Below are 72,089 nucleotides of genomic sequence, written 5' to 3'. Positions count from 1 at the left end.
TTTTAATTAGATACTAAGGCAAAGAGAATGATGAGATGCAAGGATTACTAATTTCATGATTCTTTTCATTTTAATTACTTTTCTTAAGTATATTTTAAGTTTCATTCTTTAATATATATCTAGAGCACCCAATGTCTAAATTAACATCTTTTGTTGGAGCCTTAAGTGCTAGACACACCTGTAGAAAATATTCAGATTTTCAACTTAGGAACCCAAGCTCTTTTGGGTCCTTGTAGGTTAGCTATTATTGTTCCTTTTGGAACCCATATTTTCTTAATAGCTATTTTGTCCATAGGCTTGCAGATTTTAGAATTACAAGGAGTGTATTTCTGCTGTTGGGATTTGTATCCTAAATGTCAATCGTCAGCAAATTGATGATTGAATTTTGTAAATGAATTGACAAAGTAATAAAGTGTTATTTAGCATTATTCATCATTTCATCTTCAAATGAACTCTTATATGATGAAGTCCTTAGGACTTATGTTATGATAAAGGAGGATTTATCTTTGAGTCCTAAAACTTGTTCGCGACCAAATGATATGTTGTTACTAGGACGACAGCATTATCGAGATTAAGTCGTTTTGTGACATAAACGTTGGTTATCCTCTTAACCAAGGAGTGTGGAGACACTGGTATGCCACACAGGTAAAGTGTAGGAGTACATTTCACTGAACGTGACCAATTCCGGAATGCTCTACTGTCGAGAGATGTTCCGAGTGGATATGGGTATAAGTTTGGCCCTCTGACCTAAGACCGCGACCTGTGACTAGCAAGCAACTCACTGTACTTTGGTACTGGACTACCTGAATTTCTAATTCAGTGACGGAAGATCACTGGGTGCAGTCAAGTACTTGCGTAGTCAGTTGTGAGTCAAGATGGAATTGACCCCTCCTGAAAACAGAACATAATGTCTTGTGATTAATTTAGCAAAACCTTGGCCAGAATAATTCCAGTGAGGAGTCACGAGATATCTAAAGTTAATCACATAATGGATGTACTAATTATAGGGTTGACAGTGAGCTCTAAGTCATCTTTGTATTAGGAGTCAAAGGGATTGAATTATACAGTAACCATAGTTCAGGGTTCCAAAATATTTGCTTCGCATATATTCGGCCTATCTGGACGTCGGGTACCATTGCTAGATGGTCACATCGATTAGTGTAGGAAATTGTTCCTATACTACCGGCTTAGGTTCGAACCTATGAGGTCACATGCATAGAAGATTCCTGATTGATCAAGAAAGCTGATAAATGATTAAGAATCATTCAGGGGTAATTTGGTCAATTTGATTAGCAAATTATCTTATAAAATAATTAAAGTAATTATGGAAGGATTAATTAGTAATTAAATTACTAATAAACTCAATTTGATTGAGTAATTGTGCTAAGGATGAGCCAAATTGAATTGGATTCAAGTTTGGGCTCAATCAGGGTTTTGACCTGATTGGATTAGGTCAGAACCAAAAAGGATTTAAGCTGATCAAATTAATTTTAAATTAATTTGTTCTTAATTGGGGATTGACCTAATTGGATTAGGTCCAACACAAAGTAATTAATTCAATTTGATTGAGTTTGGATGAGCCAAAAATTAAATTGGATTCAATTTGAGCTCAATCAAGATCTGACCTGATTAGATTGGGTTCAACCAAATTGCTTTGTTTTAATCCGGGTTTGACCAAATTTGATTAGGTGCAACCCAAGAGGATTAGGCTCAGATGATGTGGCAATTAGTGGTGACATGGAATTGGATTTCATGAATTTTAAATAAACCAAAATTATTGCATGGCGCATGGACCCATTGCTTGACACATGGCGACATTGTTTGTTGTTTGAATTTGAATTCAAACATTAAGCAATATATTAAATGATTTCATACATCAAATAACTTCTCTAGCTGGCGTGTGAACCTCTGAATTATTTAAATTCGAATTTCAAATGAAATATATGCGACAAGAGGTAGGAAAATTCTGCTGCATGGATTTCAATTTCCACCCCTCTTGCACATGTGTTTAATATTTGAATTTAAATCAGATTTGGTTGATATTTGATTTGGGTTGTTCCTATTTCTTTGCATGTGCCAACTAAAGGAGGTTTTCTGAAAATAAATTTCGAATTTTGAATAAAAATTCGGAGGCCATTAAAAAGGGTCAAACATGGGCACCGAAAACACATCCATTGCAGCCTTCTTCCTCACCCGCCTCCTCCTCCTCTTCTTCTCCATTTTAGATAGGATTTTCAGGGTGAATATCTAGAAGATTGAAGATCAGATCTGAGTCCTCTACTTTTCTTACAAACCTCATCTCTATCTGCTTCAAGACGATTGATCAAGAGTTGATTGAATTCCGGTGGACAGATTTCAGCTTTCAAGTGTTCTGCAGCTGCTAGCACTATTGCGGAAGAAGATACTTCAGGACTTCGCTCTTCTCGTAGAGTCCATTCATATGCGTGGCTGCGAAGTCAAGAATCAGATTCACAACTTTCATCCATCATAAAAGGTATTAATCTAGCATTAATCATTTATTATGGTGTCAAGGTCTAGGTCCGATTTTTCGAGGTTTTACCCTCTTTGGGGGCTCCTCACGGAGATATCTCCAGAATCCATTCGATGGATATTCGGAGACTAATTGAAATAGAGTTCTTAAGTTTCAGATCTGATAGTTAATCATGCATAAAAGTTTTAGCATAATTGTTTAAACGATTGCAGCATAATCCTATGTGTTCTTAATGTGCTGATTTCTAGATTTGATCTTGTAAGCATGCATGAATTAAATTGTTTGATTCATTTTTTCGCTGTATTTTTGAAACTTTAAAAGAACTACATGTGGCTTGATTCCCCTTGCGAAGGGGTACGTAGGCAACCCGATCAGGTTCAGCCATGGTTTTCAAAAAAAAAAAAATTCAGCATGCTAAACACCGAAGAACCTAGGAATAACTTTCAGTGGTATCAGAGCCAGGTTTATGTTTAAACTTTTATGTTTTAATTCTTGCAATTAAATTTGAAATCATTAACATGTTTAGATTAGATCTAAAGTGCTTTTTATGATTGATTTAATTGCTGATTATGCATGATTAAGTAGATCTGAAATTTTGGATGCATATGATGGATGTTTGTGTTAGGATTAGTAATATGAATAAATCTGAAATCATAATATTGTTTAGATTAGATCTAAATAAAGTTTATGATTCATATGATCTCTGATTTTAATGAACAAATCAGATCTAAAAATAAAAGTGAAAAAACAAATACATAAGATGTATGTTGTTTGTATTAATTTATGTTGTTATGTATATGTGATGCATGAACATAAAACATAATGACTTAAACATGAATTAAATCTGATTACATGTGATTAATTATAAAAACTCAGATCTGAAAATGTATTTTAAGAACTGAAAGATTGTAATTAATATGTAATTAAAAAGAAATATGCAATGATCAAAATTTTCATAAGTCTAAAATTAATTGAGAATTAAGTGTTATGAAATAGAATTGTAACTCAATTAATTGACATTGCATAATTCTTTGGGCATATGGGTTAGCTTGAATCAAGTTCTTAGGATTGGGTTAGACCTAAGGTTAGAATCAAACATGGTCTAATTAGAGTTAATTGAACAAATCTAATTAAGTAGTAACTAGATTAGGTCAAGGAAACTCTAGGTTAAATACAATAGTTGTAGATTGATCAATTCCATGTCTTTGATTCGACCAAGATGAAACTTGATTTAGGCTCAGAGGTGTAGCCCGAGTCATTTAAGTAATCAAATCGAAATTGATTAACCAGTCGGTGTCTAAGATAAGTTTGGCAGTTTTGACTGGTGGTTTTTAATTGGGAGCTACTCGCACTGATTCGTCTTTGTCGAGTTAATGGCATATCCCTTCCACCGATCTCACTTACCTGGCCGACATGGTCAATCACATTTTAATTGGATCACTTAATGATTCGAGTTAGCCCATGCCTTAAGAAAAATCAGTATGACTGATTTAGGTGTCTTCTTAACCGGTTTGAGTCTAATCTGATTTGGTGAAGTCAGTGGAAGAAATTAGACTAACCGGATCTTCTTATCTATCCTAATTATGAAATCCTCTAAAATTATTAGGTCCTTAAAATGAAATGGTTATGGGGATAACTAGGTCATAGCCTCCCATTAAGTTGGGTAATAATGGGTCCAATGTTTTGATAATTATTGGAGGCGCCACACGCCTGGTACTTATCAAGCATTGGAATTGTCATTCAATATATGATGAGTTAAGTGTACCTTCAATAGGCGGTCAGGTGAGCCGAACCATACTCGTGCTTGGCCGTCTATTAGTTGATTAGACTTAACCCTATCATTTAATGGTTGGACCTGACTAGGGTATTCGGTGGAGGCGCCACACGCCTGCCGGAAAACCTAGAGCAAAATCATCACTAGAAGTTGCTTGGTGAAGCAATTGGTTAAGAACCTACCAATAGGTGCATATGGGTTGGCCGAGCCACACTCGGGCCTATATGTGATCTATTGGGTTCTAGTGCCCACTAAAGAATTAGAAGTAATTTTTCGAATTAGAGGTAGAGGCTACCAATTTGTATAAAATAGTGAAAATACCTTTAGATTAAAGTCCAAGTATATTGAGTTTAGTCAATTCATATACTAATAGCCAAATCTTTTTTTATGCAGAAATGGCCACTAATTTGTCACTTCGCTCATTGTTGGACAATGACAAGTTGACTAGTCCAAATTTCAATAATTGGCATAGAAAACTAAAAATAGTGCTAGAGCATGAGAGGATCCTTTATGTGATAACGGATCAAGCACCTAAGCAGCCCGCTGCTAATGCATCAAGATCAGCCAGAGACACTTATCAGAAGTGGCTCAGTGACCGGATCACTGTTCGATGCATCATGTTGGCAGCAATGAGTGATGAGTTTAGTAGGCATTTTGAGAATACGCAGCCGGAAGATATCATTCAAGTGTTGAATGAATCATTCGGCGTTCCTGACGACGTTGAGAGGCACAAAACTAGTTGTGCCATCTTCAGCGACCCGAATGAAAGATGGGACCTCGGTAACTGATCATGTACTGTACATGATTGAGTTGATCGAGCGTCTAAGCTCTCTTGGCTTTCCCCTTCATGATCAATTGGGGAAGGATGCCATACTAAACTCATTGCCTGGATCATACCGTCCTTTTCTCACTCATTTTCGTATGACAAAATCTGTAGTGAATTATCACCAATTGTTGGGGTTACTACAGACGTTTGAGAATGATCACCAACTTCTTAAGAAGACGGTGAACTTAGTGGGAGGTTCATCTAAGGGTCGCTCCTTTAAGAAAGGAAAAAAAAAATAAAATCCAAAAGAAACAGGTGCACCATGCTCAACCTAGTCAGAAAAAAAATAAAAAGGCTGATCAGAGCAAGGCGGAGTGCTTCTTCTGCAAGAAGCAAGGACATTGGAAGAGGAACTGTCCTCTTTACATTGCATCCCTCGATCTGAACCGGCCTAAGAAAAGTGGGCAATCAGTTGCCAATCAAGGTACTTATATGATAATACCTTGCAATTTTTCTATTTGTGATAATTCGACCTGGGTATTGGATACCGGTAGTCCTTTTAATATTTGCAATTCGTTGCAGGGGCTACAAGTCAGTAAGAGGTTTGAAGAGGAAGAAAGGTTTCTGAATGTTGGAGATGGAAGACCAGTTCTAGTTCTAGCTTTAGGAATTCTTAAACTTGAATTCAGCTCTCATGTAAATATCCTTAGTGATTGTCACTATTGTCCAAGTTTTCTATTGAATATCATTTCTGTAGGCCTTTTGGCCAAAAATGATTATGAAATATCAATAAAAAAGGATAATTGCAATGTCATTTGGAATGATGTTGTTGTAATGAATGGAATTCTGAGTAATGACATTTACATTTTATCACAGCCTGTTCATATAATGTATAAATCCAATAAGCGCCCTAAAATAGATAATGTCATGGATGTCTATCTTTGGCATCATAGGCTAGGTCATATTAACAAGAACAGGATGAGCAGGTTAAGTAAAGAGGAAATCCTTGATGTTAATGATTGTGAATCATTGGCACCCTGTGAATCATGTCTTCTTGCTAAAATGACCAAATCACCTTTTACCGAAAAAGGTGAACGAGCCAGTGATTTATTGACCCTTGTACATTCTGATGTATGTGGGCCAATGAGCACAGATGCTAGAGGTGGATATTCATATTTCATTACGTTTACAGACGACCTTTCTAGGTATGGTTATGTCTATTTAATGAGATATAAATCTGAATCATTTGAAATGTTCAAATTATATCGTAATGAAGTAGAAAAACAAACTGAAAAGAGTATTAAAACTCTTCGATCAGATCGAGAAGGTGAATACCTCTCCAGTGAATTTTTGACATATCTTAGAGAAAATGGGATTCTCTTCCAATGGACTCTTCCTGGTACACCATAATATAATGGTGTGTCAGAAAGGAGAAATCGAACTCTGTTAGACATAGTTCGATCCATGATGGGGTTTGCTAATCTGCCCATATCCTTTTGGGGATATGGTCTTGAGTCAGCCTGCTATATTCTAAATAAGGTTCAAAGTAAGTCTGTAAATAAAACACCACATGAGATGTGGACTGGACGCAAGCCGATGCTCTCTCACCTTAGGATTTAGGGGTGTCCGGCGTACGTCAACCATTTGAAGACAGACAAACTTGAACCCGAGTCTGACAAATGTTTCTTTGTTGGTTATCCTAAAGAAACTAAAGGATATTACTTCTACTTTGCTGAAGAACAAAAGTTATTCATAAGCAATAGAGCAATTTTCTTAGAAAAGGAATTCCTTGGTGAAGAAACAAATAGCTCTAATGTTGAGCTTCGAGAAGTTCAATATGTAGAACATCCGACACCATCTACTGAACCAGTTGAGTCGGATTTGATTAGATCAGATCCAGAACCCATATTAGATGCACCATTAAGGCGATCGGGTAGAGTACCACGTCAGCCGGACAGATACTACGGTTTCTTGGTCCGGGATGGGGATCCTATCGAACTTGATGAAAACGATGAGGATCCGATCACATATATGGATGCAATGCAGAGGTATGACTCTGATAAATGTCTTGGACATTATCAGAGTCAATGAAGGTCAATGATGTTTAGATATTAGTTGACCCACCCGAAGGAATTAAATCCGTAGGGTGTAAGTGGATATTCAAAAGAAAACGGAGCGCAGACGCAAAGGTAGAGACCTATAAAGCCCGTCTGGTTGCCAAGGGTTATCGTCAACGTTATGATATTGACTATGACGAGACGTTTTCTTCTATGGCAATGCTCAAGTCCATTCGGATTGTGCTTGCGATAGCAGCACATTTAAACTATGAAATCTGGCAAATGGATGTAAAGACCGCATTTCTAAATGGAGATTTAGAAGAGGAAGTGTATATGATACAACCTGAAGGTTTTACATCTACAGATGAGTCTAAAGTGTGCAAGCTTCAAAAATCCATTTATGGATTAAAGCAAGCTTCACGGAGTTGGAATATACATTTTGATAAGGTAATCAAAATATATGGCTTCATTAAGAATGAAGAGGAACCTTGCATTTATAAATGGGCAAATGGTTCAGTTATTATATTCCTTATTTTGTATGTGGATGACATTCTTTTAATCGGAAATGACATTCCTGTATTACAAGGAATAAAGGTTTGGCTATCATCTCAATTTGCCATGAAGGATTTGGGAGAAGCATCTTACATCCTAGGAATGAAGATCTATAGAGATAAATCTAGAAGATTGCTTGGATTATCCCAATCCACATACATTGATACTATACTGAAGAGGTTCAGTATGATTAATTCCAAGAAAGGCTATCTTCCGATGGGCCATGGAATTAACCTCTCTAAAAGGGATTGTCCGATAACCCCTCAAGAAAGAGAGAGTATGGATAGAATTCTATTTGCTTCGGCAGTGGGATCTATAATGTATGCCATGACATGTACTAGACCAGACGTGGCATACTCACTAGGAGTAGTAAGCAGATACCAGTCTGATCCAGGTAGCAACCACTGGAAGGTTGTAAAAACCATCCTTAAGTATTTGAGAAATACTAAAGATCAGTGGCCTGTCTATGGTGATTCTGACTTAAAACTTGAGGAATGTACTGATTCAAGTTTTCAGTCAGATCAAGATGATAGCAAGAGCGTGTCAGGATATATCTTCACTCTTAAGGGTGGGGCCATCTGCTGGAAGAGTTCCAAGCAGCATACAGTGGCAGATTCTACATGTGAAGCAGAATATATTGCAGCATCTGATGCCGTCAAGAAAGCTGTATGGTTGCGGAAGTTCATCACCGAGCTTGGAGTGACACCCTCCATTGATGGTCCAGTGCCTGTATTTTGTGACAATACTGGGGCCATAGCTCAAGCAAGAGAACCCAAAGCACATCAGCGGACCAAGCATATTCTACGCCGCTACCACCTGGTTCGAGAGATCATCGATCGAGGTGATATTGATCTTCAGAAGATTGACACAAAAGAAAATCTGGCTGACCCATTTACCAAAGTCCTCGGTATCAAAGAGTTCGACGAACACAAGTCGAAGATGGGTATTAGATACTGTGCCGATTGGCATTAGGCTAAGTGGAAGTTGTCGGGATTGGTATCCTAAATGTCAATCGTCAGCATATTGATGATTGAATTTTGTAAATGAATTGATAAATTAATAAAGTGTTATTTGGCATTATTCATCATTTCATCTTCAAATGAACTCTTATATGATGAAGTCCTTAAAGGATTCTAGCATGCTATAATGGGCAGCGGAAGCTAGGAATCTTAAAAATTTCTTTTCCTTAATATAAAACCCTTATAAGCCAAGATCACCTTAATGGAAGCAATCAAATAATGTAATATAAATGCAGCAATAGAAGAATACCTCTAACGCTAATCCAATGTACAAAATTTCTACTAGGTGCCCAAGTGTTCACCCTCCAACGTTGATCCACACGAAAACTTGATTTAAGTCTTAAGCTCCAAAGACTTTGATCCTTAATGCAGAATTCTTCTAAAGAACTCTAATGGCTTGCTTTCCTTTCTTTCTATTTTTCTTTAACCTTCTAAAATCACTTCTAATCCTTTTGTCCTAAAGAAGACCACCTTGTCTTGGCTTAGGACACACTAGAAGCAATGCTAGAAAGAAAGAAACTAATGTAAGAAAGAAAGAAGAGAGGAGTGGGGTGGAGTTGGAATGATGAAACCCATGGAGTGCTAGCCTATTTATAATAGGTGTAGGGATGCATCTCCAAGGGATGCATCCCATCCACACATCCTCTCATGAAAGGGCATCATCTAAAGGGCTATATCAAATAAGAGGAGGTGCAGATCAAGTGAGGAGGTGTATCAAATGATATGTCCTTTCATGTGGTGCCATATTTTGACCAAGTCAACATCACATGCTAATCACATGTCCATCATGCCTCACCTCTTGATCTTTCATGATGATGATCCAAGGGCTCCAATGCAAGGCGCCATTTACTTGACCCATTATGTCTTCATCCAATGGTGGGATTAAGATCCAATGGTCAATTATGATAGCCATCCTCTAACCCAATCCAATTGGGTTAAACCAACTCTCCATTATGTCTTCATCCAATGGTAGATCAAGACCTAACGGTCTAGATTGAATGATTTATTAAATCTAATCCAATTAGACTCAAACCAAGCCAATTAGGTGCCAACTCTTGGCTAACCCATATTAGAACATGATCTAATCAAATTAGATCAATTAAGAATCGGATTCGAATCCAATTCGAATCAAGAGCTAAGGGTTTGCAACACCTGCTAGGATGTCTATCTTGCAAACATGATCTAATCCAATTGAACCCTTAATAAGTTTTCTTGTGTGTGACCCATTGGGTTCCATACTTAGCCAGCAATAGGTGTGAGTGCGAGTTGACCCAACTTGATTAGAACTCTTCTAATCGATTTAAGTCCAAACTGCACGAACCCGAACTTAACAATTAGAATCCTTTCTAATTGGTGATTTAAGTCCAAACTGCACGAACCCGAACTTAACAATTAGAATCCTTTCTAATTGGTGATCGAATTAAACTCTTTAATTCGATCAAACCTATAAGACAAGATTAACGTCTAGCAATGTATCATGTCTACCCGAAAAATATGAAATTTGGTAGAAATACCAAAAATACCCTTCAGTAGCAAGTTACCGTGCAATTCAATCCTTTAAACAAACTGCATCCTGAATATGTATATGAGTATGAATATATGTCAAACTCAATTTTATATTTATATATTTCTCAATCTTCTAATGATAATTCGAATAATGAAATATTAGAAACTCTTTCTAATTTTCATTGTGCTTTGATCAAAGGCTTCCTGAATTATAATATGATTAGAATAAATAGGATGCGATCTTCTCTTACTAGAAGTGATTAATTTCTTGTTAACCTACTCATAACCTTTGTACACATTCCACCATATCCAGAAGACCTCGTACATAACTTATTGTCATGAATGAGTGGAAACCAAAATATGGATTTATGTGCACAAGATACTATAGTGATCTCAGGTCAAAGGATCAGTTGCACAACTCCCACTAAGAGAATCATCTTTTGACATGTAAGTAAGACTTCATAAGATTTCTCTTTGTAGGTCAATTCAGTGAACTCATTTCTCTAATGAGCACCCACATCTTTGTATTAGTGTCTCCACACAAGTGATTGTGAGATCAATCACCCTTTGCATCGAGCATACATAAGATGTGCCAGTCTTTCCGGTAAATATTGATCTCCGACTCAATGTACCAATGACTGGAAATATTTAAGATTAGGATTTTAGGATTTTAGGTCTCACTAGTATGATCTCATCATAGCCTCAAAATCATTGCCTTAATCTAAGGGGTTCATCACAAATATAATCAACAGCATATGATGAAACACAATGCCTTTATTTATATTAAATGTCATGTACATGATTTGGAAAATCAAAAGAAAATCCTTCACAATACATATTGCGATTGGCTTGTAGGGCATCTACTCTTTCAATCTCCCACTTGCACTAAAGCCAATCGCCCTTATATTTCATCCCCATACAATTGAGGTGGCGATCAAACTGCTGTTGTGGTAGAGCTTTAGTGAACGAGTCTGCTAAGTTGTTCTTTGTGTCTACTTGTTCAATGACCATGTCTTGTCTCTCGACGATCTCTCGAATGAGGTGGAAGCGTCTTAGAATGTTCTTGGATTTGTGATGAGATCTTGGTTCCTTTGCTTGAGCAACAGCTCCAGTATTGTCACAATAATCTGGAACTGGTCCAGCAATCTCAGGAACTACTCCCAACTCAGAGATGAACGTCTTCATCCAGACAGTTTTCTTAGCGGCTTCACTTACAGCGATGTATTCTGCCTCAGTAGTTGAGTCAGCTACAGTTTGCTTCTTGGAACTCTTCCAGCTCACTGCACCACCATTTAGGGTAAAGACATACCCTGAAGTGGACTTGCTATCATCTGGGTCTGATTGAAAACTAGAATCAGAAAATCCTTCTAGTTTCAAATCAGATCCTCTATAAACTAGAAAAATATCTTTAGTCCTTCTTAAGTACTTAAGAATATTTTTCACAGCTATCCAATGATTCTCTCCTGGATCAGCCTGGAATCTGCTTGTTATGCCTAAGGCATAAGCAACATCAGGCCTAGTACATAGCATAGCATACATAATTGATCCTACTGCCGAAGCATAGGGAATAGAATTCATTCTATTCCTCTCTTCAGATGTCTTAGGAGACATCTTCTTAGAGAGACGTATGCCATGACTCATAGGTAAGTAACCTCTTTTACTTCCTTCCATGCTGAATCTTTTCAGCACACGATCTATGTACTTAGACTGGGACAAGCCTAGCATCCTTTTAGATCTATCCCTATAGATCTTTATACCAAGTATATAGGAAGCTTCTCCCAAGTCTTTCGTGGAAAAGCTTTTTGATAGCCAAGTCTTGACCGATTGTAACATTGGAATATCATTTCCAATGATTAGTATGTCATCTACATCCAATATTAAGAAGACAACGGCACTCCCACTAGTCTTCTTGTACACACATGGTTCATCCACATTTTTGATAAAACCAAACTCTTTGACTGTTGTATCAAAACGGATGTTCCAACACCTCGATGATTGCTTTAATCCATAAATGGATCTCTTAAGCTTGCATACTTGATTTACTCTCCCACTTGAGACAAATCCTTCTGGCTGTGTCATGTAAACCTCTTCCTTAAGATAACCATTAAGAAAGGCGGTTTTGACATCCATCTGCCAAATTTCATAATCATAGTATGCAACTATTGCAAACAAAATCTGAATAGATTTAAGCATGGCAACTGGTGAAAAAGTTTCATCATAGTCAATTCCTTGCTTTTGCCTGAAACCTTTTGCCACCAATCTAGCTTTGTAGGTTTCTACTTGGCCATCTGCTCCAATCTTCTTCTTATAGACCCATTTGCAACCTATAGGGTTTACACCTTCTGGTGCATCAACCAAAGTCTATCATACTTGGTTGGTATACATAGAGTCTATTTCGGATTTCATAGCTTCTAACCATTTGTTAGAGTCATTACTCATGATAGCTTCCGAATAGGTCAGAGGATCATCATTTTCAACGATGTGGGCTTCATCATTCTCAATGATAAACCCATACCTCTTAGGTGCATTTCGCACTCTATCTGACCTTTGGAGAGGAGATGTGTGTTGTGGTTGTACTTAATCAATGGGTACATCTGGTTGAGGAATATCTTGTGTTTCCATTTGTAGGTCTTGAACTTCTTCAAGTTCAATTCTCCTATCCTTGTCTTTTTCTAAGATAAACTCTTGCTCTAAGAAAGTGGTATGTCTACCTACAAAGATCTTTTGTTCGGTAGGATGATAGAAGATGTATCCTATACTATCTTTAGGATAACCTACAAAAATACATTTATCTGATCTAGCACTTAGCTTATGTCCAAAATTTCTTTTGACATAAGCTTTACAGCCCCATAACTTAAGATACTTAAGATTAGGCTTCTTTCCTCTCCATATCTCATATGGAGTACTAGATACAGATTTTGATGGTACCCTATTTAATATAAGTGCAGCAGTTTCTAGGGCAAATCCCCAGAAGAAAATAGGAAGATCTGTAAAGCACATCATGGACCGTACCATATCTAATAGAGTACGATTCCTCCGTTCAGCTACACCATTTAATTGTGGCGTATACGGAGGTGTCCATTCAGAGAGAATGCCCTTTTCTTTAAGATGATTTAAAAACTCACTATAAAGGTATTCACCTCCTCGATCAGATCGAAGGATTTTAATACATTTTCCAGTTTGTTTTTCAACCATACTTTGATACTCTTTAAATTTATCAAAGGTTTCGGATTTATGTTTCATAAGATACACATATCCAAACCTTGATAAATCATCAGTAAATATGATGAAATAAAAGTATCCACCTCTAGCAGGAGTTGTCATAGGACCACATACATCTGTATGCACAAGTCCTAATAACTCTCTTGCCCTTTCTCCATGTCTAATGAATGGAGACTTAGTCATTTTACCTATAAGACAAGATTCACAAGTTCCTAATGATTCATAATCGTAAGGATCAAAGAACTCTTCTTTGTACAGCTTGTTGATTCTTGATTCGCTTATGTGACCAAGTCGGCAATGCCAAAGAAGGGTGTTATTTACTTTTTCTCTCTTTCTTTTATTGCTTTTATCAATATGAAAGACATTGTCATTAAGTAATAGAACAAGAAGACCATTTTCCATAATGCCATTGCAATAGACTTTATTAAAAAAGAAATTGAGCAACCATTGCTCTTTATATTAATTTCATATCCTTTCTTTAACAATAAAGGAACGGAAATTACATTTCTAATAATTTTGGGCATATAATAACAATCTTCTAATTCCAGGAGCTCTCTCGAAGGCAACTCCAAATGATAGGTTCCAACAGCTTCAGCCTGGATGGACTCTCCTCTAGCGCCATACAGCTCGAAGTCACTTTTCTTCAAAATTCTAATTTTCTGTAGTCCATTCAAAGATTTCCAAATATGAGAACCACAGCCGGTATCCAATACCCATGAATTTGAATTTGAAGAACTTAATGATAAGTTGGCATGTAACATAAACATACCTTTCGATGCAACTCTTGCATCGGTCTTCATACTTGAAAGAAAACTCTTGCAATTTCTCTTCCAGTGGCCTTCCTTGCCGCAGTGGAAACAGGTACTGGGTTTGGAGTTTTTCTTTCCTTTCTTCTTCTTGATCTTGCTACTATTAGGGTTCAACTTTTTCTTAAAATCCTTATTGCCTGATTTCTTCCTTGAGCCCCTATCAACAAGAAGGATCGGACCCTTTTCCTTTTTGATATGGGTTTCAGCTGTCTTTAACATATTTAACAGCTCAGGCGGTGAGACATTCAGCTTGTTCATGTGAAAATTCACAACAAACTGAGAGAATGATTCAGGTAGTGATTGCAGGATCAAATCCTGACTGAGCTCACTATCCATAGCAAAACCTAATTGACTTAATCTGGTGATCAAGTCTATAACCATAAGACAATGGTTTTGCACAGACATTCCTTCATTCATTCTAGCACGGAACAATTGCTTAGATATCTCATATCTAGCAGTTCTACTCTGCTCTCCATACAACTCCTTTAAATTAAGAAGTATGCATTGAGTGTCCATGTTCTCATGTTGTCTCTGTAGCTCATTGCTCATGGAGGCAAGAATGATACATTTAATAGTTAAACTGTCATTCTTCCACATCTTATGTGTGGCTACCTCCTCTTCTATAGCATCATCCCCTAGATCTCCAAGATCAGGGGTTTCAAGAATATAGAAAATTTTCTCCTGAGTGAGTACAATATTAAGATTCCTCAACCAATCTACATAGTTTGGATCGGTCAACTTGTTGGCATCCAAGATGCCTCTTAGTGATAGTGAAGATGCTATTTAATTCAGAATTAATTCTACATAAGCAAAGAACAAAACTATCATAAACAAACCAATCATGATGACATATATACAATTAGACAAGGACTTTATCTAATTGTTACTCCCACTATTTTATCGAATATCATAGCCCTCTCCTATGATAAACGAAAAAATCTAATTTTTCTTAGTAGGATTGAGATCCTAATTCATCATAAAAGCCTTGTAGTTGCACAACAAATCTTTATGAGTTCAAAGGTAGGAAACTCTTTTCAATTGCATCTTATGCAATTCTCAACTTTATCCTATCCTCTTAAAACACTTTTAGCCTTGTGGTTGCACAACAAACTATAATGTTTTAGTTAAGTCAAATCCTTCATTTTCATATAGTCATATTCAAATAATATTGCCCTTGTGGTTGCACAACAAAGCAACATATTAAAATATGCCATAAGCATCTCTATGCACCAAGACAGTATAACATCAGTCCTCATTGCAAGTCTTGTGGTTGCACAACAAACTAGCATGGATCTTGACATAATAATGTCGAGGCATGAAGGAAGGATATCAGTAGTGTTTTATCAACATTAAGCTTATCCATAATAGGCAATCAAACAATTGGCCAGGTAAGCAGGTGGGAGGCTCCACTTACTCAGAGAGTAAGGTCCTAATTAAGTAACCACCTTTAGTGCTTTCCTTAGACACCAATTAGATTAATTATTCTAGAATGGGTCAGCTCAAAGTTTTTCAACACTATGACTTAATATAATATTATTGAGGGCTTACTAGTCTCATGCACATTCTATAATTATAACATATTGAACATATGTCTTTGTATATGCTATAACAAATTATATATCTATCTTATAGCATATATAAATCATAACCAACTATCATGCATCATAGCTATCTCATAGCATGTATAAATTATTACCAATTAACTAAATCAATTAACATATCTTCATATGAAAATTCATATCATGAAATTTATAACATAATACTATCTCATAGCATAAATACATCATGGCTAATCACCTGATTGAACCAATTAAGGGTGGCTCTGATACCACTGAAGGGTTTTAGCATGCTATAATGGGCAACGGAAGTTAGGAATTTTAAAAATTTTTTGATAAAGTTCCTTAACATAAAACCCTTATAAGCCAAGATTACCTTAATGAAAGCAATCAAATAATATAATATAAATGCAGCAATAGAAGAATACCTCTAACGCTAATCCAACGTGCAGAATTTCCACTAGGTGCCCAAGTGTTCACCCTTCAACGTTGATCCACATGAAAACTTGATTTAAGTCTTAAGCTCCAAAGACTTTGATCCTTAATGCAGAATTCTTCTAAAGAACTCTAATGGCTTGCTTTCCTTTCTTTCTATTTTACTTTAACCTTCTAAAATCACTTCCAATCCTTTTGTCCTAAAGAAGACCACCTTGTCTTGGCTTAGGACACACTAGAAGCAATGCTAGAAAGAAAGAAACTAATGTAAGAAAGAAAGAAGAGAGGAGTGGGGTGGAGTTGGAATGATGAAACCCATGGAGTGCTAGCCTATTTATAATAGGTGTAGGGATGCATCCCTTGGAGATGCATCCTCTCATGAAAGGGCATCATCTAATCCAATTAGACTCAAACCAAGCCAATTAGGTGCCAACTCTTGGCTAACCCATATTAGAACATGATCTAATCAAATTAGATCAATTAAGAATCGGATTCGAATCCAATTCGAATCAAGAGCTAAGGGTTTGCAACACCTGCTAGGATGTCTATCTTGCAAACATGATCTAATCCAATTGAACCCTCAATAAGTTTTCTTGTGTGTGACCCATTGGGTTCCATACTTAGCCAGCAATAGGTGTGAGTGCGAGTTGACCCAACTTGATTAGAACTCTTCTAATCGATTTAAGTCCAAACTGCGTGAACCCGAATTTAACAATTAGAATCCTTTCTAATTAGTGTTCGAATTAAACTATTTAATTCGATCAAACCTATAAGACAAGATTGACATCTAGCAACGTGTCATGTCTACTCAGAAAATATAAAATTTGGTGGAAATACCAAAAATACCCTTCAGTGGCAAGTTACCGTGCAATTCAATCCTTTAAACAAACTGCATCCTGAATATGTATATGAGTATGAATATATGTCAAACTCAATTTCATATTCATATATTTCTCAATCTTCTAATGATAATTCGAATAATGAAATATTAGAAACTTTTTCTAATTTTCAATGTGCTTTGATCAAAAGCTTCCTGAATTATCATATGATTAGAATAAATAGGATGCGATCTTCTCTTACTAGAAGTGATTAATTCCTTGTTGACCTACTCATAATCTTCGTACACATTCCACCATATTTAGAAGACCTCGTACATAACTTATTGTCATAAATGAGTGAAAACCAAAATATGGATTTATGTGCACAAGATACTATGGTGATCTCAGGTCAAAGGATCAGTTGCACAACTCCCACTAAGAGAATCATCTTTTGACATGTAAGTAAGACTTCATAAGATTTCTCTTTGTAGATCAATTCAGTGAACTCATTTCTCTAATGAGCACCCACATCTTTGTATTAGTGTCTCCACACAAGTGATTGTGAGATCAATTACCCTCTGCATCGAGCATACATAAGATGTGCCAGTCTTTCCGGTAAATATTGATTCCCGACTCAATGTACCAATGACTGGAAATATTTAAGATTAGGGTTTTAGGATTTTAGGTCTCACTAGTATGATCTCATTATAGCCTCAAAATCATTGCCTTAATCTAAGGGGTTCATTACAAATATAATCAACAGCATATGATGAAACACAATGCCTTTATTTATATTAAATGTCATGTACATGATTTGGAAAATCAAAAGAAAATCCTTCACAATACATATTGCGATTGGCTTGTAGGGCATCTACTCTTTCAGTCCTTAGGACTTTTGTTATGATAAAGGAGGATTTATCTTTGAGTCCTTAAACTTGTTCGCGACCAAATGATATGTTGTTACTAGGACGACAACATTATCGAGATTAGGTCATTGTGTGACATATACGTTGGTTGTCCTCTTAACCAAGGAGTGTGGAGACACTGGTATGCCATACAGGTGAAGTGTAGGAGTACATTTCACTGAACGTGACCAATTCCGGAACGCTCTACTGTCAAAAGATGTTCCGAGTGGATATGGGTATAAGTTTGGCCCTCTGACCTAAGACCGCAACCTGTGACTAGCAAGCAACTCACTGTACTTTGGTACCGGACTACCTGAATTTCTAATTCAGTGACGGAAGGTCACTGGGTGCAGTCAAGTACTTGCGTAGTCAGTTGTGAGTCAAGATAGAATTGACCCCTTCTGAAAACAGAAGATAATGTCTTGTGATTAATTTAGCAAAACCTTGGCCAGGATAATCCCAGTGAGGAGTCATGGGATATCTAAAGTTAATCACATAATGGATGTACTAATTATAGGGTTGACAGTGAGCTCTATGTCATCCTGGCATTAGGAGTCAAAAGAATTGAATTATACAGTAATTATAGTTCAGGATTCCAGAATATTTGCTTCGCATATATTCGACCTATCCGGACGTCGGGTACCATTGCTAGATGGTCACATCGATTAGTGTAGGAAATTGTTCCTATACTACCGGCTTAGGTTCGAACCTATGAGGTCACACGCATAGAAGATTCCTGATTGATCAAGAAAGCTGATGAATGATTAAGAATCACTCAGGGGTAATTTGGTCAATTTGATTAGCAAATTATCTTATAAAATAATTAAAGTAATTATGGAAGGATTAATTAGTAATTAAATTACTAATAAACTCAATTTGATTGAGTAATTGTGCTAAGGATGAGCCAAATTGAATTGGATTCAAGTTTGGGCTCAATCAGGGTTTTGACCTGATTGGATTAGGTCAGAACCAAAAAGGACTTAAGCTGATCAAATTAATTTTAAATTAATTTGTTCTTAATTAGGAATTGACCTAATTGGATTAGTTCCAATACAAAGTAATTAATTCAATTTGATTGAGTTTGGATGAGCCAAAAATTGAATTGGATTCAATTTGAGCTCAATCAGGGTCTGACCTGATTAGATTGGGTTCAACCAAATTGCTTTATTTTAATCCGGGTTTGACCAAATTTGATTAGGTGCAACCCAAGAGAATTAGGCTCAGATGATGTGGCAATTAGTGGTGACATGGAATTGGATTTCATGAATTTTAAATAAACCAAAATTATTGCATGGCGCATGGACCCATTGCTTGACACATGGCGACATTGTTTGTTTTTTGAATTTGAATTCAAACATTAAGCAATATATTAAATGATTTCATACATCAAATAACTTCCCTAGCTTGCGTGTGAACCTCTGAATTATTTAAATTCAAATATCAAATGAAATATATGCGACAAGAGGTAGGAAAATTCTGCTGCATGGATTTCAATTTCCTCCCCTCTTGCACATGTGTTTAAAATTTGAATTTAAATCAGATTTGGTTGAGATCTGATTTGGGTTGTTCCTATTTCTTTGCATGTGCCAACTAAAGGAGATTTTCTGAAAATAAATTTTAAATTTTGAATGAAAATTCGGAGGCCATTAAAAGGGATCAAACATGGGCACCGAAAACACATCCATTGCAGCCTTCTTCCTCACCCACATCCTCCTCCTCTTCTTCTCCATTTTAGATAGGGTTTTCAGGGTGAATATCTAGAAGATTCAAGATTAGATATGAGTCCTCTCTCTATCTGCTTCAAGACGATTGATCAAGAGTTGATTGAATCCCGGCGGGCAGATTTCAACTTTCAAGTGTTCTGCAGCTGCTAGCACTGTTGCGGAAGAAGATCCTTCAGGACTTCGCGTGTACTTCTCGTTGAGGCCATTCGTGTACGTGGCTGCGAAGTCAAGAATCAGATTCACAACTTTCATCCATCATAAAAGGTATTAATCTAGCATTAATCATTTATTATGGTGTCAAGGTCTAGGTCCGATTCTCCGAGGTTTTACCCTCTTTTGGGGCTCCTCACGGAGATATCTCTAGAATCCATTTGATGGATATTCGGAGATTAATTGGAATAGAGTTTTTATGTTTCAGATCTGATAGTTAATTATGCATAAAAGCTTTAGCATAATTGTTTAAACGATTCCGGCATAATCCTATGTGTTCTTAATGTGCTGATTTCTAGATTTGATCTTGTAAGCATGCATGAATTAAATTGTTTGATTCATTTTTCTGCTGTATTTTTGAAACTTTAAAAGAACTACGTGTGGCTTGATTTTCCTTGTGAAGGGGTACGTAGGCAACCCGATCAGGTTCAGCCATGGTTTTCAAAAAAAAAAAAATCAGCATGCTAAACACCGAAGAACCTAGGAATAACTTTCATCTGCATCCTCTTGTTAAATTTAACAAACATAGATTTAACATGAGTAGTAGATAAACTTACAATTATCTGTTTTTGCCTATTAGGTTCATCAGAAAAATTAGAATCTATTTTAGGATAGATAGTAGAGGATTTAACACATATGTCATTAAGGAATTTTTGTGTGTACCAAGATTGATATCCTAATCCAGCCTTTTCAAATTCAGCTCTTTGATTATTTATCATTAAGTTCAGCTTTTCAGAGCTGATAGTAAATTTTTCAACTATAGGCTTAAATTTGTTAACTTCTTTAGTTAACCTTTCATTGTCTTCTGAAAGCAATTTATTATTTTTCTGAATTATATCATAGCTTTCAGCAAGAGATAGATTTTTCTGATTTAGCTTTTTATTCTTTAACTAAGCTTCTTATATTCTAAGTATAGATCAGAAAAAGCATCATGAAGTTCATCAAATGTAAAATCAGATTGAGCTTCAGTATGTACTTGATTTTTGAATGAGAAATTACTTTGTATTCGAGTACATACCTCATCTTCATGTGCCACAAAGCATAGATTTTCAATTTCGGTTTGCTGCTCTTCTTCTTCGGAGCTAGTTTCAAATTCACTAGAAATGTTAGTGCATTCATATTTAAATTCAAGCGTACTCCATATTTCCTTAGCAGTTATGCAAAAAGATATGTTATTAAGTTCACTATCATCCAATGCACAATATAGAATATTCATGGCTTTTGCATTTTGCTGAGCCATTTTCTTATCATGATTAGTATTTGTGTATAGCCCATTGACTATGATACTCCATAAATCGTAGTCATGTGCTTGAATGAAAATGCGCATGCGTGCTTTCCAATGTGTGTAGTTTATACCATTAAATAGTGGAGGTCTATCAATTAATTGTCCCTCTCCTAGAAAACTATCTATTTGAGTTGTCATGATTTTTGGCTCTTTAACGGTTAGGTCAAAGTCACAAGATAAGAAATTATAGAGCACCTGCTCTGATACCACTTGTTTTCCAAGGTGACAACCCAAGAGGGGGGGTGAATTGGGTTTTTCTAAATTTTTGGTGCTTTAAAAGTTTTCTTGTTAAGAGCGGTGGAAGCTTTCTTAAGTTACTTGTGTGAACTTATCCTAGAACAAAAATCAAATATAAAGCAAGAATAAATACAAGAACAAGCACAACACAAACAAGACAATGTAGAGTGGTTCGGTACACCCAAACACCTACGTCCACTCCCCAAGCCTTTCCTTGGGAATTCACTATAATCCCTCGGATTATAGTTGGATTGTTTTTCGGGCTCACAATCCAAAACCTTTACTTAGTTTTTCGGGATCACCAATAACCTATGTTGGTTTTACGGGCTCACCAACGAACCTTCACAATTGGTTTTACGGGTTCACCAACAACCTACGTTGGTTTTACGGGCTTACCAACAACCTACGTTGGTTTTACGGGCTTACCAACAACCTATACCATTGGTTTTACGGGCTCACCAACAATCTACACCGTTGGTTTTACGGGCGCACCAACAAACCTATACCGTTGGTTTTACGGGCTCACCAACAACCTACACCGTTGGTTTTACGGGCTCACCAACAAACCTTACAACAAGAATAAAGAATAAGGAACTAAAGCTCCTAAATGAGCAAATAAAACAATTATGAGCTACAAAGAAGAGTTTAGAATATAGTTATCCCTCTAATAAGGCTCTTCTCTTCTTTATCAAGATTGCTTCACTCTTCAAGGATTGGTGGAGCTCTTAATGTCTCTTGGAATCTGCTTAACCACTTTCTTTTGGCTCTTTGAATGAAGCTTGCCTTGCTAGGGTTTTCTCTTGAATGCACTTGATGTGTTTTCAAAAGCTTTCTTCCTCTGATGAATACTCCCTCTTAAATACTTCTCCAACCTCCAAATAGTCCTTCCTGACCGTTGGATTGAAGAAACTAGCCGTTTATAGCCGTTGGGAGTCCAAAAAGCACTTCTGCACAACTAGCCGTTATACTTCTGCCTGTGCTTGGGTCGACCCAAATTTTTCTGGGGTCGACTCAAACCACTGTTCATCAAACTTGGGTCGGCTCAAGCTTTTCTGGGGTTGGCCCTTTTAGAAAATTCAGAGACTTGCTTTCTTGACATTTCAATCTGGGGTCGACTCAACTTTTTCTGGGGTCGGCTTAAGAAAACTTGGGGTCGGCCCTCTCAGTAAATTCCAAAAGGCTGTATTTTTAGATGGCTGAAGCTGGGGTTGGCCCGAGCTTTTTCTGGGGTCGACCCGAGCTGGGGTCGACCCGAGCTTTTCTGGGGTCGACCCAAGATCTGTGTCATTTGTGCCATTTGTGCTTGAATGTGCCAAAGTGTGCCAAATTGTGCCAGGGTCGACTCCATCTCTTATGGGGTCGACTCTAACTCTGTTTTTCTGCATCTTTAGGTTAGATTTGCACATTAAACATATAAAAGAAGTAACAACATTGCAAATCATTTCTTTCTCCTTAGGATGCTTGGCACATTAAAGTTTAAGCTCATTAAGCATGTAAATGACAGAGTTAAGCTTCAATTAAAAGAACTTGACTCTAAGGTATATTAAACTCTAAATTAGTTCTTTCCTCAAGTTCTTCCAATATAATTTGTTTTAGATGTATTCTTGAAGGTTCTTTTAAATGTATCAAGCAAAGCGTATCAAGGATGTATCAAATCTTTCTTCCTTACTCACTTATGTACTGGATTAATTGAGTTAATAACATTAGCACTTCCATATGGCCTCAACGGCTTTGTAAGCATCAAAATAACACTAGGATCCTCAGGGGATCATGGTCTTCTGTTATGATTTAATTTTTTTTTCAAATTTTAAATCAAAGCTAGCTTGGTCTGCAGACTATGGTCTAGGTCAAGCCCAGTTACCATTGTTAAGCGGAAGGAGGGTTGGGGAGGAACGGTTTGGAGATTGGAGAGTTTAGAAGCTATGTTGGGAGCCTGACTTGGGCCGGCCCACATTACACAGAGTAAATGGCCTGGCCCGGCTCGTCCAACCTTGTCTGCTTGCGACCGTACCCTAGCCAGAGGAGGTACTAGCTCAAGAAGGCTTAGAACGATCAGGGTGCAGGAAGATTGCTAGAATAGGTGTGGTGCGCGAGGCAGCGTTTCTCCTCCGTTCCCATGACGACCATCCGCAGGTTCTGCTGCAACGACCTCCTCCGTTTCGCCTCTGTCAATTTCGACCACCTTACTGAAACCGTAAGCCTTCCTCTCTCCCTTCCTCCCTCTCTCTTTTCCGCTCTTGCTAGTTCTTCTCTTCTGCTCCTCTCTCTCTCCCTTTCTCTACTTCTTATACTTATCCATCTCCCTCTTTGTCGCGTCCGATCAGTTCAACATGTCGTTCTACATGACTTATCTGGCTCGATGGCCCGATTATTTTCATGTTGCCGAGGGCCCCGGCAACCGTATTATGGGATACAGTAAGCCCCTTTCTATTTCTCCCTCGGAATAGCCGTTCTTTCAGTTCTTTTTTCCATTATTTTGATGTGCATAAACTCAAGAAATTTTAGTTATTCAATGGTACTCCCATGTTTATATAAAATTAAAAAAAATGAAAAATTGAGAGAAAGAAGAGAAAATCAATCACATTTAGGAGATTGGGACCTTCTAAACCTGACTTCGGAACAAATGCTTTTCTCTCTTCATCGTTTTGACAGTAAATTTCGAATTATTTGAAGTCTCTTGACCCAATGTAAGCATGGAAACTGGAGATATGAAATCCTCCATTATTGCAGCCAACCATATTGATCGGATATGGAATCCTGCCTATGCATTATATCTGATTAAAGGAAAATATATACACCGGACGTTTGATCTTAGAAATCTTTGTTGTCCTGGTGAAAACAAGAACAAGTCACAAAATGAGACTTATGTATAATGTATTTGATACCAAACATTTATGTAATTGGAGATTTAAGGTAGTCTCTACATATTATATGCTGGGTCTTAGTAGGGAGATGGTGATGGTGAAAATATGCAGGGAGAAATGTGCCTTAGAATTATGTGTTGAGAATATTATACTGGTTCAAATCATTTCGGATCAAGGTTCCCTGTTTCGGCATCGGACCCCGTATAGGTATCATCTATTATAGTGTCGGTACTTGGTATTGTACAAGACAATAAGGTGTACTGAGTGTCGGTTTGGTACGAGATTGCGTATTGGTTCGGTACCTGTATGATAGAGTACGTCAGGTATGATATAGTACCGACTGGTATGGCAAAACCTTATTCCGGATAGTGAAAAATTTTAGATTCTTGAAAAAATATGGGTAGTCAGGTGCATGGGGGATGTTCCCTGGTTAGACGAATTGGATTAGCTAGTAGGGATCTCTTTTAGGATGACCAAGGTGAGCTAGGTTTTGCTCTTCTTATCTTAGAAATGGGCATTGGATTGCCACCTGACGGGGATAGTGCTATAAGCAATAGCACTTAAGCCACAGCGGACAGAAACTATATCATTACGAGAGATGGAGGAAATTACTTTATAGTAATAGATATAGAAGCAAAGATAGCAGGTTGTGCTGTCTGTTATTCTCTGAAGCCACTCATTGCTATCCAACATCCTAAAGAGTACTGAAATATCCAAATGTATTTCTTTCTTGGTAGAAGAGTATAATATATCATGTGAGATGGGGTTGTCCTTTTTCTGATTTTCCGTTATCACCTAAACCAACTAGGTCCTGTAGGTTTAAATCTAAATTGTGTCACTTATTAAGACTATTAGATGGAAGAATCATGGTTCGCCGAACCAGTATCGAGATCTGTACCGGTCGGCATGGTACTGGTTCGGTACCGTACCAACACACGGTATGCTTGGGTGTGCCGGTTCCATATTAGCACGCCTAATTTTTTTTGGAGTTTTTCAAGTTGATTTAATTGGTAATCAATTTTTTTTTTTAATTTTTTTAATAATTTTAAACCTAATTTGATATTTTTTTGATATTTTTTGATGTTTCTATGATTCCAGTTTAATCTAAATTATGCATCTTATTGTTTTAAAATGATACAAAATATAAAATGATTAGTGAGATGTTACATGCTACAAGAAGCAATATAAAATATCCTCAAATCTAGTGAGGTAAAAAAATATAAAATACTATAATCAATTACATATATTTAAAATACAACATATATATCGATATCTAAAATCTCATCGAGTGGCGATGCCTCTCGTAGATATCTATATCATTAGCATAGTCAGAAGGCACATCAGTGCACCTTTCTAACCAAATGACGCTGTAATCTTGTATTTTCATTCCATAAGAAATGCACTCTGGGTTATAAGCACTCTTGGATCTTCTGCTGAAGTTCTGGCTCTAAGAGGTATCCTTTGGCTGATAAATTAGCCGATAAAACGGCTGTGATGGGGCCCATCTGAATAAACCAGCAGCAAAATTCGATTCGTAAGATGCTACGGACTGCATAGGATAGTAGCTACCGAAAGATGCCTTAGACGCACTATATAGGATCCAGTATATGATTCAGAATTTGATACGTCTATGAATTATACTCTATGTGCGAGGTCATTTGCAGTTGCATCGTATTCTCCTGAATGACTTCGAGGAGTCTGTCTCTTATATGCAATTGGATTCTTACAGACTCCATCAGATCGTGCACCGTGGTTCCTATCCTGTGTAGCTTGGGTAAAGTGGGACTCACCGGTGAATCATAGACTGCCCTACGACTGTGTCTCATAAATAGTGGTCTCATGTTCTCCACTCCTTTTCTAGCCAGCAGATCCATGACGACCAAAATTGTTGTTTTTGGTTTTTGAACCTGAGTGAACTGCTTTTGAGGATGATAGTGTTATTTTGATGATTAACAAGCAATTATCTAGAGCATGCTATAAGTTAAATTGATACTTCATTTATAAGTTCATTACTCTCAGTATATTTGTTTAAATTGATATAGATATATTTCATTGTTTATATGAATGAATCTAACCTTGAGATGCAGCAAAGTGTGGATTGAGTCGACCCAAAGGATGATTAGGTCGACCCCGGCACATCAAGAAATCATTTGGCACACTTCTGCAAAAATGGCACAGATGAACAGTGAGTTGGGTCGACCCAAGGAAAGCATGAGTCGACCCAAACATCAAGATCCTCAAACAACTCAGAAAATGGTTCTCTGGATTTACTGAGAGGGTCGACCCAAGAAGAAGTTGAGTCGACCCAAGTAAACCTTGAGTCGACCCAAAGAAAGGTTGAGTCGACCCAAGTGAAGAAAGGCTGAAATTCAAGATTCTGAATTTTCTGAAAGTTGGGTCGACCCAAGAAAAGTTTGAGCTGACCCAAGGTTGAGTCGACCCAAGAAAAGTTTGAGCTGACCCAAGGTTGAGTCGACCCAAAGAAAGGTTGGGTCGACCCAAGGAAAGGAAGGCTGAATTTCAAGTTTCTGTGTTTTCTGAGAGGGTCGACCCAAGAAATGTTTGAGTCGACCCAAGTGAAGGTTGGGTCGACCCAAGGACAGGTTGAGCCGACCCAAACACGGGCTGAACATAACGGCTAGTTGTGCAGAAATGCTTTTTGGACTCCCAACGGCTATAAACGGCTAGTTTCTTCAATCCAACGGTCAGAAAGGACTATTTGGAGGTTGGAGAAGTATTTAAGAGGGAGTATTCATCAGAGGAAGCAAGCTTTTGGAAAAATACATTAAGTGCATTCAAGAGAAAACCCTAGCAAGGCAAGCTTCATCCAAGGGCTTCATTCAAGAATCAAAGAAAGGGATTGAGCAGATTCAAAGAGTCATCAAGAGCTCCATCCTCCCTTGAAGAGTGAAGCATCCTTGATAAAGAAGAGCAAAGCGACTTCAAAGCGATAAATACCTTCTAACTCTTCTTTGTAGTTTATATTGTTTCATATGCTCATTTAGGAGTTTGAATCTTTTCTTTTCATTTGTTAAACACTTTGTAAAGGTTCGTTGGTAAGCCCGCAAAACCAACAAAGGTTTTTGGTGAACCCGGAAAACCAAAGTACAAAGGTTCGTTGGTGAGCCCGCAAAACCAACAAAGGTTTTTGGTGAACCCGGAAAACCAAAGTGTAAAGGTTCGTTGGTGAGCCCGCAAAACCAACAAAGATTTTTGGTGAACCCGGAAAACCAAAGTGTATAGGTTCGTTGGTGAGCCCGTAAAACCAACAAAGGTTTTTGGATTGTGAGCCCGGAAAACAATCCAACTGTAATCCGAGAGATTATAGTGAATTCCCAAGGGGACGCTTGGGGAGTGGACGTAGGTGCTAAGGAGAGCACCGAACCACTATATATTGTTGTGTTTGTGTTGTGCTTGTGTTTCCGTTTATTCTTGCATCATCTTCTATCTTTGCACTAGTTTAAATCATTCTAATAGCTTAAGAAAGCATCCACCGCACTTATATTGAGAAAACGTTTAAAGCACCGAAAATTAGAAGAAACCAATTCACCCCCTCCTCTTGGCTTGTCACCTTGGGCAACAAGTGGTATCAGAGCGAGGTGCTCTAATAGTACTCATTGATCTCACAATCAAGAGTTAAAGATCATGACAACCCAAGTGGAATGTTCTATGAGTGAGGGACAACTAATTGATAGACCTCCACTATTTGATGGTATAAACTACACATATTGGAAAGCACGCATGCGCATCTTCATTCAAGCACATGACTATGATTTATGGAGTATCATAGTCAATGGACCACACACAAGCACTAATCATGATAAGAAAATGGCTCAGCAAAATGCAAAAGCCATGAATGTGCTAGTTTGTGCATTAAATGATAGTGAATTTAATTACATATCTTCTTGCATAACTGCTAAAGACATTTGGAATATGCTAGAGATTAAATATGAAAGCACTAACATTTTTAGCAAATCAAAAATTAGCTTTGAAGAAGATGAGAGGCAAGCAGATATTGAAAATCTATGCCTTGTGGGATACAAGAACGAGGTATGTGTTGAAACACAAAGTGTCTCCTCTTCTGAATATGAAGTATATGATAAAACTGAAGATGATTTTACATTCGATGAACTTCATGATGCTTTTTCTGATTTGTATATAGAACATAAGAAACTTATTTGTAGGAACAAGAACTTGAAGAATGAAAATCAAATTCTAATAGATGAAAAACTAAAACTAAATAATAAAATTGAAATCTTAATTAAAGAAAATAAAGAACTAAATCAGAGAAATCAACTTCTCACTGAAAGCCATGATAAACTTAAGAAAAACAATGGATTGCTTTCAGAAGATAATGAAAAATTAACTAAAGAAGTTGATAATTTGAAACCTACTGTTGAAAGATTCACTCCCAGCTCTGAAAAACTGAATTTAATGATAGAAAACTCAAGAGCTGTATATGACAAAGCTGGATTGGGATATCAACCTTGGTACACTCAAAAATCTTTCGAGAATATATTTCTTAAATCCTCCACTATTCATCCTAAAACGATTTTTCACAAATCTGGTGAAACTAATAAACAAAAACAGAAAACTGAAAATTCATTATCTATTTTTGCTAAATCTATGTTGTTTAAATTTAGCAAGAGTATGCAGAAGTATATTACTTGTACTCCTAAAACCTGCAAACTAATAGACAAAATGGTAATTAAGAGAATATGGGTTCCAAAAGGAACAATTATAGCTAACCTGCAAGGACCCAAAAGAGCTTGGGTTTCTAAGTTGAAAACATGATCATTGTTAGCAAATGTGTCTAGCTACCCAAGATTCCAATGAAAGATGTTATCTGGACAATGGGTTCTCTAGACACGTGTTAAAGAATAGAACTTAAAATATAATTAAGAAGAGTGACCAAAATGGAAGAAATAATGAAATTAGTAATCCTTGCATCCTCTCATATTGAAATTGTAGCTAGTATTAATCATTTCTGTGATATAGGCGATACTCTTGGTATGAAATGAAAATATATCCAAATCACTCCATCTTCCTATATTATGCTTCAGTTATTGATGGATAATTTGCTTAATCAGTACTCTTAGAATAACTCTTTGAATTATCTATATGCTTGATTGAGAGTTGTTATCCATGGCATTATCCTTTATTGATCATAAACATAAGAATGTCTACTTGGTATTTTTTTTTAAATATATGTATTAAGAATACCAAGATTAAAGAGTCTAGTTTTGGCATATAAAATCAACTCATACTAGTATGGACTTAATCTCAAAAGACCTTGTCATTGGTTCACTTAGATTAATTTTTGCAAGGTCAAAGTTTGCTATGTATGTCATCTAGAAAAACAAACTAGAATCATTTCTAAATCTGAAAATATTGTTTTCACCTTTTAGCCTTTGAAAACTCTTCATAAGAACTTATTTGGATCTCTAGGATTGTGAACCCAGGAGATAAGCTTTCTGATTTTGTAATTGTGGAAAATTTCTCAAAGCTAATATTGGTTTTGTTCTTGGCACTTAAATTAAAATATTTTCTGCATTGGCACAAACTCACAAAAAGGGTTCAAATGAAAAAGGTTTGCAAACTATGAAAATAAAATTGTATCATGGCATAGTTTTGAAAACCAATTTCTTATTGAGTTGTGCACAGAAAATAATATTGAATACAATTGTTTCTACACCAAGAACACCATAAATAAAATAGAGTTGATAGAATCCTTGAAGAAATGAAAAAGACAATGTTGTATGATAGTCATCTACTTAAATGATTTCTGTTAAAAGCTATCATCATTGCTTGTCATACATATGGTTTCTATTAGAAAACTCCTTTTGATCGTCTGAAAAATAGAAAATGATATATTGTATATCTTTTATATTTTTCAGTCATACATGTCATGCTTGATATATTCTTATGAAAATAATGTCAAATCTGGTAAAACAAATATTCCTTTGGATATTACTCTTCAAGCAATGCATATAGAATATTCAATGAAAAGATACTAGTTGTAGAGATATCAATTCATACTATTCTTATTAAAACTAGATCCTTTATTGAGAATATAGTTTATCATTTTGATTCTATGTAACAATCAGAATTTTGATAGACACAACTATTTAAGATAATTTGATTAAAACTTAACTGGTATATCTTATTAATAATTATCTTAAGCAAATAGAATCTAAGCTAAATTGCTTCTGACAATAAGAAATTGATTTGATCTTGATGAATCTTTCTATTGCCTCACATGCTTGTCCTTGAACCATTTTACTTAATGAAGTTATCTCTTTAGTTCAAGTGACTTGTGCTTGCTTATATTTAGGCAATCTCTTGAGTAAAGTGACTCAAATTCAACTATTGTCATGTCTCATGTTGAGTCATCTAGTTAAGAAATATGTTGTATGAATGTTTTTGTATCCTAGAGAACCTAATGAATTGCCTTCAAGAAAAGAAAAAGATTTTGCTAATGATACAGGATTTGTGAGCAAGAAATTTCAACTTGAAGGACACCTCGATGAAAGATACAATAAACATTCCCTTGGAAACAAAAAAAAAGAAGATTTTCTTCAGCCAAGGGAATAAAGAATCTAAAAGGTATTTGGCTTGAAGAATGCTAAATGCACTGGTAATCTAAACTCTTCTCTTGTGAGTTAGTTGAGCAAAATCAATAGTCTGAAATTATATGGTAGCATGATTAAACATTTAATTGCTAATCTTCTTGATATCATGCTTCATTCTCATGCTAATGATAATTGTTTCATGGTATGATTAAATTGAAGTTCACTTTTGCCTGTATAATGCATAACCATGAAATACACAAGTTTATGCCTCAAGTTTCTAATTCAAAATAACTTGTGATAAGCTATGAATCATTGGGCATAATGAAAATGCTGTTTGCATGATATATATTTATATGCAGCATATTAGATTAATTCTTTATTCTGCTCTTTTATGTAACTACTTGAAAATAACAAAAAGAGAGAGAGATAAAGAAAAAGAAAATGAACATTGCTCAGAAGAAGTAAAAGCTAAGTAAATACTCCAATCTTAAGTAAAAGCAGCGCAAGCATAATATATTCAGCATATTTGTGAGACTTGTGTGAACATTCTTTTGGAAGGGATAAAATCCGTAATTAATTATATTTAAATAGGGAGAGTTTGGAGTGAATATCTTGTTGCTAAAGAGAACAGTTTAACATTTATACATTGCTCATTATAGGGATGGTGCCAATGGGGAGGCTAGTGGTAGTACCCGGCACTATTTGACCCAACTATTCGGTGTAGGGCATATTAGGGACGGCACAAGAGGGAGGCTAGTGGTAGTACCTCGTGCCCCTTCCAACTCCACCGGATAGGGAGCAAATAGAATATAGAGCATAGAAAAGTAAAACCGAAGAATAAATGAAGATAATCAAAATGTTCATTGAATAGTTAAAGAAAGAAATTAAAAATTTGGGGAATGAATGATAAAATAAATGAAAATATATAAGAAGGTTGTGAAAAATCAAATGAAGTTTCAATCACTTGAAAACACACCTTAAGGATAAAATCAGTGCTAAATTGTATTTAAATAAAGGAAATTTTATTTGAAAAGAATTGATTTTGATCCATGACATGCTTGTTATGTTTTGCATACTTTGAATTATATGTTTTCAATATTCAGTTTGAAACGCTCCATGCTTGAATAATTTGATTGAAACATATTTCTACCAATAGCAAATTTATTTTTTTTATGACGCTCATAATTTGGAATAGGCTTTAACTTTGTATACAAGTTTTTGCTTCACTTTTGACTTCGAAATAACTTGTGTTCCAAAGCCTAATGAAAATTATTTTCACTTGCATTCCATGCCCATCAATGATATCTTGAATTTCTCTTACACTCGTCTAATCGTATTTTTGAAAGAAATTTCAGATTTGTCGTTCATGATCACCTTTGAAATCTGAAAGTTGAATATATTTGCAAAAGGAGAAGAGAAGGATACTTCTATTTTAATGAATATCATCTGAAAAATAAAAAAAAAATAATCCGAATTTCTAAATTAGGCAGAATATATTAATTCTAATTTGTCTAACACTAGTACATAATATCCTCCAATTTGTACCAAAATTCAATATGAATTACAAAGATTCTGGATGTGCTCTAATGTTCTTGAAATATATGTTTTCAATCTTAATAATTTAAGATGAGCTACAATGTAGAAGATGCATATCTCAAATTATAATCCTGAAAGGCTCCTTGAAAATTTTTATGAAATTCAGAATCTGATTTTGTATAAAAGCTTAAACTTAATTTAAAAATGCTTCTATCATTGCATTTTTGTAACTTTCATTATATGCTTCAAAGATTGCATCATGCTGGAGAATAATTTACTATGTTTCTTAGATAAAAACTATAGCTTAAGAAAAATAGAATTAATTTTGATACCTTGGTTGTTTGCTCCGATACGCATCTGAAACATATCATTTTTTATCTTATAAGTGTACTGAAATTGGTCTAAATGATGTGTTTTTCAATGATCTTGATTGCAAACAAATGGTTCTAAACATATGATGTTATTTTGATATTAAAAAGATTTATGGTGCTTCATATATACATAGCTGAAAAACTTTGATTAAGAAATTGAGTTCTACAAATATATATACTTCAATGATCATCTATATGTTTTTCCTCTCCTACATTATTAAAGACTTCCATCAAAAATATATGTATATATATATTATTAAAAGAGTGAATGATCTTAAGTCTAGAAATATTTCAGCTCACTCAAATGATTCTTAAAAGAAAGAAAATGTAAATGCTTTTGAAAGAATTTGAGCTTCAAATGAATCATTTTCTGATTAATATTTCAGTACATTTTCTCAAAGATTAAGAGAAAGCATAACTTGTTCTTAAAAGATTAAAAAGAGTGATTGCTATAAATTTTGAATAATTCTAGATCACTCTACATTCTTGATATCATAAAGGTTCAGTTTTATTCACGTTTATCATTAAAATCTGAAATTCAACTAAAGATAAGAGAAAGAAGACTAAATGTAAAGTGGTATTAAACTTTGTGCTTCATTGAATATCTTTTGAAAGTTAGATTTTTATCTGTACTTAATTGGTAAATCACTTGTTTTGAAAACTAAGTGAAAAGGATTCCATTTGTCTTAGTATTGGAAATTTACTTTGGAATCTACTAATGAGCTCTTATTGGCTTGCACTTTAGTGTTTCAATCATAAGCCAATTCATTTTAATTGATTTTGATGCTATGATCTTTAAAGGAGTAAAAGGAAGTCTTTAAGAGAGGTTTAAAAGAACTTTCAAAGCCCTGAATTTTATATATCCTACATTGCATAAATTCATGTCTTGGTATCTATGCTCCAATACTTTTATATCATGAAAGAACTTTGAAGTCATTAAGAATTAAGGATTCAACATAATCTTATATTTTTTGAGTATATAAGTTGTGATCTTTATCTGCTCTTATACTATACTCTAAAAATTAATTAGATTGCTCTCATGTTGCTATATACTTAATATATTAAAAAAAAAAAAAGATATTGGATTTTCATTCGTGCTTTCTTTGAATATTATTCTTGATACTCCTTGAAATAACTTGAAAAAGATTCCATCTACACTTGATTTCAAAACTATCTTTGGAATCTACATTTAGAGATCACTTCTGGCTTACATTCTAAATATCTCATTCCTAAAGCCAAACACATAGAAATAAGATATCATTTTATTAGGGATCATGTGCAAAATGGAAACATATGAGCATATATGCACTGAAAAACAATTAGTCGACATATTCACAAAACCCTTGAGTGAAGATAGATTCTGCACGCTAAGGAGGAAATTAGGCATATGTGATCCGTTTTATTGAAGAGATATAAAAGGAAGCAAGCAGTCTCATGATACATTCCTCCCATTTCTAAAAACCTATGAAACATGAGTCAAACTTGTAATCTATAGATTCCTTACTCATGTATCATTGTCCCAGAAAGAATTTATAAGGATTGGAAGCAAGAAAATTTTTAGAAGCAAAAAGGAAGAGAAAAGAAAAATTCTGCACTTGGGTCGACCCAACGTTGAGTCGACCCAAGAAATTTCTTGAGTCGACCCAACGTCGGGACCCCACTGTTAAAAGGGGGACCCGAGAGCTCTATTAGGGCACTGTTTGCCCTTGTCCTCTTCTGAAAACCCTATTCCCCACTCTCAAATCTTCTCCAATCATCTCCAAACAGTAGATTACTTCAAAATCTTGGAGAAATAGGACCCAAGAGAGCCGTAGCCAAGCGATCCGGAAGAGTCTCATGATCTTGTTTAGAGCCTAGGATATGTATCTTGCTTTTTCTCATATGTATCTTGCTTTTCCCTTATATCTTTAAATCTTGATTGAGGAACATTGTACTTATCTTTATTTTGGGCATTAATGTATGAAAATGTTCCTATTGTGATCAATGAAGTCTGAAGTTTGTTCTTAATTGCATCTTTTTCCATATATATGTTTTTGATGATAACAAAAAGGGGGAGAAGAGAAGGAAAGAGTATATAAAGGAGAAGAGAAGAAAAGAGTATATAAAGGGGGAGAAGAAAAGAAAGAGTATTTCATTTGAGAAGTTAAGAAAGAGTATTAATTTTGAGAGAAGTAAAGATAGTGTTTAAAGAAAGAGTATTTTATTTGAGAAGTAAAGATATGTATAACAAAAAGGGAGAGAAGTAAAGATAGTGTTTAGAGCATGTAAAGAAAAGAGAAATAAATGGGCAAACAAATTGGAAATCATATAAGAAAGCTTATACATTTAAGGGGGAGCAATTTGTAACAATGAAAATCATCAAATCAAAAATTTCTATCACAATTCAGAATTTGGCAAATAAAAATTCAGAATTTGGCACGCACCTCTCGCACCCCGATACATAAGCTGAAACTCATATTTTATCTCAAATTTTTGAAGTTTCATTGCTAATGAATTATAAATGAAAGGGGGAGCAATTCAAAAAGTTAAATTGGCAATATTTGAATGATATAGGGGGAGATTTCACAAGTATATATGAAAGCTGAAATTCAGCAATTTAATCCCTTTTATAAACTGATTATAAAGACAAGTATCAATAGGTTTATACTCTTTATTTTGTAATCATCAAAAAGGGGGAGATTGAGGATGATAGTGTTATTTTGATGATTAACAAGCAATTATCTAGAGCATGCTATAAGTTAAATTGATACTTCATTTATAAGTTCATTACTCTCAGTATATTTGTTTAAATTGATATAGATATATTTCATTGTTTATATGAATGAATCTAACCTTGAGATGCAGCAAAGTGTGGATTGAGTCGACCCAAAGGATGATTAGGTCGACCCCGGCACATCAAGAAATCATTTGGCACACTTCTGCAAAAATGGCACAGATGAACAGTGAGTTGGGTCGACCCAAGGAAAGCATGAGTCGACCCAAACATCAAGATCCTCAAACAACTCAGAAAATGGTTCTCTGGATTTACTGAGAGGGTCGACCCAAGAAGAAGTTGAGTCGACCCAAGTAAACCTTGAGTCGACCCAAAGAAAGGTTGAGTCGACCCAAGTGAAGAAAGGCTGAAATTCAAGATTCTGAATTTTCTGAAAGTTGGGTCGACCCAAGAAAAGTTTGAGCTGACCCAAGGTTGAGTCGACCCAAAGAAAGGTTGGGTCGACCCAAGGAAAGGAAGGCTGAATTTCAAGTTTCTGTGTTTTCTGAGAGGGTCGACCCAAGAAATGTTTGAGTCGACCCAAGTGAAGGTTGGGTCGACCCAAGGACAGGTTGAGCCGACCCAAACACGGGCTGAACATAACGGCTAGTTGTGCAGAAATGCTTTTTGGACTCCCAACGGCTATAAACGGCTAGTTTCTTCAATCCAACGGTCAGAAAGGACTATTTGGAGGTTGGAGAAGTATTTAAGAGGGAGTATTCATCAGAGGAAGCAAGCTTTTGGGAAAATACATTAAGTGCATTCAAGAGAGAACCCTAGCAAGGCAAGCTTCATCCAAGGGCTTCATTCAAGAATCAAAGAAAGGGATTGAGCAGATTCAAAGAGTCATCAAGAGCTCCATCCTCCCTTGAAGAGTGAAGCATCCTTGACAAAGAAGAGCAAAGCGACTTCAAAGCGATAAATACCTTCTAACTCTTCTTTGTAGTTTATATTGTTTCATATGCTCATTTAGGAGTTTGAATCTTTTCTTTTCATTTGTTAAACACTTTGTAAAGGTTCGTTGGTAAGCCCGCAAAACCAACAAAGGTTTTTGGTGAACCCGGAAAACCAAAGTACAAAGGTTCGTTGGTGAGCCCGCAAAACCAACAAAGGTTTTTGGTGAACCCGGAAAACCAAAGTGTAAAGGTTCGTTGGTGAGCCCGCAAAACCAACAAAGGTTTTTGGTGAACCCGGAAAACCAAAGTGTATAGGTTCGTTGGTGAGCCCGTAAAACCAACAAAGGTTTTTGGATTGTGAGCCCGGAAAACAATTCAACTGTAATCCGAGAGATTATAGTGAATTCCCAAGGGGACGCTTGGGGAGTGGACGTAGGTGCTAAGGAGAGCACCGAACCACTATATATTGTTGTGTTTGTGTTGTGCTTGTGTTTCCGTTTATTCTTGCATCATCTTCTATTTTTGCACTAGTTTAAATCATTCTAATAGCTTAAGAAAGCATCCACCGCACTTATATTGAGAAAACGTTTAAAGCACCGAAAATTAGAAGAAACCAATTCACCCCCCCCTCTTGGCTTGTCACCTTGGGCAACAGCTTTCTTCTTCACACTTTTCATTAGAGTTGCAGGTGTCTTTTGTTTTTCTTTTTTGGCGTGTTGGACAGTTATCTGTAGTGTGCTTCCAAATAATGGAGTGCCAAACTAATCGATGAAATATGACTATATTAAAATGTCTTTTGCTTTTCCTCTTCTAATGCAACCGAATGAGTGTATTCAAAGCAAGGTTTGCCGTACCACTTGGTACCGTACCGTATCGGGCGATCTATTGGTACGGAATAGGTACACAATCTCGTACTGTACTGACACCTAGTACATCTTGTTGTCTTATACCGTACTGTGTACGATGCTATAATAGGGTGGTATCAGTAGGGGTCCGATATCGAGATGGCGAATCTTGATTCAAATTGCTTTGCTTTGTTTCTAAAAGTTAACTTTGGCACATGTAGAAAGGAGGCTTTCTCTAAGACTTCTAAAGCCCAAAATAGTAGAAGTAGTGTTTTCTATCACGAGCGCCGACCTAAATAGGAAAACCTTCAAAGAGTAGGCATCACCTTGATGACGAACTGGGAAGGAAGGAAAGTAGGGTTTCCTTACAAGACTGCAAGATTTATCAATTCTTTGGTTGATGACAGTAGACTAGAAATTGAATTTGGGTTCGGCTATTGTGGAAGGCTCTTGTTCCTATTAGGGAGAGCATGTTGAAGCAAACACTCATAATGTCCAAATCTTTGGGCATATTGTTCAAGCACCCTAGAATTGGACTCTCATTTTGGGATTGAAGATGAAGGAAAAATTTCACTTTATAAGCCATGCAGGTCAAATTTGCATTCTAGGACGTCAAACTCGACGTGGAAAGAGATCTCTATTATTGCTACTTTCTCAGTCGTAGTATGAGATGAGGTGCTCATAGCAGCTACCACTAATTGTTTAGCCAGATATATAGAGATGCCTAATCACCAATCGATCATTCGGTTGGGGTGGTGGACTCTGCAAGGTGATTAGTTTATCTGGGGCCGATGCCGCCTGAAGTGTAACAGATGTGTGTGAAGGTAGGCTCAAGCATTGATTTTGCTCATGAGCATAATGGTATAAGCTTGTATGATTGTGAGACCTACTAGAAGAATGGAGATGAAAGTCGGCCATAGTGATCTAGAAGTCCCATGTTGAAGGGCTTTTGAATCAATAGTGCGAGAGAGAAGGTAGCTGAAAGTGGGGAGTCAATTGTCCAACAAGGAGTTCTATCAATGGCAATGGGGATTTTGTCCTCACACAAGTCATGGGAACCAAAAAGAAGATGAACCTCAATAGAAACTAATCTTTTCCACTAAACTCTCTCTTTGCCTATAGTCTCCAATCATGAATCCGAAAAATTTCCATCAATACTTTTACCAATGAATATTCAAGAAGATTTCACAAAACCTTTATCTTTTAGTTTTTGACTTTTCAGGAATATATTGCCTGATGAACCAAGGATATGGATGCTGTAGATAATGGTTTGGTTTGACCAGTGTGAGCTAGATAGTGGTGGGGGGTCTCGAAAATGATAGCCCCAAGGAAGTCAACTAGGAAGTATGACCTTGGTGGATTGGACCAAGAGATGGAAGGGTCGATCAAAGGTTCATTTGGGCCTCAATTGCTTGGAATTGTTTTGCCAATTCTAGAGATGAAAGACATTTTTTCTTTATTCGTTGACCCTTTTTTCAAGAAGTCTACGAAAGTAAATCTTCATGTTCCTTTGCAAAGACCATATCTGAAGTTTTCACTTTCTCCTCAAAGCTTGGATGCCGATAGGCGAGAAAATCGCCCATTTGATCGAGTATGCTACCAATCGATCTTTGCCTGTCATTATTGTGTACTAAATCCTCTGATTCTTTTGAGCCCTATTATTGCAAACAAATTAGACATTCTGATTCCAATGTATTTGAGTTCTACTCTAATCTCATCTAGGTTTCAAGAAAAAGAAAACCTACTTGCTAATAATTAATGTAATAAAGGCTGGCTGCTCTCCTTTTCTTACTTCAAGATTCCCTATCTATTTTCATATCTATTTAGTCAAAAGGCTAGTTTAATCACTCTAAGGAAGCAGTACTATAATTTGAATTAGTATCCCAAAAAGGGCAATATCAAGTCTTTTGTGTGATATCAATTTTGTTATATGATAAGTGGTCTAGGGACGGGTGCTAGGACATAAAGCTGTTAAGGATTATTAGGGGACTTGTGAAGGTGATCTTAGAAATGATAATTTTTGTGAATGTGAAAGGAACTAGATCCTTCTTGGGACACATTGAAAAAAAGGTATGACTCTGTGTTAGACTCTATTGGTCATAGTTTCTTGCCATTGCGGCTTGTGCTCATTTGCATGCACGTGAATCACCCAATTAAGGAAAGATGCCTTTCAAGGCATTTAAGAATGATTTGAGCCATATGAAGGGAAACTCTGACATGCAATTTGTTTTGGTGGGAAAGGAGCTTGACAGGGTCTCCTCACTAACTAGCGGGGATGTGGGTTTGTGCACTTGTTGGATCAAGTTGTTAGCAAACAAGTATTCTGCTAATGAAGTGGCCACTAGTGCTTGGAAAGGGAGCTCCAAAAAGCAGCCAATGCAACGCGCTTCAAGCAGTGAGGAAAAACCTTGCTCCTGCCTATCATCATTATTCGTTAAGTGCCACTTCCTTATTACCATTTAGACAATCTCCGATCTACGAATACCCTGGGTCAGGATTTCTTGCTTGATCGTGTCCTAGAGAGATCTTTTTTCATTTTTCTGCAAGGTAAAGAATCTCGAAGTCTATTGACATCAAATAACTCGCTCACAATGAGTCTACTATAGCTAGTTCCAATCACCAATTTATGCATTACTTTCTCTGCTGCCATTGTAGTTATCCAGAACTACTTACATCCAATCCATCATTTACATTGATGATCCTTAGCCTCTAAGCCTTTAGACCTCTTGCTTCGCCATCTCAAGTAGAGTTCAGATAACATCATTGAAAACCAGTACACCATGCAATGTTTGTGGTAATGTGAGCCTCCTAGGCCTTTGATAGCATCATATGAGGGGCTGGTGCAAATGGTCCTCAGGTTCACCTTCTCATAGATCTTGGAGGCAATGGATTTTACCGCTTTAGTGGTCGACCAACCTAGTTCCATGGTACCTTGGACAACAATACGAGAGGAAGTTTCATAAGAGACATTTCTATCATGGAAATGGACAAGAAAGTGAGCAGCTTTCTATCCCAAAGCAGATTTTTGTAATAGATGTAAGATTGACTAATGAGATGCTTTGTGGAAAACTTGTTTCATATCGGTGTATTCGTGCTAATGAGACGTTGGCCATGAAATCCATCACTATACTGAGAAGATCATAGGCATTCACATGTCGTTCAAATGGAACTGTGTGCGATTCTCTCGTGGATCGCCTTCCACGAGGTATGACGTTTGGGGCTTGATTCACCATCCATACTGCTACTTTTGTATCATACCTGCTTGTCAAAAAAACTGCATTGCTGAAGATGATGTGGAATAGGCAAGCATTGAAATAGAAATTCGTATCTCAAAAAAAAAAGAAGAGAAAACCATTAAATGGGTACGGAAAAAATGCAAAAGCAAGGCCGCTAGTACGAGAATATCTCATATGTTGGAAGAAATCAAGAAGCAATAGGTCTCAATGACCACGTAAAACAACTTGTTAGGGGGGCTAACCGATCTTAGGCTAGAGTCTGCACAAATCTGTATACCCGATCTTGATTTGTCTCAAAAGTGATTTCAAATGTTTCTATTGAGTAGAAATCCTGTTTTAATCATATACATGCTACATGATTATTAAGTGAATAAAGTATACCGACTTGCGAGTATGCCCATTGACTGTTCACAAACACAATTCAAGGGAGTGAAGTTGTGAGATAAATAGAAGACTCGTAAAAGGAAGCTGCTAGGCATCCATCCCTGTTACCTTACACCAAAGGAGGGTGGCTGTTGTTGGGTGGGAGTTGCAACGAAAGGGAGCCCGAGACTTCTCTAGTTTTATGAGTGCCTCAATCAAAGTGCACTACAAGTAAGGGGAGGGGAGAGGACAAATGCATCATACACGCTCAGTCAAGATCGGCGGAACCATTCCGAATCGGATAGTTTCGGTCGTCCCGAGCCGTACCGGTGGCTCACTCGTACGGTTTCGGCAATGAAAACGAAATCCGTTGCTGAAGCCGGAGAAGGAGAGGGAAAGAGAGAGTGAGAGGGAGAGGGAGAGGATGGGATGCCGGTGGAGGGCCGGTGGTAGCCGACTCGACCGCGGAAAGCGAGTTCGTCCCATTCTATTTTTGTGAGAAAATGAGATCAAGATGGGGGGCAGGACCTTGAAACCCATCCATGTAGAGAAAGAAGAAGAAAGAGGAAAGAAAGATGAAGAAAAGGATAAATGGAAGAAAGATGAAGAAAAGGATAAATGGAAGAAAGAAGAAGAAAAGGAAAGAAAGGAAGGAAGAAGGAGAAGACAGGAAGGAAAGAAGAAAGAAAGAGAAGAAAAAGGAAGAAACAAAGAGAAAAAATAAAAGAATGAGGAGAGAGATAGAGGGTACCTAGTAGGATGCTTGACTTGAACGACTGCCGAGACAGGGCAAGTTAGTAGGGCCTCCTGTTCTGTGGCCGGAACACCCTTATCCTGCAGGATTCAAAATCTTGGTCCTAGAAACTTGTTGGGGAATTCCTTGAGGTGGTTTTACTGGAAAGAGTAAGTACTACATCTCTAGTATGATAATGCAAACTCCTCTGGGTGGGGCCATGCATCTGCACCCTTTTTTCATCTCCACCACACATATTTGGTGGGCTAGGAACTTCTTCAGGGCCTCCTTGGGCATCGATCTCTTCCTTTTCTATTTTTTTTATAGCACCTCTTATATAATAAATATTAATTCTATATCCACTAGAAAATGAATAAGGAAGGGAGAGTTTATGGGATAATGGGCACTGGACTTAATACTTATCAAAGCTGCAATCAATCTTGATTAGTGGGACCATTGTCATCCATCAAATGTTCTCTCTCTAGAATAACCTTGCATGCCACATGCCAGGTACAACTTTTTATAATCCAAATATTACATAACTATCCCATTTATGAGTACATGCTTGTCTCTTTTATGTGGGGTATAAATATTATGTACTCATTCATATGCTATGTTAACCACTGTGAAGCATCTTACTGCATACATTATTATGTTCATCCCCGTTTTAAATTAATTATCAGGTTAACATATGTTCTATCCTATGTTAATGCTGAGCTGGAATTTATACTTATTATAGTCCTACGATTATGAAATCTTGAGTTGAAGGCATTTCAAATATTCATTTCTACTGGAGGTGCTTCCATATTTGCTTGATGATTTCTCTTTTTATCTATCAAATTTGTTAGATTTCATATCCATGGTTCCTGGCCTCCTCTTGGTAGATCTGACAAGGTACAGGACATGTTTGTTGCAGTTATGGGTAAAGTCGAAGGGCAAGGTGAATCTTGGCATGGTCATGTGACTGCAGTAACTGTTGCTTCAGAGTACCGGAGGCAGCAATTAGCAAAGAAACTAATGCACTTACTGGAGGACGTCAGTGAAAAGTTTGTATATTACCTGACTTTTTTATTTTACTTGTTGAAAATTTAACTTAAATGAGCTTTTATGATTATGATAACTGTTGGAAGTCAAGCTTAAATACTGCATATGATTGCTTTTTACTCTCCACTATCATGGATTTCAATGTTCTTGTGCATTGCGTTATCCGAAATCAACTTGTTATTATGCTTCTCTGCAGTACCTTGGTTAAAATTGAAGCACAAGGGAAGGATGTTGATACATTTGCTATAACATGGGGCATGTATAATGGTCTAAACATCAATCTGTTGGATTTTTGCTGTAGGTTTTTGTTTCCAACTATTGTCCTATTACTGCTCAATATTTCTGATGGGAAAACAAAGAAAAAAAAAGATGAACGTAATGGTAGTAGGATTATCACTGTTCTTATTTGCATCATTCACACTCATCTTCTGCTTTCTGCCTGGTGATGGCTTTGGAATCAATTACCACTACAGATAAGGGACAGTGGCAACAAGAATGACTGCTGGATTTTTTGTCTTGCTACTTGTACCTGATTAAGAGGTGTAAAAATATTTGGCTGCAATTTATAAATATTAAATGTGCTAGTCCGCTAGGAAGTATATGGAATCACTTGATGTCCCAGCGGAATATACCCTTCCTAATTAGTGGGTGTACTCAGGTTTGTTCATCAGAGACTCAAAAATATGTAGAACTTGAGATCAAGAAGACTTCCTTCTTGACTTCCATTTGCTCTTTGTATGTAAATAAAATGTGTTGCCCAGATAGACAACCCAAGAGGGGGGGGGGGGGGTGAATTGGGTTTTAAAATAATTTTGCAATGAAAACGTTGTGGATGACTAATTAATGCTTTACCAAGATGATTAATTAATTACTATGTGCTGTGAATGAAATGAGAGTAAAAGAAAGAGACACACAATCACAAACACAAGGCTTTTATAGTGGTTCGGAGCTAACCCTTGCTCCTACGTCCACTCCCCAAGTCTCACTTGGGAATTCACTATAACCCCTCGGATTACAGCCGGTTGTTTTACAAGCTCACAACCAAACTTGTTTTACGAGCTCACAACGAACTCGGTCGGTTTTTCCTGGCTCACCGACTAGAACCACCCCGATTGTTTTTCCGGGATCACAATCGAACCCTTACACGTTGGTTTTACACTCGGCTCACCAACCAACCTCTACACCCTTGATTCAATCCCCCGATTGAACCAAGCAAAGACAATATGGAAAGAATAAGAAACAAACAGAAAAACTGAGCTTCTTAAAAAGCAGATTTGCTACAATATAAACTAGAGAGAAGTTAAGAGCCCTCAAACACTTTTGAGTTGGAGTAGAGTAGGGCTTCTTGAACTTTGAGTCTCCTCTGGAATGTCTGGTCGACTTGAATGCAGGAGGAGGCTTCTTTAAAATGCTGGGAAGAGGAAGTTGGATGGAGTTAATGGCGCTCTTCCTTCTTTTCGTTGAAGACAAGTATGCAGAGAATGAATGCTTGATTTCTTTGAATGGAATGGTGCTTCTCTGCCTTGCTACAGTCCTCTGTGGCTATTTAAGCCATCCCCCACGGAAACTAGCCGTTAGACACCTTTTTCTGCCCGTTCTGCACACTCTGCACAGCCTGACAATATGTCCGTTGGGGGTCGGAGTCGACTCGCGCGATCAGGAGTCGACTCGGCTGTAGCGGGAGTCGACTTATGCTTTTCTGGAGTCGACTCGGCAACTGTTCCGGATTTGAATTAAAGTGGCCTCTTCGACTGGGAGTCGACTCGACTTGACCCGGAGTCGACTCGCCAACTTCTGGAGCTGACTTGGCATTTTCGGAGTCGGCTCATCTCATGAAATCCATGGAGCTAATTTTCAACTTGGCCCACTCGAGTCGACTCGACAATCCTGGGAGTCGACTCGGCGCTCAGAGCCTGAACTCCCGATCTTCTGTCTTTTGGCTCGTCCAGTCTTGGAGTCGACTCGGACTGTTCTGGAGTCAACTCGGCTTTCAGTTTCCGAAACATGGCCTTCTGCCTTTTTGGTGTAGCGCTGCCTTGGGGTCGACTCGAGCTGTCTGGGAGTCGACTCGGCTCTCAGAGACAATAATTCGGTCTTCTGTCTTTTTGGGGTCGCGCTGTCTCGGAGTCGACTCGCGCATTGCGGGAGTCGACTCGAATCTCAGAGTCCGAAAACTGCTCTCTGACTTTTGCCTTGTGAACCACTGAGAGTCGACTCTCGCTTTCTTTGGAGTCGACCTACCCACTATCGGAGTCGACTCGCGTTCCACAGGAGTCGACTCGAATCTCAAGGTCGAAATTCGCTCTCTGACTTTTCTGTCTGTAACTCCTTGGAGTCGATTCATACTACTCCGGAGTCGACTCGGTAAACATCGGAGTCGACTTGCGCACTTCAGGAGTCGACTCGCTGACAGGTTTTAAGTTGTGCCCTTCTGTTCGTCTGTCTGTTCTCAGTCGGAGTCGACTCGTAATGGTCCGGAGTCGACTCGAGCCCGTGCCAGTGATTCTGATACGCTTGGAGTCGACTCGTAATACTCTGGAGTCGACTCGAGTCTCAGACTTTGGTTCAAACTGACTTCTTAACTTATCCAAAATATTATGAACCAAGTCTAGAAACACTTTAGACAAGATTTTCACTGAAACACTCAATTGAATTCATTAGTAAACAAGAGATATACTCAGATGCTTTGAGCTCATCAAAATCAAATAGGGTTATGATCAATCACTCCACAATCTCCCCCTTTTTGATGATGACAAAACATTGAGTATATGTAAAGTGAATTGCTCAATAAACAAGGAAATAAAATCCATAAATGAATTCAAGTGTCTGGTTATTTGATTTATCCAATCTTGAAAGGTGTGAAACAATAAATTTTGGAGTTAAAGCTCCCCCTTTCATTTGGAATAATATAAGCCTTCATATCATGCAATCAATTGTTTGGCTTATATATATTTAATGATTTAGCTTTCTTAAAAATTCAGATTCTCCCCCTCAACATATGCATTCAACTTTGTTTTGATTCTCTGAATTTCCTTTTAATGCATTGAAGTTTTTGAACTGAAATTTTTGGTTTTTAGGGAGAAAATCTGACAATTTGTTCTTGAGTTGGATTCAACTAATCTCCGAATATCCCTTGAATAGATTCTGGAGATTACTCCATTAGGAGCCCCAACAGAGAGATAATGAGCCTCGAGGTACCAAATCCACTAAGAACAAATTATGTTTTAATTCTCATTTTGATTCCTTTTATGTTGATTCCATTTACATATCTATTAAGTATTTCTCCCCCTTTTTGTCATCATATCAAAAAGGAGGTAAGCAGAACAAACAATCACTTAGAGATCAAATTGCACACAATTGAAGAGAATATGTCTACTCATTGTATTGATGTGTATGTAAATACATTTGAGAATACAATAAGTAAAGCAAAAAAAAAAGGAATACATGTCAAAATAAAGCAAAAAGCAGCTAAGGTCTCCTCGAGGATGTGGCTCCTCTCGAGGATGTGGCTCCTCCTCTCAATCTGTTCTGCTCCATGAGGAGGGTGACCGCATCTGTAACATGCCCGAGCTGAGACATAATGGACGAAGTGGCCCTGCTATGTGTAGTGGAGAGCTCGGTCACCGACTTCTGAAGTGCGTCCAGCTTGTCGATGAGCACGTTCGACAAGCGCTCGGCCCCCTGAGTAGTGGTGCTCATGTCCTTCCGGATGTCATCGCGCATCTTCCGAGTGATGCCCGTGACCTCACTCATACTGGAGAATTGAGCCTGGATCAGGCTCCGGACGTTGTAAATCTCTTCGCGCACATGGGCCGTCATCTCAGTCACGGCTGTCAAGGAAGGGACCAACGCTGACGAAGGTGCAGGAGTGGGAGCAGGCACTGAACCTCGGAGCTCCCGAAGTAGATCATCTCGCAGATCTCGGACAATCTCCTGCCGCAACTCCCGGAGCTGCTCAGGAGCGATCCGGACCTCCATGACCTGAGGAGCTGAGGAGGGTCCGGCTGAGGTGGTAGGAGCAGAAGTGGAGGGAAAGTCAGGATAATCTGAGTCTGGCTCAGGACTAGGGGAATGTCTGGTGGTATGTGTGGAGGTGGAAGACTTCCTAACCCAGGTCCCCTCTACCTTCCGAAACCCCATCCTGTGTAGGGTCCCCGGACGCATGCGATCTGTCCATCGCAATGCGCGAGAGGGTTCCCCCTCAGGAATGGAAATCTCGGCCTCCCTAAACAAAAGGGTGAACATCATGCCGTAGGGGAGGGTGAGCCTAGGTCTATCTAGTGGCTCACATAGATATCTATAAATAAGTTTTGGGAAGTTGACTGGGGTGTTCTGGAGAATATAGAACATAAGGGTGAGGTCCCTCTCAGAAACAAAGTCGAAGCGCCCAGTCTTCGGGAAGAGGGACCTAGACAGGATGCTCAGGAGGATCCGCACCTCAACTGGAAGGGAGCTAGCGGATACCTCATCCAAGGGGGACTGGGGTGGATGCCCTAGAATGGCCGTAAGGGCCTCAGTCCTATCCTCAGGGTGTGCGGGTGCCACCCCAACTTGGGGAAGATGGAGGACCTGAGCAATGATATCCTCCGAAATGAATAATGGGACACCGGCTACCGTGCCCTCTATACCCCCATCGTCCCTATGGACGGTACCGTAGAACTCCCTAACTAGTCCAGGGTATGTGGAGAGATCTAAGGTGAGGAAATACTCTAAGCCCTGGGCCCTAAGTCTCTCTCCTATCGTAAAGCCCTCCCGGGAGAGATAGTCGAAATCGACGTATCTCCCGGTGGAGACCGCCTTCCCGGCGCACGGCCTCGAGGGAACCGCCCTCGGCGGGGAACGAGCCGGAGGTTGTGGCCTCGCGGGATCGTTCCGAGCCTTGGAACGTCGCTCGGTGCCGGTTGCGGGTTGGGGCCTCTTCCGGCTTGGGACAACGGTTTTACGAGGCATGGTCGACCTAGAATGGAGTAAAACGCTAATGGACGGTGAAAGGTCGACGGGAAAAAGCTTAGGGACGGCCGGAGACGATCTAGGAGTCGGCTCTAGGGTTTTGAACAGTGGCGGCGGTGAAAATAAGTGTTTTCTAAACGATGGAGTTAGGGTTAAAAAGTCGGATCCCGACTGCGAGTCGACTCCTCTGAGTCGCGAGTCGACTCGACCTCGAGTCGACTCCAAAATAGGCGCGAGTCGACTCTCCTTTTGTGCCTGTTAACCTCGAGTCGACTCCCGTCTGTATGCGAGTCGACTCCCCCTCTGCTGCCATCGATCTCGAGTCGACTCCCGCAAATGCGCGAGTCGACTCCCCCTTACGAGCCGACTCTGAAACTTGCTCGAGTCGTCTCGAACTCTGGCACGCACCTAAAAATCATGCTATGTTCGTGCCGAATGAGGAAAAATCACTAAATTATGATCTGATTTGATGATCATTGAAAAGAGACTCTAAATTAACCATGATCTAATCATCAAAATCAATGGACTAGTGGAAAACACCACTAGCATGGATCAATCACTCCTAATCCCCTCCTAAGCACACTAAATCTCTCTTCACTTAGGGGTTTTGTAAAAATGTCAGCTAATTGATCATCAGTACAAACAAAATGTAGTGTCACATCACCATTCAGTACATGATCTCTTATGAAGTGATGTCTTATCTTAATATGTTTAGTTCTTGAATGCTGAATTGGATTCTTAGTTAGATTAATGGCACTTGTATTATCACAATTAATGGGTATTTTATCTTGTTTAATGCCATAATCTTCTAATTGTTGTTTGATCCATAAGATTTGAGCACAACAACTCCCGGCTGCAACATATTCAGCTTCAGCAGTAGATAATGCAACCGAGTTTTGTTTCTTGCTAAACCATGAGATTAAGTTTTCTCCTAGAAATTGACAAGACCCGCTGGTACTTTTTCTATCAAGTTTACATCCAGCAAAGTCTGAATCTGTGTATCCTATTAATTTTAGGCTAGATTCTTTAGAATACCATAAACCTATATTCTTAGTTCCTATTAGGTATTTAAAGATTCTCTTAACTGCAATTAGATGTGATTCCTTAGGATTAGACTGATATCTAGCACACATGCAAACACTAAACATGATATCAGGTCTACTTGCAGTAAGATACAATAAAGATCCTATCATACCTCTATATAGTTTCTGATCTACAGATTCTTGGTCTAATTTGCATGATGAGCTCATGGGGGTGCTGATTGACTTGTTCCCCTCCATATCAAACTTTTTAAGCATCTCCTTGATATATTTGCCTTGATTGATGAAGATGCCTCCTTCAGACTGTTTGATTTGAAGCCCGAGGAAGTAGTTCAGCTCTCCCATCATGCTCATCTCAAATTCACTCTGCATCAAATCAGCAAATTCTTCGCAGAGGCGATTGTTAGTAGCACCGAAAATAATATCATCAACGTAAATCTGCACTAATAACATATCTTTGTTTTGCTTTTTCAGAAATAGTGTTGTATCTACATTACCCCTAGAGAACTCATGTTCTAATAGGAATTTGCTAAGCCTCTCATACCATGCTCTAGGTGCTTGTTTCAAACCATAAAGTGCTTTGTTCAATTTATATACATGATTAGGGTATTGATGATTTTCAAAACCAGGAGGTTGTTCTACATATACCTCCTCATTAATATACCCATTTAAAAATGCACTTTTTACATCCATTTGAAATAGTTTGAAGTCCTTAGAGCATGCATATGCTAATAATAATCTAATAGCCTCAAGTCTAGCTACAGGAGCAAAGGTTTCATCAAAATCTATACCTTCTTCTTGATTATAGCCCTTTGCTACTAGTCTAGCCTTATTCCTTATGACAATTCCATTTTCATCAAGTTTATTTTTATAAATCCATTTGGTACCTATAATTGGATATTCAGAAGGTCTTTCAACTAGATTCCATACTTTGTTTCTAGTAAATTGGTTTAATTCTTCTTGCATTGCATTTATCCAATTTACATCTTTTTCAGCTTCTTCTATGTGTTTAGGCTCAAAATGTGAAACGAAAGCTAGATGATTGTTTAAGTTCCTAAGGGATGCTCTAGTCCTAATAGGTTGAGACGGATCATCTAGAACTAATTCCTTAGGATGCCCGTGAGCATACCTCCAAGCTTTAGTTAGCCCATAATCTACTATAGTCTCTTGGCTTGATGATGCATCTTCAATTAATTTTTGACTGTTATCTTGTAATGTCATCTTGTCAATCTTTTCTTCAAGAATTTCCGTATCATCATCAAAATTAACTCTCTTGCTAGAAGAGATATCACTAGAATCATCGAAGACAACATGTATGGATTCTTCTATAACTAGGGTTCTTTTATTAAAGACTCTATATGCTTTACTAGTTGTAGAGTACCCTAAGAATATGCCCTCATCAGATTTAGAATCAAATTTTTCTAGATTATTTTTCCCATTATTATGAACAAAACACCTACATCCAAAGATATGAAAATAGTTTACCTTTGGTTTTCTGTTTTTCCAAAGTTCATAAGGTGTTTTCTTTATAATAGGTCTCAATAAAACTCTATTTAATATATGACAAGAAGTATTAATGGCTTCTCCCCAAAAGTACTTAGGGAGGTTACTTTCACATAACATAGTTCTAGCCATTTCCTCTAGAGTTCTGTTTTTCCTCTCCACAACTCCATTTTGTTGTGGTGTCCTAGGTGCAGAAAAATTGTGTTATCCCCTTTTTACTACAAAACTCATCAAATAAATGATTTTCGAATTCGGTACCATGGTCACTTCTAATAGCTATTACTGAAGTATCTCTAGCATTGGTTACTTCTTTATGAAATTTCTTGAAAACTGAAAAAGCTTGATCCTTATGAGCTAAGAACATGACCCAAGTGTATCTAGAATAATCATCTACAATAACTAGACCATATTTATTTCCACCTAGGCTTGTGGTTCTAGTTGGTCCGAATAGGTCCATGTGTAGTAGTTCTAGAGGTCTAGAGGTTGAGACACAATTTATAGATTTAAAGGAGTTCTTTGATTGTTTGCCAAATTGACATGCTTCACATATTTTATTCTTTTCAAACTTTAATTTTGGCAAACCTATCACCGAATCTCTTTTAACTAGTTTAGATATTGTGTCCATGCTTGCATGACCTAACTTACGGTGCCATAACCAACTAGCATCATTGTCCTTAGTTTCATTAACAACTAAGCATGGGTTGTGTTTGGCAAGATTCTCAAGGTCTACAACATACACATTTCCACGTCTTATTCCTTTAAAAACTAAACTATTGTCACTTGGGTTTGTTACGATGCATAGTGATGGTTTAAACATAACATTATAACCTTTATCACATAATTGACTAATGCTTAATAAATTATGCTTAAGACCGTCAACATATCTAACATTATCAATAAAAGTAGAAGGGGTAATTTGTACTTTACCTATACCAATGATGTGACCTTGGTTGTTGTCTCCAAAAGTCACAGCACCTCCCTTCTTAGCTTCAAGGGTGAAGAATTGATCCTTGTCACCCGTCATGTGTCTTGAACAGCCACTATCCAAGTACCAGCAATTTTTGTTGACCTTGGCTGCAAGACACTCCTACACAAGCAGATCATATAATTTTAGGTACCCAAGTTTTCTTGGGTCCTTCATGGTTAGTCATGTTGGTTCCTTTTGGAACCCATACCCTTTTGATTTTTCTTTTAGTTTTCCCTTTCCTATAGTCGCATACATTTGCTTTATGTCCTACAGTTCCACAACAAAAACAGGTTATTTTCTTAATTTTACTTTCTCCTGCTTTAACAAAGAAGTTACTAAGAAGTTTTTGCTTGTTTTTAGGTTTGTATCCTAGACCTGCTCTATTGAATACAGCTCGTTGACTATTAAGTATCATATTTAATTTTTCAGAACTATATGTAAATTTTTCAACCAAGGGTTTGTATTTCTCAAGTTCTTTAGTTAGTGTCTGTTTTTCTGCTTTTAGATCATTTAGTTCTTTTGTGATACTCTCATTTATATGTTTATAGTTTTTGGGTTCTAATGTTTCTTTGTTCAGCCTTTCATTTTCTTTAGTTAAGGTATTATTCTTTTGTATCAAGATTTGGTTGCTTGTTTTAAGTTCTGCATTTTCTTTGGTGATACAATCCTTATCCTTAACTAACTTATCGTATTTATGTAGGTAAGATTGATTAGCTATTTTTAGTTCTTTATTCTTAAGATTTATGGCTTTATATTCAATCATTAATTCATTAAATGCATCATACAATTCATCAAAGGTAAAATCGAGATGCGTGTTGGATGTTACCTCATTTTCATTGGCCATGAAACAGAAATTGGCCTTTTCTTCTGGTTCCTCATCCGATGATGAAGATGATGCGTCGGAGTCCGATAAGGTGGTGACAAGGGCTTTCTTCTTCTTGTACTTGCTGCCCTTCTTTAGTAAGGGACACTCAGCTCTGATGTGCCCCGGCTTCTTGCACTCATAACACCCAATCCCCTCATTTTTCCTTTCCTTACCTTTATCCTTGCAATAGGAATTTGAGGAGCCTCTCCTTTGATGATAGGACTTCTTGTGGTTGATGAATTTTCTGAACTTGCGCACAAGAAGAGCCTCATCATCATCTCCCTCATGATCTTCTTCTTCACTGCTGCTACTGCAAGACAAATCTTTGTTAGATGATGTAGATTTGAGAGCTATTACCTTTTTCTTATGGGAGGACTCTTCTTCGCTGTGCTGCTTCATTGTTAGCTCGTGAGTCATTAGGGATCCAAGGAGCTCTTCAAGTGGAAGCTTGTTCAAGTCCTTAGCTTCTTGGATTGCCGTCACCTTGGCTTCCCATGACCTTGGTAGACAGCGAAGAATTTTCCTGACAAGATCACTGTTAGTATAGTTTTTGCCAAGGCTTTTTAGGCCATTGACAATGTCAGTAAACCTAGTGAACATGCTAGTGATTGTCTCATTAGAATCCATCTTAAGTAGTTCATACTTATGAACTAATATATTTATTTTGGATTCTTTGACTTGATTCGTGCCCTCATGGGTCACTTCAAGTCTGTCCCAAATCTCTTTTGCAGAATTGCAAGTAGAGACTCTATTGAATTCATTCCTATCTAATGCACAGTAAAGCACATTCATTGCTTTAGAATTGAGTTGTGCCTTTCTCATGTCATGTTCATCCCAATCCTTTTCTAGTTTAGGTATAGTGACACCCTCTACATAGATGGATGGGATGTATGGTCCATTTACTACAATGGTCCACATCTCATAGTCTTGGGCTTGGATGAATATTCTCATCCTAGCCTTCCAATATGAGTAGTCGGATCCATTAAAGAATGGGGGTCTTTGGGTGGACTGACCCTCAATGTGGGAAGATCCAAATGGGGTTGTCATTTTGATCGTTTACTCTTAGGGTAGAAGAGTTTAGGCTCTGATACCACTTGTTGCCCAGATAGACAACCCAAGAGGGAGGGGTGAATTGGGTTTTAAAATAATTTTGCAATTAAAACGTTGTGGATGACTAATTAATGCTTTACCAAGATGATTAATTAATTACTATGTGCTGTGAATGAAATGAGAGTAAAAAAAAGAGACACACAATCACAAACACAAGGCTTTTATAGTGGTTCGGAGCTAACCCTTGCTCCTACGTCCACTCCCCAAGTCTCACTTGGGAATTCACTATAACCCCTCGGATTACAGCCGGTTGTTTTACAAGCTCACAACCAAACTTGTTGTTTTACGAGCTCACAACGAACTCGGTCGGTTTTCCCTGGCTCACCGACTAGAACCACCCCGATTATTTTTCCGGAATCACAATCGAACCCTTACACGTTGGTTTTACACTCGGCTCACCAACCAACCTCTACACCCTTGATTCAATCCCCCGATTGAACCAAGCAAAGACAATATGGAAAGAATAAGAAACAAACAGAAAAACTGAGCTTCTTAAAAAGCAGATTTGAGAAAAGTTAAGAGCCCTCAAACACTTTTGAGTTGGAGTAGAGTAGGGCTTCTTGAACTTTGAGTCTCCTCTGGAATGTCTGGTCGACTTGAATGCAGGAGGAGGCTTCTTTAAAATGCTGGAAAGAGGAAGTTGGATGGAGTTAATGGCGCTCTTCCTTCTTTTCGTTGAAGACAAGTATGCAGAGAATGAATGCTTGATTTCTTTGAATGGAATGGTGCTTCTCTGCCTTGCTACAGTCCTCTGTGGCTATTTAAGCCATCCCCCACGGAAACTAGCCGTTAGACACCTTTTTCTGCCCGTTCTGCACACTCTGCACAACCTGACGATATGTCCGTTGGGGGTCGGAGTCGACTCGCGCGATCAGGAGTCGACTCGGCTGTAGCGGGAGTCGACTCATGCTTTTCTGGAGTCGACTCGGCAACTGTTCCGGATTTGAATTAAAGTGGCCTCTTCGACTGGGAGTCGACTCGACTTGACCCGGAGTCGACTCGCCAACTTCTGGAGCTGACTTGGCATTTTCGGAGTCGGCTCATCTCATGAAATCCATGGAGCTAATTTTCAACTTGGCCCACTCGAGTCAACTCGACAATCCTGGGAGTCGACTCGGCGCTCAGAGCCCGAACTCCTGATCTTCTGTCTTTTGGCTCGTCCAGTCTTGGAGTCGACTCGGACTGTTCTGGAGTCGACTCGGCTCTCAGTTTCCGAAACATGGCCTTCTGCCTTTTTGGTGTAGCGCTGCCTTGGGGTCGACTCGAGCTGTCTGGGAGTCGACTCGGCTCTCAGAGACAATAATTCGGTCTTCTGTCTTTTTGGGGTCGCGCTGTCTCGGAGTCGACTCGCGCATTGCGGGAGTCGACTCGAATCTCAGAGTCCGAAAACTGCTCTCTGACTTTTGCCTTGTGAACCACTGAGAGTCGACTCTCGCTTTCTTTGGAGTCGACCTACCCACCATCGGAGTCGACTCGCGTTCCACAGGAGTCGACTCGAATCTCAGGGTCGAAATTCGCTCTCTGACTTTTCTGTCTGTAACTCCTTGGAGTCGACTCATACTACTCCGAAGTCGACTCGGTAAACATCGGAGTCGACTCGTGCACTTCAGGAGTCGACTCGCTGACAGGTTTTAAGTTGTGCCCTTCTGTTCGTCTGTCTGTTCTCAGTCGGAGTCGACTCGTAATGGTCCGGAGTCGACTCGAGCCCGTGCCAGTGATTCTGATACGCTTGGAGTCGACTCGTAATACTCTGGAGTCGACTCGAGTCTCAGACTTTGGTTCAAACTGACTTCTTAACTTATCCAAAATATTATGAACCAAGTCTAGAAACACTTTAGACAAGATTTTCACTGAAACACTCAATTGAATTCATTAGTAAACAAGAGATATACTCAGATGCTTTGAGCTCATCAAAATCAAATAGGGTTATGATCAATCACTCCACAAAATGTACAAGAAATTAAATCACATTAAATGTGTGTGCATTGGATGTGATCATGGACCAGATACAAAAAGAAACCATGAAAGAAGCCTATTTCTGACCCACTTCTTGAAACTCCTTTTTGATTGTCATGTATTTAGCTTTTATGGGGTTGGTTAGTAATTGAACTAAATCTGATTGTTGTTTGTTGCACTAGGGCTGGATCAGTTCCAAGTATGACTTTTAGTTTCATGTCTCGTCAACCCTCAAGAAAGTGGAGTCTTCCTGAAAACAATGTAGTTCAATATGGGCCATTGCTGGTTAATATGGGCTGGCATGCTTGATACTAGCTATGCTGGGTGCTGCTAGTAATGGCATAGGAAGACACTTAAGTCCTTCCTTTGTTCATATGATTTTGAAAAACTATCTCAAAATTTGATGGAAAATATTTTCCATTTGCTAGGAAACAACCCGAAGAAGTTAAACATGCTTGGATATAAAATAGTTTTATTGATAGGATAGATTAGTTGGATTGGTTGATAAAAAAATCGAAAACAGTGACAAATATTATTTCCTAGCAAAATAAGCACTACAAAAATGACTTGTTTGTGTTTATTCATTTTTCTTATGTTTTGATAAGTTAATAGCAACTTTGCCATAACACGATGAACAAAAATACAAGCCAAATTTAGTAATTGAAGGAATTAAATTCCAATAAGAGTCCTAAGCCACTCAGCCTCAGGAGAAGAGGTATCCATGGAAATGACTTTTGCTTACACTATGCTCCTAGCGATTACAATTTGTTCATCGGAAACCCAAGTAATCACATCACCTCGTAAAAGGAAATTTTAACTTTGTAAATAAGCTTACATCTTAAGAGTTAGTTATACATCAATATATCCTTTTATTATGTTTGAAAAACTAGTATAATATAGGGGAAATCCATTATATTTTGTGAATATTTGAATAATAATTCAAGAGAAGACCAATGTTGTTTCTTTGGGCTATTGGGGTATGTACAATCTCTCTATGGTAGGTTGAGTTTTTATTTTATTATGTTCTATATGAAATTTATCTTCCGAGCATATTTAAGTTGAGGAACAAGCTTTTGTAAGTTTTTGTCAGATGTAAATTGAGATCATGTGATGTTGAAACATGTTTACAGTTTTATTACTTGAATTTCTTCAACATCTTATGGGTACGATTATGAGTCAAAGCTATTCCTTTGAATGATTTAATTAATGTGATTCGTAAAGTCATAACTGCTTCACTTATTACTAAGATATAAGTTTACATCAAGAAAGGCCTAATTGATCTGAACAGGTCAAGAACTAGTACAATTCGAGTAGTCAGGTTGGTTCGTCCGCTTTAAAGCCTCCTAAGCCTCCCCCCAACCACCCGATACACTAGGTCCCCTCTCTCTCTCTCTCGCCCCTCCCCCCTGACACACTCTTGAGGTCCTCTCTCTCCCTCTCCTCTCCTCTCCTCTCCTCTCTCTCTCTCTCGCAAATCTATGGCTGTATTGTTGCCACCAGCCTCCTCCGCGACTCCATCTTTGCCTATGCTATCGCCGTAGCTGCCGCCACCCCTTTAACCTCTCCCTTTCCCACCTCGTCTTCCGCGTTGCTCCCCCCTGCTCCACCTTTGCCTTTTCTGCTGAAGTGGGGCTTGGCCTTGGTGCCCATTTAAGCCCATCCACCTCTCTCTACCCGTCCCTTCGTCCCTCTCTCTCCCTCCCTTCGTGCCTCTCTCTCCCCCTCCCTCTCCCTCCCTGTCTCTCTCTCTCATCCTCTGTTTCTCCCTCTTCCCCTCCCTTTTAGTACACCTCAGTATGGCATGGTATGGTATGGACCGTATTGTACCAAATCGGTCGCTGGCCAATAAGACCTTTAGTACCAGTTCGACGAACCTTGGCTTTAGTTTCATTTTCAATTTTAATTTAGTGTCGGATTAGATTTTATCCACATAAACATAGAGGATGACATAATCATTTCCAGTTAAGTATAAATTCATCGTTGTTCGTTTGCTATAAAACCATGCAATTGGGTTACTTTATCAAATTGTATACCATTGTTTTATTGTTTGTTTAAGCCCATAAAGAGTTTAACTAATCTAGATACCTTATATTTTTTATCTTTACAATGAATTCTTCATGTTGCCCCACTTGCTCTTCTTTCTGAATTTATTAAGGCATCATTAACATTTATTGGATGTACAACCAACTTATATATAGAAGGAAAAGCTAGTAAAGACTCTAATACATAAGCAAAACTCAGTAGAACTTTAATCAAGATTATCTTATTCAAAAGAGATTAAGTATTGAAATGATGACTATCTTAGAAGAGATGTAAGTGTTGCACAAATTGTAACAAAGTGATGAAGAACTAATTTATTGGTATACAAAAGCTAGTAAAGACTCTAATACATAGCAAAACTCAGTAGAACTTTAATCAAGATTATCTTATTCACAAGATATTAAGTATCAAAATGATGACTATGTCTTAGAAGAGATGTAAGAGTTGCACAAATTGTGACCATGTGTTGAAGAACTAATTTATTGGTATAAGAAAGTGTAACAATGATTTGAGGTGGTTAGCTAAGGAGATTTGTGTGGATATGTGAAATACTCTAGCACGAGGAGGGAAAGAACTAAGCTAATTTGGATGGGAATGGGAGAGGTGATGTGAAAAAGCTTGCTAGTAAATCTCTAATATAGAAGCAAACAAAGTAAAACTTCAATCAAGATTATCTTGTCCACAAGCAATTATCAAAATGATGATTGTCTTAGAAGAGGTGTAAGAGTTGCACAAATTGTGACCATGTGCTGAAGAACTAATTTCATTGGTATACACAAAGTATAACAAAGATTTAAGGTGGTTAGGTAGGTAGATCTGCAAGGATATATTAAATGGTCCAGCATGAGGAGGGAAGGAGCTAAGCTAATTTGGAATGGTGGGCTGGTGGGGCATGCTCTCCTCGTGGGGTGAGGTCGCAGGTTTGATCTGGATGGTGGCATATCACCACCATATTTGTTATATTGTCATATGGCACTATTCTGTAGGATGAGATTGGTCGAACTGATTTTCATGTATGCTCTTCCAAATTAAACTGGACTTCTGATAGTTATATATGCAGTTTTCCCCTTTTTTTATTGCTTTGCATGATTGAAAGTGGTTGCAATAATAATGTGATCCATGATAGGATGAATTACAAATGATCCAAGAAGCTGACTCCATGTAGCGGGGACTAGGTTTAGTGATTATGTGTAGAAACATAGCAATGATTTTTCTCTTCTTGCAATTATTCTTTATCCAAAATTATCATTTTCTGTTATTCTTCTTGCCTGCTATGTCACACCTGTATAATGGTCAATATAATCATACATGGAGAACACTGCATGTAATGCAAATTGATTATTATATTATATGGAAAGGGGAAAGAGGTCATGGGTTATTTGGACATACCATGGCATGCTTTAGAAGTTTTAGGGGAATTAATTGTTACTTTCTTGTTATCTAACTCGTATTCTTGAAATCATATTTCAAGATAATCAAAGGAACTTCATGAAGAAGCCAAATTGCTAATATTTTTGTCATGCCCCCGTCCCGAGATCGCGGGCCGGGGGTCGCGCCAACCGCCGTACACCTGTAGGAAACTCTCCCCACGAGCATGCAAGGCATCTAAACCAAACACCTCAATTATGCAATTCTAAAATAATTTAACTGAATAAATGCAATCTTATTCCATTGACTAACTCAAGTCATAAGGTCTCACAAGTCTAAATACGCAGCGGAATAATCATTTACCAACATGCAGAAATCTAGTTCTTAAAATAACAAAAGTCCACCAATCATAATAAATGTCCATAATAACAAATCAACTTAAATAACCCTAATCTAAGATAACTTGTGCCACAATCCTTCTAGTCGCTCTCCCCAATTTGAATCCCCAATAGATTAGTTCTCGAAATCTGTAAAACAACAAGAGATAATATAATGAGCTAGACAGCCCAGTAAGTAATGAACACTCTAGCTAGATAAATCAAGCAATAATATGTGGAAAATAAATAAATATGCAGTTCCAAAGTATAAGTCAAATATTTCTTGAATTCATAAGATTCTTTTCGCGGTTTCAAGATTCTTTCACATATTCAATTCATCTTGTCGATCCTGGACTATGACCACATGTTCCCTGTGGCAGGGTCATCAACACCGACTAATCTTCTTGGAGTGAGTCCTTCAGGACAGTCCATTGCCAACGTATCTGCCCCCATTGGCGGGGTCCTCAACATAGCCAGGTCGATAGTTCAATTAGTTCTCTATTTCATATTTCAGTTATAAAAACATACAGAGTCAAAACCAAATATCGTTCATATCTTAACCTCTTTCAATTTACCAGATTCAACTCAACAGCCAAGGACTATGACCACATGTTCCCTGTGGCAGGGTCATATCACCGACTATTCTTTTTGCGGTACCAATGTATTAGCCCCCATTGGCAGGGTCCTCAACATAGCTCGACTGCAAGTCTGAATCTATTTCAAGTCATTATCTTTTCTTACATTATGTTCAGTGTTTCAAGCTGAAAAAATACAATGTCAGAGCAATTAAATACAATTCAAACCAGAAGCAAATACGTTCAATCAGAGTCATACAATATTCTAAAAAAATATACATATAATCCATGCATCAAATTCGTAATCACAAATAATTTGATTCATAAAACAGATATTTACTTTTCCGATAAATCTAGTAAAGAGGTTACATCACTTACCTTGCGAACGCGATCCACAACAAATCCAATTAATTCCGCAAATCCCTCGCAGAACCTAATATTCAAAAACCATATTTTCTTTTAAAATTCATCACAATATATATATAAAACCTAAATTTTAACATTCTCCCAGGGCCGACCCTGCCGAAGTGTCTAGCACCCCGGGTTCGGGTTCGGATCCGGGTTCATACCCGTAAACCACCCTCCTTTTATTTATTTATTCCTTTTTTTTCCTTTTCTTTTCTGTTCTTTTTCTTTTCTTTTCTTTTTTCCTTCTTTCCTTTTTCTTTTCCCTTCTCCCGACTCCCCTCTTCTTCTTCGGTGAGATAGGGGACCCGTGAGCCCCCGCCCCCTTCTTCTTCCCTCTCGGTCGGGCCCAAGGGCGGCCGTGGTGGCCGGCCCTGACAGCGGCAGGAGGTGGCGGAGGAAGTCCGACCACTCCCGGCGGCTGGCGGCGGCGAACAAGGCCGACGGTGGAGCATTCGGCCGACCCATTTTTGGACCCAAGTTTCCGGCGATCGGCCCGCCCCAACCCCCAACACATCATGGCCAAGCATCAAGCAAGGAGAAGGAGAAGTTTACCTTAGCCCCGACGAAGATCCGGCGCCTCTCTTCTCCGGCGGCAAGGAAGGAGACCACCCGGTGCCGTGGCTCCTTTCTCTCTCTCTCTCCCTCTCTCCCTCTCTCTCGATGGCCATACGAAGAAGACCCTCCCCCCTTTGCGTGCGGCGGCTCTCCTTCGGTGGGCTCAAAGGAGAAGAAGAAGGAGAAGGAAGCCCTAAAACAGGGCTCCTCCTTCTTCTTCGGGATGGAGGATCCATCCCGTTGCCTCACGTGCGTTGCACGTGAGGTCAAGTATTGGGACTGGGCCGGTCAAGTGGACCGGGCCCAGTTCCAGGGTCTCACATTCCCCCCTCCTAAAAAAAAATTTCGTCCCCAAAATTTGCGTACTTGCAGTTTCAAAAAGTTGAGGGTATTTCTGTTTCATCTCATCTTCCAGTTCCCAGGTAGCTTCTCTTTCTGAATGATGGCTCCACTGCACCTTGACATAAGGTATAACACGGTGTCTCAAAACTTGATCTTTTCTGTCCACTATCCGCACTGGATGCTCCTTATATGATAGATCTTCTCTAACTTGTATAGGCTCAAGCTCCGTGACATTACTTGGGTCTGGTATATATTTCTTTAACATCGAGACATGGAAAACATCGTGTACACCAGCCAGAGAAGGCGGCAGGGCAAGTCTGTAAGCCACCTTACCAATTCTTTCTAAGATCTCGAACGGACCAACAAATCTGAGATTCAATTTTCCTCGAATGCCGAATCTTGCAACTCCCTTTGTAGGTGATATTTTAAGAAATACATGGTCACCAACTTGAAATTCTAATTCTCGTCTTCTATTATCCGCATAACTCTTCTGTCTACTTTGTGCAGTCCGAAGGCGATCTCTGATTAGCTGAATTTTCTCAACTGTCTGTTGTAGAAGTTCAGGGCCCAACAATTTTCGTTCACCAATATCATCCCAACAAATTGGCGAACGACATTTTCTTCCGTATAAAGCTTTATAAGGCGCCATCTGTATGCTACTCTGATAACTGTTGTTATATGCAAATTCTATCAGAGGTAGATGCTCATCCCAAGAACCCTTCATATCTATGACGCAAGCTCTCAACATATCCTCGAGAATCTGAATGGTCCTCTCAGACTGACCATCGGTCTGAGGGTGAAAGACAGTACTAAAACATAATTTTGTCCCCAAAGCCTTATGCAAGCTTTTCCAAAATTGTGATACAAATCTAGTATCTCGATCAGACACAATGGATACTGGAATACCGTGCAGTCTCACAATTTCTTTAATGTACAATTTAGCTAGCCTTTCCAGGCCGAACCCAACTTTGATAGGTAAAAAGTGTGCCGATTTGGTTAGCCTATCCACTATCACCCATACTGGGAGTCTTTGGTAGTCCTGTTACAAAGTCCATAGAAATTTGTTCCCACTTCCATATTGGAATGTCAAGAGGCTGAAGCGGCCCTGCAGGTCTTTGGTGTTCAGCTTTAACCTGCTGACATACTAGACATTGTGCCACGAATTGAGCAATTTCTCTTTTCATGTTGTTCCACTAATACAATTCCTTTAAATCTCTATACATCTTAGTTCCTCCTGGGTGCACTGTGTATCCAGACTGATGGGCTTCTTTAAGAATTTCCTGTTTGATTTCTAAATCCATAGGTACACAAATTCTATTCCGATACCTCAAAGATCCGTCCTCATGAATCCTGAATTCAGATATATCTCCTGCTTCTATCGACTTCCGAATCTTCAATAACTGCTGGTCATTACCCTGAGCTATCTTGATCCTCTCTATGAGGGTCGGCTGAACCTGCATATAAGCCAGTTGAGTCCTTGTGCCAGGTACTCGAATTCCTAGTTCAAGTTTCCTCACATCTTCCAAAATATGTAGTTGGCTAGTAATCAAAGTAGCCATATTTCCTATTGACTTTCTGCTCAAGGCATCTGCAACAACGTTAGCTTTTCCAGGGTGATAATTTATCGTTAGATCATAGTCCTTCAACAATTCCAGCCATCTTCTTTGTCTCAAATTCAATTCCTTCTGGGTAAATATATATTTCAAACTTTTGTGATCTGTAAACACCTCGCATTGCACGCCGTATAGATGATGTCTCCAAATCTTGAGAGCAAAAATCACAGCTGCTAACTCCAAATCATGAGTAGGATAATTTTGCTCATAAGGTTTTAATTGTCTAGAGGCATAGGCTACTACCTTACCATGCTGTATTAAAACACAGCCGAGTCCCTTCCTTGAAGCATCACTATAAATTGTGAATCCATCATCACCTATAGGTATAGTAAGAATAGGTGCTGTAACCAATCGCCTCTTTAATTTCTGAAAGCCTCGTTCACATTCTTCAGTCCATTCAAACTTAACTCCTTTTTGAGTTAAGCGAGTCAAAGGTATAGCTATAGAGGAAAATCCTTCCATAAATCGTCTGTAATAGCCTGCCATTCCTAGAAAGCTGCGAATCTCAGAAACATTAGTTGGCCTGTTCCATTGCACTACAGCTTCCACTTTTGCTGGATCCATAGAAATTCCATCTCCGGATATGATATGCCCCAAAAACGATATCTCATTCAACCAAAACTCACACTTCTTTAATTTAGCATAGAGCTTCTCCCTCCTTAAGAGTTGAAGTACGCTTCGTAAATGTTCCTCATGTTCTTCTTTTCCTTTTGAATAAATTAAAATGTCATCAATGAACACCACCACAAATCGATCTAGAAAAGATTTAAATATTCTGTTCATTAAGTCCATAAAAGCTGCTAGGGCATTCGTCAATCCAAAAGGCATCACCAAGAATTCATAATGTCCATAACGAGTTCTGAATGCAGTCTTGGGTATATCTTCCGCTTTGATCTTTAGCTGATGATATCCTGTGCGGAGATCAATCTTAGAGAAAACATGTGCACCTTGCAACTGGTCAAATAAATCATCTATTCGAGGCAAAGGGTACTTGTTCTTTATAGTGACTTTATTCAATTCTCTATAGTCAATGCAGAGTCTCATGCTTCCATCTTTCTTTTTCACAAAGAACACTGGAGCTCCCCAAGGTGACACACTAGGTCGTATAAAACCCTTGTCCAGTAAATCTTGCAACTGATCTTTCAATTCTTTTAATTCAGCCGGGGCCATTCGATAAGGAGCTTTAGAAATCGGACCTGAACCGGGTACAAGATCAATAATGAATTCAATTTCTCTGTCCGGTGGCAATCCTGATAACTCCTCGGAAAAGACGTCCGAAAATTCATTCACTATAGGGATATCCTCTATCTTTAGTTCATCTTGTTGTATATCAATTACTGAGGCCAGATAACCTGTGCATCCTTTCCTTAACATTCGTCCAGCTTGCAAAGCCGAGATAATATGAGGAAAAGCAGTTCCCTGGTTTCCACAGAAACTGAATGCCGGTTCCCCCGGAATTTGAAAGTTTACCCTCTTGCCATGACAGTCTACTGAGGCATGATAGGTAGCAAGCCAATTCATCCCCAGAATGACATCAAAATCCCACATATCAAGTACAATCAGATCCACAGGTAACTCCCTATCTATTATTTCAATTTTACATGACTTGCATATAACATCAGTGCTCAACATACCACCTACTGGTGTCTCCACATAGAACTTAGTGGTCATAGATTCACATAATATGTCATGTACTTTGACAAAGTTTGAGGATATGAATGAATGTGTGACACCAGGATCAAATAAGACATAAGCATAAATATTGGATACAGGAATAGTACCTGTCACCACTGCATTAGAAGCTTGTGCATCCTGCTGTGTAAGTGCAAATACCCTTCCTTGAGTCTTTGGCCTCTGACTTCCTTCCATTGCCTGCGTAGATTTATTCTCGTTTTTTTGTGGGCAGTCTGCAATTTTATGACCTTTCAGTCCGCAATGAAAACAAGAACCTGTAACCCAGGGACAATTTGCAAATTCATGATTACCGCCACATCTTGAACACTTCCCATTCTCATTTTTAAGATTTCTATCTTTATTTGGCTTCTGAGCTGGGTTCTTGAAATTCTTGTTTCCCCCTTTAAATTCAGCAGGTCTGTTTCTTTTCTTTTGGTTTCTTTCCCTTTCAGCAAAAGCTTCGTTGACTTCCCTTTCAATGATTAAAGCTTTATTCACCACAGCTGCGTAGGTAGTCAACTCATAGGGTACCACTTGCTTCCTAATTTCAGTCTTCAATCCCATCTCAAACTTGTGCACTCGGTCTTGTTCATCCTCTACCAATTTCGGAACAAATTTGGCTAGTTCTGTGAATTTGGCTTCATATTCGGCCACTGTCATGCCCCTTTGCTTCAAATGGATAAATTCTTGTTCCTTCTGTGTCCTTACACTCCGAGGAAAATATTTATCATAGAATGCTTTTCGAAATTTATCCCAAGTGAGAGGTTCCCCATCATGCTTAAATTTATGCTCCAACATCTGCCACCAATTAAATGCTTCTCCCTGCAACATGTATGATGCAAACAGAAGTTTTTCATCGTCCCGGCATCTTAAGACAACAAATGCTTTTTCCATCTCCGTAAGCCGATTGTCTGCTTCCAAAGGTTCTGTAGTCCCCTGAAAAGCTGGAGGAGCCAGTCTCTTAAATTCAGCTATGCTGCTACGATGTTCACACTGTTTCCCTCGTCCTTGTTGAGGCTGTGTCTGGAGCAACTGTGCTTGTTGTTGGAGCAACTGCTGTTGCACCTACTGTTGCATTTGCATGAGGCCCACCATGGTCTGCATAACCTGGCTTAAGCCCGGTTCCTGTCCCGTTTGAGGGCTCATGACTCCCTCCTGCTGAGGGATACTCGTAGCCCGTTGGGATGTGCTGTCAGCATGCCGGTTTGGTATCTCATTCGTAGCACCAATAGTAGTCTTTTTCGCCCGATGTTGAGGCATTCTGACCTATATGCATCAAATCACAGCAAATTCATAAAAAGAAAGCTCACCGAATTAAAATATTTTTTATAAGAATAATCATCACATTTTTTACATCTAACGTCCCAATGTCCCTAGTGTCTACCCACCTATACTCATATCGGGTATGATTCTGTCTTAGATTCTATCCAACCTGGCTTTGATACCACTTAAGATGTCACGCCCCCTTCCCGAGATCGCGGGCCGGGGGTCGCGCCAACCGCCGCACACCCGTAGGAAACTCTCCCCACGAGCATGCAAGGCATCTAAACCAAACACCTCAATTATGCAATTCTAAAATAATTTAACTGAATAAATGCAATCTTATTCCATTGACTAACTCAAGTCATAAGGTCTCACAAGTCTAAATACGCAGCGGAATAATCATTTACCAACATGCAGAAACCTAGTTCTTAAAATAACAAAAGTCCACCAATCATAATAAATGTCCATAATAACAAATCAACTTAAATAACCCTAATCTAAGATAACTTGTACCACAATCCTTCTAGTCGCTCTCTCCAATTTGAATCCCCAATAGATTAGTTCTCGAAATCTGTAAAACAACAAGAGATAATATAATGAGCTAGACAGCCCAGTAAGTAATGAACACTCTAGCTAGATAAATCAAGCAATAATATGTGAAAAATAAATAAATATGCAGTTCGAAAGTATAAGCCAAATATTTCTTGAATTCATAAGATTCTTTTCGCGGTTTCAAGATTCTTTCACATATTCAATTCATCTTGTCGATCCTGGACTATGACCACATGTTCCCTGTGGCAGGGTCATCAACACCGACTAATCTTCTTGTGGTGAGTCCTTCAGGACAGTCAATTGCCAACGTATCTGCCCCCATTGGCGGGGTCCTCAACATAGCCAGGTCGATAGTTCCATTAGTTCTCTATTTCATATTTCAGTTATAAAAACATACAGTGTCAAAATCAAATATCGTTCATATCTTAACCTCTTTCAATTTACCAGATTCAACTCAACAGCCAAGGACTATGACCACATGTTCCCTGTGGCAGGGTCATATCACCGACTATTCTTCTTGCAGTACCAATGTATTAGCCCCCATTGGCAGGGTCCTCAACATAGCTTGACTGCAAGTCTGAATCTATTTCAAGTCATTATCTTTTCTTACATTATGTTCAGTGTTTCAAGCCGAAAAAATACAATGTCAGAGCAATTAAATACAATTCAAACCAGAAGCAAATACGTTCAATCAGAGTCATACAATATTCTAAAAAATATACATATAATCCATGCATCAAATTCGTAATTACAAATAATTCGATTCGTAAAACAGATATTTACTTTGCCGATAAATCTAGTAAAGAGGTTACATTACTTACCTTGCGAACGCGATCCACAACAAATCCAATTAATTCCGCAAATTCCTCGCAGAACCTAATATTCAAAAACCATATTTTCTTTTAAAATTCATCACAATATATATATAAAACCTAAATTTTAACATTCTCCCAGGGCCGACCCTGCCGAAGTGTCTAGCACCCCGGGTTCGGGTTCGGATCCGGGTTCATACCCGTAAACCACCCTCCTTTTATTTATTTATTCCTTTTTTTTCCTTTTCTTTTCTTTTCTTTTTTCCTTCTTTCCTTTTTCTTTTCCCTTCTTCTCCCGACTCCCCTCTTCTTCTTCGGCGAGACAGGGGACCTGTGAGCCCCCGCCCCCCTTCTTCTTCCCTCTCGGTCGGGCCCAAGGGCGGCCGTGGTGGCCGGCCCTGACAGCGGCAGGAGGTGGCGGAGCAAGTCCGACCACTCCCGGCGGCTGGCGGCGGCGAACAAGGCCGACGGTGGAGCATTCGGCCGACCCATTTTTGGACCCAAGTTTCCGGCGATCGGCCCGCCCCAACCCCCAACACATCATGGCCAAGCGTCAAGCAAGGAGAAGGTGAAGTTTACCTTAGCCCCGATGAAGATCCGGCGCCTCTCTTCTCCGGCGGCAAGGAATAAGGAGACCACCCGGTGCCGTGGCTCCTCTCTCTCTCTCTCTCTCCCTCTCTCTCGGTGGCCACACGAAGAAGACCCTCCCCCCTTTGCGTGCGGCGTCTCTCCTTCGGTGGGCTCAAAGGAGAAGAAGAAGGAGAAGGAAGCCCTAAAACAGGGCTCCTCCTTCTTCGGGATGGAGGATCCATCCCGTTGCCTCACGTGCGTTGCACGTGAGGTCAAGTATTGGGACTGGGCCGGTCAAGTGGACCGGGCCCAGTTCCAGGGTCTCACAATTTTAGAGTTTGCTAGCTTCTTAAGTGATGATAAAGAATGGCCTGGTGCATCAGTCTTTTGCTATTGTAGCTTTTGGGGAGGGTTAGATGTACACAGCCTTACCCCCGCATACAGAGAGACTGTTTTCATATTTCAATCCTGTGACTTTTAGGTCATAATGAAGCAACTTTACTGTTGCGCCAAGGCTCGCCTTTTTCAGTGATGATAATAGAGAATAATTTTGTTGGCTTGTATGGATAAGTAAGACATGTTTTTGAGTTTGTCTGTTCCCAAAGAACTCCTTGAAAGCCTATTACTTCATGAATCATTGTCTATGTACTGTGGATTTTTGAATATGTAATGCTTCATTTTGAAGTATCTGATTCTTAGATACTTGTCCAGTCCAACATCCTTGTATAGGTGGTTATGTTTGATGAACAGTGTTAGCTTAGGTAAAGAAGCAGTTGACCGTAATGTTGCTGATCGTGGTTCTATGGCCTCATGTTCTAACAATCTTTGACATATTACAGAACTTTCATGAAAACATTGCAAACTTTATATGTTTTCTTTTGAGCTTTTGGGAGAAAGGTATGGTTGAATAGGTTCACATAAATAATTGTGAATAATCTGTCAAGCATATCTGCACAGCGAGACATTGTGGAAGTCTACTCAGATGTCACTGATCATATAAAGTTTTAAAGATTAGATGTCATGAGTATTTTATTAAACTCAGATAAGATCTGTTTTTCATTTTTTCCATAATTTTTTCCTAATTCAATATTCACTGAAGTTAGCTAAGGTTGTTGCGAAGTAGGCACCAGGGAAAATTTGTCTTGTGCATGTGCATACTGATTAAGAATACTTGGTCATTGTGTTCAAATTATGTATCTTGTTCCATTATTTTGTGCAACATGTTGATCTGTATATGTATAAAATCTCATCTCATCCCTACTTCTCCAAGTGCTGATGTTTGTTTATGTAGCAGCGGACATTACTTGTTTTCCCACACAACAATAACAGTATTTGTTGGATGAGTTTAGTTTTCTCTGTATTGGAAGTGATTGCCGAACATTATGAATTGGTGGCATGTAGGTTTCCCGTGTTGAGAAATAGGAAAACTTGATTGCATACATCTAAATATAGCCCAAGCAACTAGCAATTACTGAGTGATTGGAGGCACCTATTTCTTTCTCAGTGTCACTTACATATCCTTTCTGATTGAAGGCACTATTTCTTTCTTAGTGCCACCTACATTTGCTTTGTTTTGGTGATCATGGTTTACCTGCGCTTTTGTTATAGCTATTTCAGTTGCCTGTATGTCCATAACTAGTCATTTCATCTTCTGGAACAGGTTTCCATGTTTCAAGAGTTGCTTTCATGAATGAGTAGTCTCATTTCAGATAATTCCATTAGCTATAATGGAGCCATGTTATGTCTTATTTGTGTTGCATGATTTGTGTCTTAACTCACTCGAGGTTTTTTTTTTTTTTTTGGTGTAGGGATAAGGCTTACTTTGTGGATCTCTTCGTAAGGGCATCCAACATGCCAGCTATAAAAATGTATGAAAAGGTATGTGCTGTTTATCAAAACTTTACAAGATCAATCATTCCAACTGGTTCACATTTTCTGTTGAGAGTCTTGGGTAACAAGCTGATAGACGAGGCATTAGAGTGCGCTGGGTTCACATTTGACAGCCTATCATATTTGGATAGGTGAAAAAAATGTGAACCCTTTATTGAGGGCCATTAGGCTGCGTTCTAGAACTGGACCATTACTATTGTCAACATGAAAAGAATACCGCAATGCATATTCTATAATTCAAATCACGGTAAGAAAGACTCAATATTGATAGAAATCCATGCTGTTCTGAAACAGTCACTATGGGTATTAGAAATGATAGGGTCCCAGTGTAACAAAGGGCCTGCTGTTGTTTTTCTACTTCTGTTTCTCTACAAAGTAGTGAGATATGGCATGATTGCTGTTGAAGATAGCATTTGCAGAAAATTTGTGCTATCTGTTGCTTTTATTTTCCCTCCTTTCTGAAAGCATAAAGTCTTTGCTTCTAGAAACTCAAACTTTTACAAACAATTTGAAGGAAAAAAGGGTTTTATCATACAAATTGTTTAGTCTAGTTCATTTTCTTTCTTGGATTATGCAAACAAAAACAATACCAAATGAGCCTTAAGATTTTGGTATAACTGCCAGCTCGTTTGTTTCATGACAGCTGTCATGGCCATTGAAAACTTAATGCATCAGACAAGAAACAAACCCATTTTCGAACCAGCATTAATCAGGCAGTTGGTACCACGTGGGATTTAATATCGATGACCAGAACTTTTGTTTTTGTAATAACAATGCCACAAGTTAGGGTGCTTGCGTCATGGTGCATTGCTTATTCTAGAAATGTCTGATAGCAGGTTCATAGTCCGCACAGCACACATCATAAATTTAACACTGTAGCTCAGGAATACCTATCTACGTTTCTTCTTACTCTTTTTCTTAATCTGCTTCTTTCACAGCTTGGCTATGTCATCTATCGGCGGGTTCTGCGTTACTACTCTGGGGAAGAAGATGGTCTGGGTAAGTGACTGCCAACAATCAAGTGATAATATTCAAATTATTCATGACGTGTTCTGTATTTCTCATGAAGTCGTCTGTCATTTTCAGATATGAGGAAAGCATTATCGCAAGATGTTGAGAAGAAGTCTGTCATACCATTTAAAAGGCCGATTACACCTGACGAACTTGAATATGATTGACTAGCGTGCCTTCATTAGTGAGATGCATTTTGCATGTTAGTACAATTGATTGCTAAACAAGTACATGTATTTCAGTAATTTAAAACACGTGATAAGAGTAACTGTTTTGCATTATATAGAACATTTATGTATCATTTTAACAGTGTAAAGGTACTCGGTCCAAAGAGCACCTTGAAGATTTGACCCTTGAGAGCAACCATGGGCAGTGAACAGCATGGCAAAAACTTTTTAATGAAGAGTAATTTTTTCTTGGGCTCTTGAGAGTACTGAGACTCTGGAGTGCGCACTGAACCAGCTTTGGCCTCTCTGAGTCTGCTTTCTTTTGCTCATCCTTTGTATCTGTGTTGTTCCATGTGGTGTCCAGTTTAGATGGAAGGGGAATTTTTGTGATCTCCATAGCCACGAAGACTGCAGTATGCCCGAGCCTTCTTATTGTTTGTAAAGATTTTATCTTAGATTATTGCATATTGTCCATGGGACTGAAGACCAATCACTCTAAATGTTTTTAAGTCAGGAACCAAACTTCCTGGAGTAATATTTCAAGCAAAGTCCTCGTTAAATGCAAGCTTCTACTGCTTCTACTGCACTTGGTGTGTTTCGGTCGAGATAAAGCACAATCCATGGGTCACAACCCGTTTAGGGCAGAAAGTTAAACGATTTATGCATTACAATTGATCAAGTGCGACTCTTCCAAAATTCTCTTTTTCAGATGGCCAATACAATCTGCATGTCTGCATGTATACTTTTAAGCGCGGCATCCAGCGCTAGCTTCCATTTAGTCCAAATGCATAGCTCTCATCTCCATTCATCAACTAAGCAATGCTGTGTTCTATTTTTTCTTTTCTTTTATTTTTTTTAAAAGCGGGAGGTTTACACGCCCACCTGGATTTCATTGAGATTATGAAGGTCATGGTAGGCATACAAGTACTGTGGACAGGACAGTCAAAATACAAGGATAATGAAGTTAGGTAGACAGCAGATCTAATTATAAATATTAAATAACACCTATGCAGTCGAATTGCTCCACATTATAATTTGAAGGAAGATCTAAACGTCACTAGTGGATTCTAGATATTGACCCCAAGTTCCGGTCTGCCTTCTAACCGGTTCATCTGGCTGCTTTCGTTTTGTCATCCCGCCCAAACTATTGACAAACTAGAACATTATCTTATCCGTTTATAGTACCCTTCTCTTGGTAGCTGCTCATAATAGGACCACCCCAAGCCCTCTCAATTGTATGCCAGGAGTTCAATCCTGCTGTGATTTTGTTTTTTTTCTTTTAATGGAGCAAATTCTGACTCAGGCCAAGAATCTTCTCAGGAGGACATAGGAGGCCAAGAATCCACGCTAACTTGACAGCCAAATCACATAAATCACATGGCGTTGCATGACAGATACTTGATTCATAGGTGCCCATCAGTTTTAAAGTTTGTAGTTTGGCAGGCAGTCAAATGAGAGGTTAAATAATCTTACAGGAAAGCGCGTACATTAGTTCTAACAATGGCTTCACGCACAAATGGAATTTGAATTTCAAAATCACATTCAGTGCATCTGTACTTTAGGCCACCTAAATCAAAACTTAAAGAAAATATTGGAGTTATGTTCGGAATGCAAGATTGTTGAAATTGATAAATAGAACCCAGCATATCAAAATTTGAGAGCATAAACCATGCTCTTAGACCTAAAAGTGCCGTATTTTCCCCTAGGCATAGGAGTCATCTGAAGACCTACGTATAGCTCAAAACCTTTTGGATGGTGGAAAATTCTTCATCATTTTTCGAAAAAAAATTGATGCCTCTGTTTCAGAATGCATCTGAACAAGCCCAAAGTTTCATTACTTTTTTTCTGAAAAGCATGTAGAAAGTCATATTTTTTTAATAATAAATTTATTAAATCAAAATTT

General features: G+C 38.3%; 1 protein-coding gene across 2 annotated transcripts; it reads left to right on the top strand.

The window, feature by feature from the left end:
- Positions 1–23,392: 23,392 nt before the first annotated feature.
- LOC103695677 (Acyl-CoA N-acyltransferases (NAT) superfamily protein) lies at positions 23,393–70,436 on the top strand. Of its 2 annotated transcripts, XM_039122836.3 has the most exons (6): positions 23,393–23,560; positions 23,691–23,781; positions 42,451–42,580; positions 68,927–68,996; positions 69,947–70,007; positions 70,095–70,436. In XM_039122836.3, exons 1-6 carry the CDS (start codon positions 23,483–23,485, stop codon positions 70,184–70,186), a joined length of 522 nt encoding a protein of 173 aa, XP_038978764.2. In that variant the 5' UTR covers positions 23,393–23,482; the 3' UTR covers positions 70,187–70,436. The 2 variants fall into 2 exon arrangements, with proteins under 2 accessions (XP_038978764.2, XP_088567907.1); XM_088711781.2 differs by lacking the exons at positions 68,927–68,996; positions 69,947–70,007; positions 70,095–70,436 and adding an exon at positions 42,775–47,538.
- The last annotated feature ends 1,653 nt before the right edge of the window (positions 70,437–72,089 follow it).

This window comes from Phoenix dactylifera, chromosome 15 (assembly GCF_051530095.1).
Source record: "Phoenix dactylifera cultivar Ajwa chromosome 15, Ajwa_hap1_PhDact_Kaust_v1.1, whole genome shotgun sequence".
Classification (NCBI taxonomy): Eukaryota; Viridiplantae; Streptophyta; class Magnoliopsida; order Arecales; family Arecaceae; genus Phoenix; species Phoenix dactylifera.
This window is presented reverse-complemented; position numbering and strand designations above follow the sequence as displayed.

Bases quoted from the DNA above. Each gene is read 5' to 3' on its own strand.
- LOC103695677 (XM_088711781.2), top strand. From the start codon at position 23,483: ATGACGACCATCCGCAGGTTCTGCTGCAACGACCTCCTCCGTTTCGCC. The intron at 23,782-42,450 runs GTAAGCCCCTTT...TGTTTGTTGCAG, and splicing joins CAACCGTATTATGGGATACA to TTATGGGTAAAGTCGAAGGG. The intron at 42,581-42,774 runs GTTTGTATATTA...GCTTCTCTGCAG, and splicing joins CTGGAGGACGTCAGTGAAAA to TACCTTGGTTAAAATTGAAG.